Source organism: Camellia sinensis, chromosome 2, assembly GCF_055761805.1.
Source record: "Camellia sinensis isolate YWXY chromosome 2, ASM5576180v1, whole genome shotgun sequence".
Lineage (NCBI taxonomy): Eukaryota > Viridiplantae > Streptophyta > Magnoliopsida > Ericales > Theaceae > Camellia > Camellia sinensis.
Window position 1 is genome coordinate 182,931,536 of NC_138962.1, and position 72,089 is coordinate 183,003,624.

Here is a 72,089-nt window from a genome sequence, read left to right on the forward strand (position 1 = left end):
ACCTTTATTTCTATTATGTTCCTTCTCTTTTTTCTTTTGTGTTAGAAAGGTAAGATACACAATGTACGGGAATCAAATTTGGGATGAATTTTTATATGAAAATCTTTTTTATCTTTAAAATATTTCAAAAGGAATACAAAAATGACTCAAAATATGAGATTCTTCAAAAATTCCAAAATGATGTGGAATTTTTCAAACATTTCAAAAAGAGTACAAAAACTACTTGGTAAGGTTTGGCCAAATGTATAATTTCAAACTGTAATACTCCAATCTAACATTTCAATGTAACACTAAAAGCAAAAAAAAAAAAAACTAATGTAATACCCTAATGTAATACATAAAAAAACTATTTAATATATATTTTTTTCAAACGTAACACTCCAATATAACATTTTAAAAAATACTTTAGTATAACATTTTAATGCAACACAAAAAAAAAAAAAAAAAAAAATCATTAGTGTAACATTCTAATGTAACACATAAAAAAATTCCTCAATGTACTTTTCTCAAACGTAATACTTTAATATAATACTCTAAAAAAACTCCTTAGTATAACACTCTAATATAACACACAAAAATTTCTTAGTGTAACACTCTAATGTAACACACAAAAAAACTCCGTAGTGTACTTTTTTCAAACATAACACTTCAATATAATATTCCAAAAACTCCTTAGTGTAACACTTTAATGTAACACACTTTAATGTTATGTTTGGAGTGAAACTAAAGTGACTAAAAAAAGAAATGAGAGAGTATAGGGAGTTATCCTCAAAATTGAGGATTAAACAGAAGTTAATCATTATTCAGGTTAACGAGAGATCTAGAGGGAGTCTAGTGGAGATTATAGAGAGGAATCGACCACAAAGCTTCTCTCTGAAGATAGATTTGGGAGGTGTAAGTTGGGCTGTGCAAGCTCTACAGCAAGTTGGGAAACTTTACAAAGGAGGTTCTTTCTTTAGCAAATACCATCATAGCAGCTCTGCTATGTTTTGTTTACAGAAGTATACCAATGGTAAGGGTGCTTTCGTTGATATGTCGAAATGGGAGGGAGGCGTCAAGAAGTGCAATATTATCATTCCGGCGGGGAATAATGGTAGTGGGTGGATGGATGGATACAGTTACCATGCTTCGTAAAATCATTTGCAATGAACCCAAGAGGAAAACTATAGGTATATGTGACAAGATTAGAGTTACAGAAGGAGTTCAGAGGAAGGGGACAAAGGAAAAGACTTGGGAAAGGAATACAGGGGTGAACAGAGGGAGAAAGTTTGTTAATTTGTTCACTGAGAATCGAATGGGTAATTTGGGGGTTGATATGGAGAGGGCGGTAGTCTGTGTAAGATGTGATTTCTCAAGCAAATGGGCACAAATTGAAAAGGAGTTGAGCAAATATTTAACGAAGTCTATTGCACTTCGGCCATTTCAAGTCAATAGAGCTCTGTTCTAGGTAAGTAATAGAGATGAAACAAATTTTATTGGAAACATGGGATTGAGTTTTTTCAACAAAGGTGTGGCGATCAGTTTGGAGAAGTGGTTAGAGGTGAGGCATATTAAATTAGAGGTGATTGTCTCTTACGGAGGGTGGATAGCTGTGTGTGACTTGCCATTTACCCTTTGCAATGAAAAGGTATTCCAGTGCATTGGTCAAAGATGTGGTGGTTTGTTAGAAGTGGATAGAAGAACGATCTCATTGGAAAATCTATTTGAAGTAAGATTGAAAATTAGAGGTTTTGATTGTGGTTTTTTGCCAGCTTGTATGGAGATCAAGGAGGGAGATCGATCTTCTATGGTGCGTCTCAAATCTCTGTCCAAGTCAGTGCGACGGAAGGGGGAAGTTTGGCCAACGATCTTCCAGCATTAGTCTTCTGGCGAATCTTTCACCGGCAACGAGGAAGACGAAGGGGAAGGACAACCAGGGGGACACATGGCGGTTTCGAAGGAGAAAATCGAAGGGGTGCAGGAGTCGAAGGGGCTGGAGTTAGTTCCCATGCGATGGCTGAAATGGAGGGTAGATCAAGGGATAAGGGGCTTTGGGAGGCTCCAACTGGGCCAGTGGGGCGTAGTGGGCCAACCTTTATTTTGGGCCCAAGTGATCTTTATGAGAAGGACCAGAGTGTTATGAATCATCTGCCCAGGTAGGATTCTCCAAGAGCTGGGCCATTTTGTAAAAAGCAAATGGACTGTAATGTTGGGCCTCAAAGTGTGGATGTGGTCTATTCAACTGATTTGGGTCCAGTTGGTCAATTGAAAGGGGTTTACGGGTCGAAAGAGAGGATCAGTGATGCAGTTCAACCCGATTTGCTTGTAGAGGAGAAACGATCAGTGGGGGAGGACGAGGCTTAGCATCAGCAGTCGTCTGGGATGCGAGAGGCTGAGGATATGAACCGCGAGATGAATTCTTCAAGGACTAATTAGTTTCGACTAACGAGGGACGAGATTCAGCTTGGATTAGCCGATGTCGTGAATGGATCTGTCGAGGACCCACAGAAAACAGAGAGGAATATGGAGGAATGGGTCGATGAGAGGATAGAGAAGGTGAATGATACTGATTTGTTGAGTCGCAAGGTTGATGGATGTTTCGAGCCTAACAAGTGTTACAAGCTTTGGAAATGTATGGGTCTGAGACAAGCTTGTCTCTGGTTCAGAAGGCGATGGAGGTGATAAAGAAGAGTATGATTTTCAGTTGTGTAATCTCTTTAATGAACAAGGCATTGTTGAGAATGAGGAGGCCGAGGAAGTCTCTAAAGCAATGGATCATGTCAGTGACCTATGTTACACGGACTTGTTCATTTTGGGGAGGTACCCGTGTCGACACGACATGACACGAGTACGGGATACATACGGGATATGGCCAAACGAAAACGGATACGGCTAATTTTTTTCTATAATATTTTTGTTACAAAATTTTTTTTTGTTCTTCGTTTGAATAGGAAGAGGGTAAGATCAGAAGAAACAAACCAACAAAATACAAAACTTCACAACATGATTTCAATGGAAAGGAAAAGAAACCTGAAATGTTGAAGCAAAGTTGAAGGCAGAGCTCACTAGAAAGCAGAAGAGTTGAAGTTGCCGGTGGCTTAGTTCAACTTTTTCTATTTTGTCGATGCATTCCCATGATTTTTGCTGGGTCTTCTGTCATTCCGATGCATCTTCTGGTGCATATGTTCAGAAGCTTGATGAACTTCTCTTCCGATGAATTTGTGGTGTTCCTCCCTCTGTTTTTTCTTTTTTTTCATTTTTTTGAACTGGTTCGTCTTCCTCTGGGCTGATTCATCATACTTTGTTGTTTTGAATGGAAAATGGATGAAAACGTGTATTGGAACTTGTAGATAGAGAGAGACAGCTGGCAGGCAGGCACCACTTTATTCCTATAATGTTATATATTAATATTTGAATAATGTTATATACATGTTATATATTAATATTAATATTTGAATAATGATATACATTAATTGATATACGTGTATTAACAAATTAATGTGATATAATTTTAAATTTTTTTAAATATTTATAATTTGTATAACAGATGAGATTAGTAATAATGTTATAATATATATTGATACATTAATTAGTATGCCAATTAATATATGTAACACCACCGTTAGCATTTTATGAAGTTGTTTGGGTGAATAAAAAAGTGTAATTTTTAATTTTTTTATATTTTTATGTCATATTATTTTTTTATTTTTTTGTATATTTTTTTTAGAAGTTAAAAAATATATTTATTTAGATTATTCTAAATAATCTCTAAATATTACATATTTTTTTAATAGAGTTATAGCAATTTTATAATTTAAAACTAATGAGTGTGTTTGGTTTCAATTTTTTAAATTCAGTTTTGTGAAAATTGAGATTTTTATTTTTTATATATTTTTTATTTTTAATGAATATTTTTAAAATTTTAAGTATTTTTTTTACTTTTTAGATGCACCTTACTTAGATGTATATAAAAAGTAAAATATTTGTGAAAAAATATTTTAAAAAATTAATAAATACATAAAAATACAAAAAATGTACTGAATTTTTATAATTTTTTTATATTTTTGGTATTTAGTGAATTTTTTAAAGACTTTTTTCACAAAAATTATACTTTTTAAGTGTATTTATGTTAGGTGTATTTAAAAATTAAAAAAAAATTGCTTAAAATGTTTTAAAAAATTTAGTAAAAACAAAAAAAAAATACGAAAAACAATAAAGAAGAATTTTCCAAAAAGTAAATTCTAAAAATTAAAATCAAACAGAGTGATTTACCTTGTTTAGTTCTAATTTTTTGAATTTAATTTTTTAAAAATTGAATTTTTATTTTTAGTGAATTTTTTAATATTTTAAACATATTTTTTACTCTTTAGATGTACCTTAATTTTTTAGAAATTAAATTCAGAAAAATGGAACCATATGAAACCAAGCAAGATTATTTTTTTATAATGTTACATGTTTTATATTTAAATATTTTTAACCATAATATGTGTAACATCACTATAAAAATACGTAATATTGCAATAAAAATATATTTAATATGTTTTATAAAAAAAATGATTCATCCATTAATTTTTTTTCCCTCCAAATCTCCTTAAATGATGTGCCAAGTGTATGATCCAATAGCAATTGATACATTTGAAGAGATATATTATCTTTATATTTTTTGAGTCATAATTATAAATTTAAAAAAAAAAAATCATAACTAAATACCATATGAAATATAACCAATTATCTCATGAGTCATAATTATAATATTATCATAATTTAAAAAAAAAAATTAATCATACCTAAAACACAAAATAACATAACTAAGATGAGGTGATCTAAATCTTCATTAAAAAAATTTCAATTTTTATTTACTTAATGAGATGATCTAAATTTTTAAATAATAAACAAAACAATAAATCAATCAACATAAATTCTTTCATCAAATTTTATGAAAGAAATCATCTAATATCATTCATCTTTTTAAAATTTCATCAAATTTAAATTTTGAACATTTTTGCATCAAATTTAAATTTAATAAAAAAAAATATGAAGGATTAGAGATGCTCTTACAAGATAAACATTTAGGAGTGTTTAAGTCTCATTCAAATCGCCGACATGAGTTTGAATTAGCCCAAAAATTGGACCTTACAATACCATGCAAAACTGTCACGACCCAAACCCGCCCCTATGGATTTAGCACCGTAACCGGCCAGTAATCCGTGATTACCGAATGCCTGCTTGACAGTAAAGACAGTAATACAGAGTATAGGGGCTGGCGGAAGCCAAAACAGTAATAAAAGATGTCCAATGAGCAATGACAGTCTGTATGCAAAAAGATTTTCCTGAACATATTCACATTCAAAACCAAAACAGTATATACATACGTCATATACAGACATTCAGGTTAGGGACCAAATCCCTAACGTAACAATACAGTGCAGGTCTCAACATTTATTACAGAACAGAGGAAAAAGGAGAAATCTAAAACACCCTAAACCAGCCTTGGCTTGAAACGACTTGGAATCTCGCAGTAAGGCACAACGGTTGGCTTGACAAAACGAGAGCTAACCCGACGCTCCTAGCTCCGGTCCGGTGCCTGGACACCTACATATATATATAAACAGTGAGCTAAAACTCAGTGAATAACAGTTGTGTAAAGAGGTTAAGAATGAATGTCCTTTCAGTAATTAAACAGTCCTATCAGTCATTTAGAAACCATGGTAGTCATATGTGGTACATCCCATAGCAAAACAGTACAGTAGGTCTTAACAGACCGAACAGTCAGTTGATGGCCATCATAACAGTAATAGTAGTGGTTCCAAACTTGGGAACCGACAGAGATCTCTGTGACAGTAGCAGTAATAGTACAGTAACAGTAAGTTGCTAAGGATGCCACGAATACAGTTTACAAATAGGACGAACATTCGTTCATTAAACAATAATGTTTCAGTAAACAGCACAGTTGATCATTCAGAAAATATTCATAATTGAACATATCTTTACAACATTGTTACTCACAGAGCACTGGGCTATAAGCGGCTAATGAACGTCCTCAGATGCCAACCTTACACAGTTACAGAACGAACACACACTAAGTCACACACTTGGGAATCAACAACTTAATCCCTATCTTGACTCGGTGTGGTTCTACATCAATATCCTCATTAAGATGCCTTAAACATGCCTAGGAATGCCTAGGATGGAAAAAGGATACAAAGATGCACTTTAAAACACTTTTTCAAAATTTTCAAAAAACAAGGGTCTCGCTTGAACGTGGCTTTTTACGCTCGAGCGGACATGCAGACAAAGGAGTTCCGCTCAAGCGTGACTTCCTTCGCTCGAGCGAATTGTAAATTCCATGAAAAGTACTGGATGCATGCAATTCACGCTCGACCTCCGGTCCTCGCTCGAGCGTGAACTCTCTCACTCGAGCGGATTGTAAAACACAAGAACTTCTGGGTACATGCATTTCACGCTCAAGCACAACTTTCCACGCTCGAGCGGAAGTGCACGACTCAGAGGGTACGCTCGAGCGTGAAGTCCTACGCTCGAGCGTGTGTTCAAAATCTGGAATTTCCAGATTCATCCCCAAGCACAAAACTCAAGTATTTAAGCCTCAAACTCGATCCTTTTGGGCTAATTTTTAGAAAACACTTAAAAACCCATAATACAACACGTTTCAAAGATCAATTTTGTAAAATCAAGCCCAAAGGTAAACCAATTGAACACCAAATTCAAAGAAGTTTTCATGAATTATGTAAAAACATAACATGCATGAACTCTTATGAACTCTAGTGCTCTAAAACTTGATCAAATGTAAGATTAAGCTCAAGAACAAAGTGAATTCAAGGGCCTCAACTGAAATATACACATGCATGGAAGAAATTCATGCTAAACAACCTCAAAATGCAAGAATATACATGCATGCATGAATTCACCCTCAACCTCAACTCCTCAAACCAATTCTTGACTTTAAACTCTAAATTACCATGGACCATGCAAGATACAACTCAAATTCACAAATGAGAGGGTGAAATCTCTACCTTAGGTCTTGAATTCAAGGTATAAAAGCTCAATTTTGCAAATGCTCTTCAATTCTACTAAAATTTCCAAAAGCTCTTGATGAACTCTATTTTCTCCTACCTCTCTCTCCCACGGTTTGGCCTAAGAAAAGGATGAGATGGTGGTGCAACAATTGATATGAATCACACTCCAAACAAAGTTTCTAAAGTGGCCCACTAAGTGGCAATTTGATAAATAACTTGAACTAATGCGATTTAACATTATTTAATCTAATTTGATTGTTTCAAGTCACATTTCAATTAAACCTACCATAAAATCACATGAATTCTAATTAATACATAACACTAATCAATTCTGATTCGGCCGCCGATAAGGCCTTTAATTTACAGTTCGAACTTAAAACATGAACAGATCAATCAATTGATAAACAGATAAAAATGCAACCAAACAGCACACTCATGCAATCAGTTTAGGATTTCCTCCTAATCAGTTACTTATCATATTCAGTCACAGTTTAGCTGTAATCAGAGGTGAGGGTTGTCACAAAAACTGAAAGAAGCTTGTCTAAAATATAAATACTAACACCGTCACCACTTGCTCTACTACCCTAACCAACAACACTACCTCCACCAGTCTACTATTGCTATCACTACCACTAGTTCCACTATACTATTAACACCACCATCACTAGCTTGGTCATCCTAAAATCATCACCAATTTCACTGTCCTACCCTACTAGCACCACCAGTTCCAAACCACCTCTCCCATTCTACCTTTACTACCACCACAACCGCCTATACCACTACCACCACTAGATCCACCACCCCCCAACTTCCATCACTATACTACCAACACTATTACTGCCATCTCCACCACCACCACCAATTCCAACCACCTCTCCCATTCTGTTTTTATTACCACCACAACCACCTAAACCACTACCACCACTAGATCCACCACCCTCTAACTTCCATCACTATACTACCAACACTATTACTGCCATCTCCACCACCACCACCAATTCCAACCACCTCTCCCATTCTACTTTTACTACCACCACAACCACTTATACCACTACCACCACTAGATCCACCACCCTCTTAACTTCCATCACTATACTACCAACACTATCACTACCATATTCACCAGCACCACCAATTCCAACCACCTCTCTCATTCTACTTTTACTACCTCCACAGCCGCCTATACCACTACCACCACTAGATCCACCACCCCCTAACTTCCATCACTATACTACCAATACTATCACTACCATATCCACCACTCTATAACCTTCACGACCCCCACTACCCTATTACCAATGAATTGGATATATATATATATATATATTTTTAAAGTAATGAACAAATGACTAATTCAATATTTTTATGTATAATATTGAGTGTATACAAACTTAACCAATATTATCGACTCAATAAAACATTTCATGTAAACTTGAATATTTCCAAATTGATTACATCTTAAAATTCAATTTTTTATTTATTTTCAATTCAAAAATCAAACCAAATTAGTTGTTTTAATATTATTGTAAAAAAATGTGAATTACATATATATTAAAATACAACAATCACATTGATACGTATATATTTTAATAGTCACATATCTTTTGTTTTAAATACATCTAATCCAAATAGACATAAATAGTCTATCTAGATTAAATAAATTTTAAAAATAAAAAATTATTTAAAAAACAAAAAATACATTTTTAAAAAATTGTAACCAAACAAGATACTAACTTTATTGCCAACAAGGTACAAGGTATAAATTAGTTTAACTTTTTTGGTTGAACTGGAACAAGGTACAAGGTACACTTTTTCTTTTAAATACATCAATTATAAAAATTTCATTTCTTTGTTGTCATCTACAGACAGTCACCAACAATAACATTGAAATGTATTAATTAGTATATCAATTAATTTATCAATTTATAATATTATTATTTTAAAATTATTATCACATTTATTATATAAATTATAAAGACTTAAAATTTTTAAAATTATGCCCACATCATCTATTAATACACTAATTAATATATCAATTAATACATATAATATTATTTAAATAAAATACAATCATTGTATCTACACCTTTTGTTCCATCAATTGCTTTCCTTCCTTGGGAAGCTTTACTTGCCAGCCACAAACTTCTAATCACTCTGATAAACAACTCCCAAGAGTACAAACAAATCAACCAACTCCCAAGAGTACAAACAATTACCAAGAATACAAACAAGTCTCACTTTTTCACCTTCCACTTGATATATGCTTTTTTTCGCATATAGCAGTTTAGCTCCCCAAAAAACAGAGGCGTCGGCTGTATGTATCTTTAGCCCCAAAAAAATCTGTCAAAACTTCCTTCCATTATTAATTTCATCTACAGGGGAAATGTCTTCCTCCCAATCTTCATCCAAGCAAAAGCAAACCTTGCGTCCAGCAGCATGTCAAGGAGCTGAGTTTGATGACAAGCCATTGTGGAATCATGTGAAGGTTCTCAATGTGGCTTCAGGTGGAGGTGGAAATAGAACCTGGTCCTGTAATTACTGCAGCAAAAAGGTAACTGGGTCATATACAAAGATGAAAGCTCATCTGTTAAAGCTTTCAAATCATGGAGTTGAACCTTGCAAATCCATAAGAGATGATGTTGAAGCTATAAGGAAGGAGCATGATGGTGCTGAAGTGAGAAAAGCTCAACAAGCATTAAATGCAAGAAAAAAAGAAGAATATGTCACTTTACCAGAAGGCTCAAACTTGCTGCAACAGAAAAAACGCAAGGGAATGGCTCCACCAGGTGCTTTGCAAAAGTCATTTAATGTTGCTCAAAGAGATATTGCTGACAAAGATTGTGCTCGCATGTTCTATGCAAGTGGCTTACCTTTCAATCTGGCAAGGCCACCTTACTTTCGGAAGTATTCTCAGTCTTTAGCAAACAGCAGCTTGATGGGCTACACTCCTCCTTCATATGATAGGCTACGTACCACATTATTATCCCGAGAAAAAGCGCATGTTAATAGGCCACTGCAACCTATTAGAGATACATGGAACAAGAAAGGGGTTTCATTGCTCTCTGATGGGTGGTCAGATAGGCAACGACGCCCTCTTATCAATGTTATGGCATCATCTGCAGGAGGAGCAATGTTTGTCAAAGCTATTGATTCAAGTGGAATTGTAAAAGATGGAGAATATGTTGCAAGTTTGTTCATTAAAGCCATCAAAGAGGTCGGAGAAGCAAATGTTGTTCAGATTGTAACTGATAATGCATCCAACTACAAAGCTGCTGGGTTGAGCATTGAAAACAAGTATCCACATATTTTCTGGACTCCATGTGTGGTGCATAGTTTGAATTTGGCATTGAAGAGCGTATGTACCCCACCAGATAAATCAGCTCAATATGATCAATGTAAGTGGATTTCAGATTTAGTTTTTCAAGTGTAGAATATTCGCAATTTTATTCTCAACCATAGCATGGCATTGTCTATTTTCAATGAATATTCTACTTTGAGATTGTTAAGTGTAGCAGAAACTAGGTTTGCATCCAACATCATCATGACTCTACGTTTGAGGGAAGTTAAGACATCCCTTGAGAAAATGGTGATGGATGCAAACTGGAAAATTTATAGGGAAGATGGCAATAGTGTGGCTGAGATTAAAGCTTGTGAGGTAAAACAATGCATTGTGGATGACTCATGGTGGGATAACATAGATTACCTCATAAGCTTTACTAAACCTATCATTGACATGTTAAGGCAAGCAGACACAGACTCTCCTGTTTTACATCTGGTATATGACATGTGGGATACCATGATTAAAAGTGTGAAAAAAATCATCTTTGACCATGAAGGGATAGACATAATTGTTGGTCAATCAACCTTCTTTAATGTCATTCACCAAATTTTGGAGAGTAGATGGAACAAAAGTAATACCCTTTTACATTGTATGGCCCATTCATTGGTTCCAAAATACTACTGTCGTGCTTGGCTCCAAGATGGTAGTAATGGAATTCCAAGAATATCACTAGATGGGGATCATGAAGTCTCCATGAATAGAAGCAAATGTTTGAAGAGGTTGTTTCCTAATCAACCTGATTTACGGAAAGTTTATGCTGAATATGGAGCATTTTCTAGTGGGTCAGATTATTTCAATTGGCCTCATGTCATTGATGCACGAATGTTTGAGGAACCTCTTTCATGGTGGGCCAATCATGGTGCTTCCGCACCATTACTACAAGCATTGGCTTTTAAATTGCTTGTGCAGCCAGCATCTTCCTCTTGTTCCGAGAGAAATTGGAGTACATATTCTCTAATTCAAAGCATTAAGAGAAACCGATTAGCAACAAGTAGAGCTGAAGACTTGGTGTTTGTGCATTGCAATCTTCACCTTTTGTCAAGGAAGAGCAAGGAGTATAAAGAAGGACCCACAAAATATTGGGACATATGTAAGTTAACTCACTTTCAATTCAATAAATAGTAATGCAAGTATTATTTATGACTAGCTAAAAATAATTTTTCTATGTTTTTTTTTCCCTTACAGGTGGAGATTTGTTTGATATAGAAGGGCATGACATAATGGAGCTAGCACAAATTTCCCTTGATGATCCAGAGATGCAGACCATGACTTTTGATGATGACAATGAAAGTCAGCAAGTTGTTGAAGATTAAACCAATTGAACAAGAGAGACAGTCAGCTAGTTTTTTTTTTTTTTTGATAAATAGTCAACAAGTTTCTTTGTAGTCATCTATTCTTGGTTTAGGAGTAGAAGACTTCAAAGAAATTGTGTTTTTTCATTTCAAGAACTATGCAAGACCTTTAAGGACATTATGTTTTTTGGATAATTTATTTTGGTATATGTTTTTTGGATAATTTATTTTTGTGGCATGTAATGAAGTTACATTTGCTAGATGTTTTATGAATTATCTATTTGGTTGGCACATGATTTTAGAGTTGATTTTATTTTACAATTTAAATGCATTTATACTAATTATTGTTTAGCAGTATCCACGTACCCGTATCTAATTTTTGGATACTTTTTAGACGTACCCGCGTATCCCTCATTTAGGTATTTGACGAGTCTGACTCTTAGATTCATACCCGCATCCGACACCCGTACCCGAGTCCATGCAACGTAGTCAGTGACACTATTATCTAAGATCTCACAGCTCCAGCATTTGAGAGGGGTAACATTGCTAGTCAAATTTTTTCTTCTCTTGGGGATGGGGTAGGAGGATCTCAAGAGTCAGGGTCTTGATTTTTCTGTTAGGGGAATGGATGATCAAGGGCTCTTGCCGGATATTTCCAAAGCCATGATGTCTGGTTCTACTATTAATCTTATGTCCTATAATGCTAACATTCCTATAGGCCAAGTAAATGATGCTCATGTGGGAGATTCTATTAATCATATGTCCAGGACAAGCTGTGTTTTTAGTGGAGTGAGGCATAGTGGGGTTGAAACTGAGCATTGGTTGATGGAGTTAAGCAAGTATGCTTCGTGTCCTGTTGAGGAAAATGAAGTACCTCTTTTCAGGCATTTGCTTCAAGTTATGGGGCTTTCGTTAGTTAGGTTAAATGGGAATGAGGGGGTTAGTGGAGAGGAACTTAGTGTCTCTAGGGGGAAGCGTGTTAGAAGGGGAGGGGCTTTAGTTAGAAGGAGGGCTAGGGAGTTAAAGAACTTGGTGAGTACAATTAATTATGATAGGAGACATGAGGAGGTTAGAGGTGGCAATGTTTCTCAATGAAGATTGTTAGTTGGAATGTGAGGGGTTTGGACTCCCAGAAGAAGAGGGGGGTCATTAGGGATTTTTTGAAGAAGCATCAACCTGATATAGTATTTTTTCAAGAAACTAAAGTGGAAGCTTGTGATAGGAATTTCATTAAAAGTATTTGGACAGTTAGGCATAAAAAGTGGGCTTTTGTACCATCAGTGGGAAGGTCTGGAGGTCTTTTATGTATTTGGGATGAGAGGGTGGTTTTTGAGTGTGACTCATTAGTTGGAGATTTTTCATTATCTACTAGGTTCAGGAATCTAGATAATAGTAAGTGGTGGTTGTCGGGTGTATATGGCCCAAATTGCCCCGCTAGGAGACAGTTTTTGTGGGAGGAGTTAGGCGGGTTATATGGATTATGCTATCCCAATTGGTGTTTAGGAGAGGATTTCAATGTGGTTAGGAAGATTTCAGAGAAGCTTACTGGGGGTAGAATCAATAGGAGTATGAGAGATTTTGATGGGTTCATTAGAGGTTGTGAGTTGGTGGATCTTCCTTTATTTAATGCAAGATTCACATGGTCTAATCTTAGGGAAAACAGGGTATGTTCTAGATTGGATAGATTTTTATTTTCGTTGGGTTAGGAGGGGGTTTTCCCCAATGTGAGGCATAAGGCGTTTCCAAGATTGGTGTCCGATCATTGTCCCATTATGATTGAGAGTTGTCCTTCTAGGTGGGGTCCGACCCCATTTAGGTTTGATAATTTGTGGCTGGATCATCATTTATTTAAGGAGAACTTTGCGGGGTGGTGGAATAATGCTAGATGTCACGGGTGGGAGGGTTTTAAATTCATGAGAAAGTTAAAGGTCATTAAAGAGCAAGTGAAGCTTTGGAATAGGGAGGTGTTTGGAAATTTGGAATCATCTAAACTTCCAAGTTATGGGTAGAATGGAGGAGATATATTCTTTCGAAATGCAGGGGAATGAGGTCGAGGATTTGAAGGGAGAGAGGAGGGAGCTAGGCGTGAAGTTGGAAGAGTTGACTCTTAGAGAGAAGATTTTTTGGGCATAAAAAGCAAAGGTGAGGTGGTTAAAGGAGGGGAATGTTAGTTCAAAATTCTTTCACAGGGTTATGGATGGCAAAAGGAAGAAAAAGTTCATTAAGAGGTTGGAAGTAAGGTCAGGGGTAGTGGTGGACTCAGAGGAGAAAATAGTCCAAGGGATTTTGGATTTCTACTCAATTGTTTTCGAAGGATGAGATAGTCAGGCATGGGTTAGAAGGGATTGAGTGGAGGCCTATTGATCAGGAAAGTGCCATCTGGTTAGAGAGGCCTTTTGAGGAAATGGAGATTAAGGATCCAGGTCTCGATGGGTTTTCATTGGCAGTTTTTCAAGATTGTTGGGAGGTGGTAAAGGGGGATTCGATGAAGGTTTTCATGAAATTTTATGAGTTAGGGGTGGTTAATTTATGTGCCAATGCCACATTTATTTGTTTGATTCCCAAGAGGGATGGAGCCATCCGAATTGGTGATTTTAGACCAATTAGTTTGGTAACATCACTCTACAAGATTTTGGGGAAGGTTTTGTCAAAAAGATTGAAGGCTTCTTTAGGGGATACAATTTCTTCTACACGAGGGGCTTTCGTGCAAGGTAGACAGATTCTACATGTGGTGCTGGTGGCGAATGAGGTGGTTGAGGAGTGTAGAAAGTCTGATAAGAGAGGTCCTGTGTTTAAGGCAGATTTTTAGAAAGCGTATGATCATGTAGATTGACATTTTTTGGATTTTGTGATGGTTAGGAAAGGGTATGGTGAGAGATGGAGGTCCTGGATAAGGGGATGTTTAGCGTCTTGCAATATGTCGGTGATGGTCAATGGTAAACCGGGGCAGACTTTTAAGGCATCTCGAGGGTTGAGACAGGGAGGTCCTTTATCTCCTTTTCTCTTCATCATGGTAACAGACATGTTAGGAAGGATGGTGGATAGGGCTAAAGAGGTTGGTCTGTTTGAAGGCTTTTAGGTTGGTAGAGATAAGATTAGTGTGACACATTTGCAGTTTACGGATGACACTATTTTCTTCTCTAAAGGGGATGAGAGCCAAATGGTGAATCTCTTTTCGGTGGTTAGGCTTTTTGGGGTGCTCTCTGGTCTCAGGGTAAATTTAGAGAAGAGTAGGGTTGCGGGTATTAATGTTGATTCAGAGAGTGGCTGAGTTACTTGGGTGTGGTATAGAGACATTTCCGATGGAGTATTTGGGGCTTCTGCTGGGAGGTAACCCAAGGGGTGAAGTGTTTTGAAATCCGGTTGTGGAAAAGATAGGCAAAAGGTTATAAGGGTGGAGTAGGGCTTTACTATCTCGTGGGGGTAGGTACACTCTAGTTAAGACAGTGCTAAGTGGAATTCCAATTTATTTCATGTATGTGTTTAAGGTTCCAGTCAAGGTAGCAAAATTTATTGAAAAGTTAATGAGGGATTTTCTATGGGAAGGGAAATATGAGGGTAGGAAGGATCATTTGGTGAATTGGGAAATAGTGTCCTTATCTAAAAAAAAGGGGGGTTTGGCCATTGGTAATATAGTGGCTAGAAACATGGCTCTACTGGGCAAGTGGTTATGGCGATTTCCCAATGAGTGGTTCATTATGGCATGCGGTTATTAAAAGTAAATATGGGATTCAGGTTAATGGTAGGGACTCTCAAGTGGTCTCGAGGGGTAACGGTCGTGCTCATTGGAAGTCATTTCTCAAATTTATCTAGTTTGGTCCCGATTCATTTCTATGAGGGTGGGTAATGGGGAAATGATCAAATTTTGGGAGGATGTTTGGGTGGGTTCAACGTTTTTCGCTGAGTCATATCCACTCCTATATGGTGTTTCTCAATCTCATAATTGTTTTGTTGCGTCTGTGGCGGGTCCTTTGGTAGTTCCTTTATCTTGGAATTTTAATTTCCGTTGGAATCTTCATGACAGGGAAGTTCCGGAATTGATTTCTCTTTTGTCAAGGCTCGAAATGTTTCTCTGTCTCCAATGTTGAAGGATAGGTTGGTTTGGAATATTCATTCATCGGAATCTTTTACTTGTAAGTCTTTTTTTGATAAAATCATTGATAATTCTCATGTCCCTCAGTTTCTAGTTCATAACAAGATTTGGAAGGCGTGTGCTCCTCTCAAGGTGAAAGTGTTCATGTGGATTTTGGTTCATAGGGGCACTCTGACCAATGATTCACTGCAAAAGAGGAGACCTTCGTGGTATCTTAATCCTCAATGGTGCATCATGTGTTATAGAAGTGGAGAATGTTTGGATCATCTCTTTTTGCATTGCTCAGTGGCTAGGAGGCTATGGCATAGGGTGTTTGGATTGGGTAGTGTGATGTGGGTGGCCCTAAAAGGATGTGCTCAAATGTTATTATTTGATTTTCAAGTTTTTGGAAGATCGAAGAGAACTAAAGTACTGTGGAGTGGTGTAGTCTTTGCAATTTTCTGGGTTGTTTGGTTGGAAAGAAATGCTTGGGTTTTTGAAGGAGTAGCCTGGGATATAGATTACTTATGGGATAGGGTGAGATACTTGGCGTCTTTTTGGGCTTCGGTGAGCTCAGTATTCTAGGGGATTTCGCTTTTTCTGCTTGCTTCGGATTGGGTGTCAGTTTGTTCTATGTAGAAGTTTTTGAGTTTGGTATTTTTGTATTTTCTTTTTTCTCTTTTTGGTTTTTCCGTATATGTTGTAAGAGGGCATCTTATCCTCTTTTTTCTTGGCCTTGAGCCTTAATAAATCTTTGTTTGTTGCTGAACAAAAAAAAATGTTATGTTTGGAAAAAGCATAGTGAGAAGTTTGTTTTAGTGGTTTTGTGTGTTACATTGAAGTATGTTACATTGCAGTGTTACGTTTGGGAGTATGTTGATTGGAGTTTTGTGTTTGAAAAAAATATACTAAGGGCTTTTTTTGTTATTTTTTGTGGAGAAAAGTTAGAGATCATGAAAAAAATTTCTTGAAAATGATCATGAAAGATTTATGATCATTGGATTATCTTGATTACTGTGTGGTGCTTTATTCTAAATGTAATCCAAGGATCACAAACCTTTCATGATTATTTTCGTGAAAGGCTCTTCATGATATCTAGCATTGCTGTTTTTTGTGTTACATTGGAGCGTTACGTTTAAGAAAAGTACACTAAAAAGTTTTTTGTTGAGTGTTACATTGGTACGTTTAAAAAAAGTACACCAAGGAATTTTTTAATGAGTTATGTTACATTAGAGTGTTACATTTTTGTTCGTAATGTGTGATTTGTTCTAGAATGAGGGAAAATTCAAAACTTTTATAGTGCGAATTGCTCAAATGTGTAATTTTACATTTTGAGAAACCTACTTTTATTCCTAAAAAATTAAACCCAAACATGCAAGTGACTATCCTTTTATGTAATTTCCACTTTAATGGGACTTTTAGGTTCATAAGATAAAATAGAGGACTAAACAATTCACAAGATCACATTTTGGAATTTATTAGTACTTCACCCTTGAAAGTTCTATGTTATTAAATGGTATCTTTATTTGTCAATTTCTTTTATTTATTATTTCATTTAATTTAGTGCCAAAGATACCAACACTTTGGCAAAGGTATGTCTTACATATTGTAGCCGACCCTTGTGTTTTCTTTCACTAAAATGGGTTTGAATCGAAAATTTTATAGTTACTGTAACCATAGTTGTCGAATCAAGATTTGAATTGTGAGTCAAAGTTTCTTCTTCTTCTTCTTCTTTTTAAAATTTGCAAATGGATACCGAGTTTTGATTGCAATTTAATATATAGAAGATTCTCAATGAAGTGATGTACATAAAAAGAATTTATATTATAAATAAAAGTATAGGATATGGTAATGCATAACTTTTTTGTGATGTAATCACATCATTTCATGAGTTGAGGGCTAGACAGAATAATGTAATTGATTAGTTGTTGAGATTGGTTACTTCATTTCATAGGTAATCTAATAACAAGTGTAACTTTATTGTCTTTACACAACAAGACACCTTTCTTTCTTTACCTTAATTGCGGACTAGATGGTTGAGATTTGTTTGAACTGTATAGCCTGCATAAGATTTAGTTTCACCCATCCATTTATTTGTGTGTGTGTGAGAGAGAGAGAGAGAGAGAAGAAGAAGTGTTTCTATCCATTAAATCCATATAAACTTCAACCTTTTGCCTTCGACAGGCATCATGCTTAGATCTCTTTCAACTAACATTTGAGAGAGGACCAATAATTTTAATTATCCTGAGAAAAGGAGTTAGACTCCTCTTCCCTTCTTAGTGTCTCCAATTTAAGCTCTCCTCAAAGTTGACTCCTAACTCTAGGATCATTGGAACTATAATGACCATGAGTTTGAATTGTCTACTGTTGGATCTATTTTTGAGATTATACCACTAACATTGGAACTATAATGACCATGAGGATGCCTTGTGCTAGAGGACTCTCGTGTTAAAGGGTTACGAGCCTTTGTAACATAGGTCCCTTGTGCTAGAGGACTCTAAACTTTTGTAGCACCCTTGCTCGAGATATCTCCCTTGCTTTGTCTTGTTTTGCCACTGACAGTTTACCGCGTGGATATGTTTGCCGAAATGTTATCATTTGTAATATGTTGGTGCTAGTAAGCATCCCTTGAAGCTTTGAAGATTTGTTAGATGGACGAGGTCCATCCCTTGTTATATAAAGTTTTGACTTGTATTGTTTTGAAAAGACTTCGGCTATTATTCATGCAAACCCTTTATTACTTATATCATTCACTGAGTATCCAAGCTCACCCTCTCTATATATATGTAGGTGATGAGCATGAAAGCGATGACGCCTAGATGTGATCCTGGAGCTTGTTTTGGATTTTTGATTATGTCGGCTTGACTTGTATTTACGTCGGCAGTCTTGAAAATTATGCTTCTCGATTTGTAATACTTGTATTTTGCACACGTCGGCTTGAGAAGCCTTTTGATCAAGATGAAATATGTATTTTTGTACTTTATTTTATTTGTATTCAAGTTGTGAAGCTATGTAAAGATGTTTGCCATTTCATTTGAATTACGCACAGCTCTCATGGACTATTTTGATTTGTATATATATTGCTTCCGCACTTGTAAGCCCCATATATTATACTCTGGTTGTGTGTGAATCTTGGAAGTTGGCCTTCGGTAATCTCGGATTACTGGCCATCACGGCACTAAACTACTACGGGCGGTTTGGGGTCGTGACAACAATGTCTCCAGTACAACAACTCTATATAGTTTGTATCCTGTATACTACCTAGTGTTTTTCCTTCATGAGCTATTCTTATGCTTCCTTATTCCACCCCAACCCTTGAAAAAATATTGAGTGTAACAGTGATACCATTCTAAATGGTGTCACCGGACAATAAAAAACTGCAAATGTAATTAAATGGTCAACCCCGGTCTCCCACTAACCTAACAATGTTGTGGTCTCTACTGCAAATCAACAATGCTCATTGGATGGTGATACTGTCACGTAGTATCACCGTTATATCTAATATTTACTCCCCCCCTCTCCCCCCCCCCAAAAAAAAAAATACACAACAAAACAAAACGGGAGTGCTAACCTAGCTCATTGTTGGATCACATCAAATCAAAATTGTGACCCAACTGCAGTGGTTCGTGATGACAAAGTTCACATAATACTATTTCATATTTGTTTGAAGTTTAGTGATTCTATTTTCAAGATCTAAGTTGCTCTTGAACTTGTAGATTCATCTCTATAAAACTTTAGTAGTTGGTCAGGTTGTTAGATATATCAATCCATGAGTTCTGATTAAGTTGTTTGTGACCATAAAATGACCCTTTCACCAATATCAACTGCCTAATGCTTATGTTTGTAATTCATGTAGATCTGCCCGCCCCCCAATCCCAATGTTCTCTTTTCATTTTCCCTTTTTCCTTATTGATAGCCTAATTAGCTGCAATGGCATTGTTTGAATGATTTGTATTTATGTTAACCATGTGATTAATATAAATAATTCATTGCATCGCACAATTTAAACATGAAAGTCTGTCTACAGGGGGTATAACTTCTTGATGGTTTTGCATATCTGTTGGTTATAATTTATTCTTTTATATCTGTTTTAGGCTATTAGTAGAGGATAGTTTTGACTGCTGTAAAAATTGTATGAGAATTTCATTAATTGAAACCAATTACTCATACATCTTTCATTAAACATCGTTTTATATTTATACATTGAAAATGTATCGTTTTGAGAAAAATGAGTAAATAGCTTAGTGAATTTGGTTAGAGGGTGTGGTTGTCGTATTATCTACGTTGGTCTGTGTGTGCTTGGTGAAAGTCTAGAAATCCACACGGTTAGGTGCTGATCCTTTCGGTTAGTACCAGTAAAATGGCTTTAGTAGTGTTTGTGTAACTTACTAGCAGACACATACTTAGAGATTCCTAGTATTGTGTATCTACTACCCCGTTTTCTAATTATGAGTATCAGTTTATGAATTGATTTATAAACATAGCATTGCATTGTTTTGAAAGAGGAAAATGTAACGTTTTGGTAAATAGAGTTCATGTGCATTCACCATCTGATTTTGTTAAGTATCATACAGTATATTAAAGCAATCTCTATTGGTTTTTATCTCACCTTATGTGGATACCAATTTTTAGGTACTGATAATATGCTTTCGCTAAGGGCTTAGCTTGGGAGGATCTTAAAGTTGAAGGCTCATTTATTTGTGTTGTAAATATCTTTTGTACAAGCTTCGGGCTTTTTATTTATATTGGGCTTGACTCACTTTTGTTATAACCAAGTATCGACTTAGAAATATGTAGCCCATAGGGCAAGAACTTCTATTTTCTTCTTTTGTTCTGTGTATATCTGTCATATGCTATAGATTTGTAACTTAGGGTTAATGAATGTATTAATGCATATGATGTCATCTTTGTATTACATTAAAGGATTTAACAAAAGAGAGAATGTTTAGGTAATATTGTCTTAATGAATGATTGAATCTAATGAGCATCCATACGTTTGTTGATGGATTATGAAATTATCTATTGTTATAATTTTGGGGGTGTTACAAGTAAATTTCGCCGCCTTCATCATTCCCAAACTTTGGGCAACTCATAAACCATCACATGATGTAATCATAAAAAATAATTTTTTAAGATTATATAACTCTTGTGCTCAAACGTTACATTATGTTATTTTCACAAATAATAATAAACCAATTGAAGTCTTAAAGCTAAAAACAGTTATTACACATCATAACATTTACTTAGTCCACAGTAAGCATGATAAGGAGGTAATTTCTCTAACCAGATGCAAAACTGAACTAAGTATTAAAGAAATTAGTATTTAAGAAGAAATTCAAAAGGAGCAACAAGAAATATGTAAAAATTTATATAACAAAGATCTATTAAAATTTTGGCATAAAGATAGAAGTATAACTAAATTAGACCTAATCGACTCCAATAAAATAATTAGAGTAAAAGAAATGGTATATACTTAAAATGATATTGAAGAATTTAGAAAAGAGATAGAAGATATCAAGCAAAAATGTCTAATTAGAGATAATAATAGTCCACATAGTAGTCCAGCTTTTATGGTTAGAAATCATGCAGAAATTAAAAGAGGAAAAACTAGAATGATAATAAATTACAAAAAATTAAATGATAATACCAAAAGAGATGGTTATTTTATTTCAAATAAGCAAGTCCCTTTTAACAGAATACAGGGTGCCTCCTGATTCTCCAAAATGGACTGCAAAAGTGGATTACTGGCAAATCAAAATGGATAAAGAGATTATGCCACTAACAGCTTTTAATGCGCCATAAGGACATTATAAATGGTTTGTAAACCCATTTGGATTAAAAAATGCACTTTAAATATTTTAAAGAAGAATGGATAACATCTTTAAGAAACTAAATAATGTCTTGTATATAAAGATGATATTTTAATTTTCTCTAGATTCATCGAACAACATAGAATATATATCAAAATAATAACAGAAAAATGTGAAGAACATGGAATAGTGTTAGGTGAAAAGAAATGTGTGTATGCACAAAAGAAAATAGAATTTTTAGGATTTGAAATCAAGACAGGATCAATAAAAATGCAAAGTCATATTCTTAAAAAAATTAATAAATTACCTAATAAAATCACGAATATAAAACAATTAGAAAGATTTTTAGGATGTTTAGCTTATGCCTTAAATTTTAGAAAAATTTATCCATAAATCCTAGATTATGGAAAGTTGAACCATTTAGTCCTAAGAGTTTTCTTATGCACCATTTAGTCCCTTTTGTTTGGTAATGTTTACAGAGTTGATTTTGAGTATGTTTAAGTTTACATTAATACCCTTTTGTGGGATTTGTTTTTCCTAACTTGGGGATTCGGTGTGTTGGCGGGGGGAATTGCTAATGTTAACGTGTGTAAGGGTTTGGGTTGACTTTGGGAGAGCAGCGGTAGGTTGTTTGTGTTGTGCTCCATTGTTTTACAGTTTTGTTTGATTTTTTTCTTGGCTGTCATTTTGCATCGTTCTCTGGACCCGTCGGGATTGCAACAGGTGAGTCGTGTTATTGGGGGTGTTTTACATTTGTATTATGTTGTTTCACGTGACGTTCGGGGTGTGTTGTGTTGTGGTTTCGGTTGATGTGTATTGGTATGTCATTGTCATTCAGATTGGTGTTTTATATGGGTTGAAGTGGCTGTGGGTTTTTTATTCCCCATTATTTTAACGTTTTCTGTGTGTTCATGTGTGTTTATTAATGGCACTCATAACATTAATATTGCACAGTTGCTGTTAATTGATTGTGAAGTTGTTCGTACTGTGTAACTTAATTTTGTATGTTACTCCTCATCACATAGAAACCCCAAATTTCCTCTCTCTGCAACTTTACCACCGCCCAACCTCAAAATACGCACGCAACACCATAGGAAAATGATGTCCCAATTTGTAATTTCACACACTGTCAATTTACCAACTTTGCCCACTAACGTCCACATTCACGTCGTGATGTATATGCCCTCTATCGTCAATTTTCCTATAATGGGACCTTTCAGTCTACAAGAAAACATTTAGGACCAAATAGTTCACAAGTTCACAAATTAGGATTTATTGGTGCATCACCCTAAATTTTATAAAAGACTTAATTAAAATAACAAAACCATTACAAAAGAAATTAAAAAAGGATAAGAGTTGGATTTGGAACTCAATCGACTCCATATTAGTAAAAATTTTAAAAGAAAAGTGTAAGGATTTGCCTACCTTAACACTTCTAATGAAAATGATGAACTAGTACTAGAAATCGATGCAAGTAACAATCATTGGAGCACAATGCTAAAAATAAAATAAAATATTCAACTATGCAGGTATTGTAATGGAAGTTTTAATCAAGCCAAATGTAATTATCTCACTATACAAAGAGAATTATTAGTCATAATAAAAGGAATAGAAAAGTTTTTAATATTTTTGGCGCCAAAACTATTTTTAATAAGAATTGATGCAAAGGCCGGCTTCGTAAATAAGAATTTATCTAACATACAGGCGCAAGGGAGGTTTTTACGATGGCAACTTTGATTAAAGCAATTTACCTTTGATATAAAGCATATTAATGGTAATAAAAAATAGTTTAGCAGATACTCTAACTCGAGAACTTGTAGATGGCATCCACATCCACAAGACTTACACCGCCAGAGAAGGAAACATTCTTGGCATAGACTCAAGAAGTGCTGGACTTGGTGATACAAGACAGCACTAAAATTATCAAAAAAATGCAGGCAACAAGGAAGGGCCGTTCTGTGAACAAGCTCATTAGGACAACCCGTTTAGTTGCCAAAACCTTTTTACAATTAGAACTATTATATTTGCTCTTTCAACTCCCCTATGACATCCAATATAAAATAAGAAGATGTACTTTCATTAAGTTATTTCTTAAATGGTATGAAGAAAGAGTCACCTATCTGGGAACTCAATGGTGCTACTTCAACAGTCGGATAACTTTGTATAATTATAGAATGTTAAAGGTTTCATTCGATCCAAACAAGGTCATCAGTCCAAAAGATCCTCTTATTCAAATGTGAAAATTAGGAATAGTCAATACATTCGACATTCCACCTCACCCACATAGTACCATGTTCTCTCAGCTCACCAAATTCCAACAATTCATGTTCAAGAGAATTTATGAAGTCTATAATGAATATCCAAGCATGACCCCATCACAATTACAACTGTCCAAACAGAGATAAAGGATAAATGTCTAAATGCAACTCATTATCTAATAAAAATAAAAAACAAAAATGATGTGATCCCCTACAAATGTGATTGGTTCAAAGATTGGGACGAATCCTTTATAATTGATCCAATAGAAGCAAGGCCAAGAGGGTTTTTCATAATATCTCACGAAACAACAGAATTAACAAGGGTTGGGTTTAAATTCATTTATTATGGAAAGACCACCTTTGCAGTAACACCATCCTTGGCAGAAAAAATGATTATTCTAGGATTGCCCTATGAATCAGTATATGATTACTTGAAACAGGTAGATTCTGAAATATATTTATCTGAAAGAGGATGTAAATTTTTTAAAAAAAATATCTAATGGAGCAAGATTTAGAAAGATGGTATGAAATGTTTGAAGAATATGATGAAAATTATGATCTTATTGATGTCATGGGTAATGAGGGGGCATGAAATCTAGAAAATGCAATTGATTGACAAAATCATGGGCAGTTTGGCAAAACCATGGGTTGAAGACTGTAAATTAAAACATAATAAAATATGCAGCGGATAAAATAATCAGATCATACCTTTCAATGATAGAACCTCTTGGATAAATCACGTGCTTCAGAAAACCGAAAACCAACCCAGCAGTGGAGTGATATCACAGATTGAATATCACCCACACAACTCACAGTGCAAAGGACTTGATTGTTGTTTTTGGGAGAGAGACAGTATATGGGTAGAAACAGATCATACGTTGTTTCTGACTTAATCACCCATAACCATATATCAGATATATAATATATTATTATAATCTATCCATATCAGTTAAAACTGATAATATCTATATCCTGAGTGGTTATCCTAAATAGGTTTGAATTCAATTTCAAAACCTATTTGGATAAGGTTCAAATTCAAATGGTCATGCCACATGGGCGACCATTACTAACATCTTCCACTCGCACATGAGTTGGCATGACACTGCCACATCTCTATCTCAATCTCCCCAAAAATGAACAATCTCATACTAGCCAATGCACCGTGCGACCGCTGAGAACACCTGCATGTGGGAGCTCTATACTAGAAACTCAATATGAGTCAGCATAGAGACATCAACCCAAAAAGAACAGAAATAGTGTCTCATGTACCCAGACCCATCTAGCTACATCAGTCCAAAAACATCTCTAATCCCTCAAAGAGCATGTTTGACTCTCCTAGGTCCCGCATTATATTCACACCCAATCAGCATCCTATAAAGAGCGATGTGAGTTGTCGACAGTGAATATAGAGCAGAGATGTAGAACTAGATGATCTTCCCTTCACCCTTATATCATTCAATTTAAAATTGACCGCTTTCCCAGTAATGTCCCTTAAAGCCGAATCATACATGATCGTAGGCAACATACCAAAGTAGCTGAACATCAACTCCTCATCTTATGACATAGTCAAAGGTCACAAAAGGCACAAAGTGAAGTCATTTAGGAAAAAAAAAAAGACTTTTAGGACTCACACGGTGAAGAAGCAGGGATCCATTCTTTCACCTCGCTAACGGGTCGATAAGCACATGCAGTATGAATGCATGTTATAGTGGAGTTACTCTTCCAAAGAGTGATGTTAAACTCACACACCATACAGATCTTAGTCTAGTCGCTCTTAAGCGCACGAGTCACTTCCTAGCGTCTAACTCGAATTCTCTATTTGCTCGCCTCTCAGGCATCAAATGAGATCTCGCATCTGGCTATCCATAATAGACATATCATGGAAAAGTGGGTACTCTCATATCCATGGTCAGTCTCTAACAAGACCTCATCTTGGCTCCAACCAAGGCGACATAGCTAGTGGATAATTTTAGCTTCTAGTCTCATCCTTACTCGCTACCTAGCGCTAAGGGCGATTGCTCGTGTGAGTGAGCCAATCTTGCCTGCTAACATCAATTTAATTATTTTGTGTATGCTAATTCACAGACCATTACTAAAAGTAGTAAACATAAATGTGTAATAGAAACAAGTATGAATACTAATGGCATAAATATCCCCAAAAAAAAAAAAGAGTTCAACTGAATGCACATAAAAAAATATCACCACCTACGTAGTCCTAAAGCCCTAACATGAGTAAGATAAACATCTCTAGCAATGGGCTTAGTCAAAGGGTCCGCAACCATGCGACTCGTAGGGATGTGCTCTAGGATCACTTCTTTCTGCGCCAAAATATCTCTGATAAAATTGAACCTCACATCAATGTGTTTGGTTCTGCCATGGTATTTAGGATCCTTAGCGTAAGCGAGTGCAGCCATGCTGTCACAATGGATAGTCACAGGGTCTGAAGTGTGTGTGACAACATCCAAATGCTGAAGGAATCTCCTCAACCACACGGCTTCCTGAACGGCAGATGAACAAGCCACAAACTCAGCCCCCATAGTCGATAAGGCGATATAGGATTGCTTCTTACTGCTCCAAGAAATAGCACCATCGCTAAGCATGAAAGCATATCCTGAAGTACACTTACGCTCATCTAGGTCTCCTCCCCAGTCAGCATCACAATAGCCAACTAGATGTAGATCTGAACTCTGGTAGCAAAGTGTGTAATCTGCAGTCCCTCTAAGATATCGTAATATCCTCTTAACTGCTTTCCAATGAGCTGGTCCTGGGTTGGATTGGTAACGACTCACCAATCCGACTGCATAACAAATGTCAGGACGTGTACACATCATAGCATACATCAAGCTTCCAACAGCATTTGCATAGGGAACACGGGCCATCTTTTCATTTTCTTCTTGAGTCTTAGGACCCATATCAAGGCTTAGGCTCTCGCCTTTTGCAACAGGAGTGTCAATGGGTTTGCAGCTCTGCATCTGGAACCGCTCTAGAATAGTCTTAATGTAAGTCTCTTGAGACAAACCAAGAAGTCTCCTAGAGCGATCCCTAAGGATCTTAACACCGAGCACATAGCTCGCCTCACCCATGTCCTTCATTTCAAATGTAGAGAACAACCACATTTTAGTGGCGACAATCATCTCCTTGTCATTTCCAGCCAATAATATGTCATCTACATATAATGACAATATCAGAAAAATGTCCTTGGACCGCTTAACGTACACACAGTGATCTTCATCAATCGTCGTAAACCCATTTGAAATAATGGCTTGATGAAATCTCAGATTCCACTGTCTGGATGATTGCTTTAAGCCATAAATAGATCATTGAAGCTTGCAAACTTTGCGCTCCTGACCTACTGCCACAAAGCCTTCTGGTTGATCCATATAGATCTCTTCATCCAGTTCTCCATTGAGAAATGCAGTTTTAACGTCCATCTGATATAGCTCTAAGTCCAACTAAGCTACTATGGCCAGGATTAGGCGAATAGAGGCAAACCTTACAACTGGTGAAAAAGTTTCCTCATAGTCCACACCCTCTCGTTGGGTGTAACCTTTCGCCACTAGGCGAGCCTTATACCTTTCTATGGAACCATCCGCCTTGCGCTTGATTTTGAGAACTCATTTGTTCCCAATAGTCTTGCGCCCTAGCGGCAAATCAACCAAGTCCCCGACATGATTTTTCTTCATAGACTCTATTTCTTCTTCCATTGCAGTACTCCATTCTTTACTAGCTGGGGATGAGAGAGCCTCTTTGAGATTCTTAGGCTCCATCTCACCACTCGGAGCAATCATGAATGCTTCCCCTTCAATCTCAAAACGACGACGGGGTATAGCTCCACGTTTGCTTCTACGTAGTTGAGAATCCTGAGAATCCTCATCCATTGGATCTAATCCATGGGTAGGTAGATCGCTCCCACTGTCCCTAGGAGCTTGAGGAATTATTTCCTCATTCTCTACTAAGCTACTAGGTGCGCCTTCAAGTAGATCCTCCATCTCGTAGAATTCTACTTCTCTAGTTACCTCACCTCTGCTAAGGAAATCCTCCTCTAGGAAATCCACATCTCACGACTCAATTTCAGTCACACTTCCATCCGGATGCTCCCCAACAAACACATAGCCCTTAGAATGCTCACTATAGCGAATGAAGATACACTTCTTTCCTCTAGGGCCCAACTTCCCAAACTTATGAGAAGCGTTGTGTATGTAAGCTGCCGAACCCCAAGGCCGCAAATTGCCCAAATCAGGCTTTTTGCCAGTCCACATCTCATATGGGGTGGAAGGAACTGATTTGGAGGGCACACGGTTAAGGACGTAGGCAGCAGTCAACAAAGCATCTCCCCAATAAGAAATTGGAAGATTAGCTTGCGCCATCATTGATCTAACCATGTCAAGCAATGTGCGATTCCTTCTCTCCGCTACACCATTTTGTTGTGGAGTCCTAGGAATTGTCAATTGCCTGATAACTCCTTTTTCCTCACAGAGCACTTTAAATTGCTCAGATAGATACTCACGTCCTCGGTCAGTCCTTAGAGCTTTAATGCTCTTGTCTAATTGATTCTCAACCTCATTAACATACCGTCTAAAGCAATCCAATGCTTCTGACTTGTGAGAAATCAGATAGACATGACCAAAACGTGTGCAATCATCTATAAATGTGATGAAATAAGGGGCTCCATGCCTTGCCCTCACATTCATTGGTCCACATATATCAGAATGAATAAGTTGCAATGGGATAGATGCCCTTATGGCTTTCCCAAATGGTTTCCTTGTTGCCTTTCCAGCAAGACAGTGCTCACAAGTAGGCAAAGTGACTCTAGCGAGTGGGCCTAAAAGACCTTCTCTAGCCAATCTAGTCATCCTGTCTTGCCCTATGTGGCCTAATCTAGCATGCCATCTCATAGAATCATTATCACAAAAAGATGCAATATTAGAAATAGAGCCATTGGCATTTTTATTAATACTAGAATCATCCACATCCAAAACTAAAAAACCATCTGAAAGATAACCAAAACCATAAAAAATTGTTCCCAAATAAATGCTAACACCATTATTCTCAAAACAAAAACTAAAACCAAGGCTTATCATGCTAATAACTGAAACTAAGTTTCGCCGAATATCCGGAGCATAAAGAACATCATGAAGATACAAGGTGCGCCCTCGTCGCATTTCCAGCTTGAATGTGCCAATGCCAAGCACCTCCACACTGGACTCGTTCCCCATGTAAACTTTTCTGCTCCCAGCAGGTACTCGGCGATACTCAACGAACCCTACTCTGTCCCTCGCGATGTGGTCTGTTGCTCCGGAGTCTACAACCCAAAAATGAGGAGAATGAGCAATTAATGCTTGACTAGACACAAAGCATTGAATGCGAGAAATTAAGTAAGGGAGTACCTTCTTCTGCTCAGGGCAATCCCGAGCGAAGTGTCCTTCTTTGTTACAGTTAAAGCATGTCATCTTAGCCTTTGCCTTCATACCACCTCTCTTGCCCCTACGCTTGAAATTTCTAGCGCTATTGGGCTTAAGCGCAGCCGCTGCTTGCTTCTTAGGGGCATCTTTTGCTTTTCCACGTTTGAACTGAGAAGTCCTACGTGAGCTTGACTCAACCACCATAGCAGAACCATCAAACTTAGCCACCTCAAGGCGCTCAGCCTCTAGCTCCAAATGACGCGATATGTCTTCGAATGTTTTCACACTCTCATTATGCATCATGTTCTGCTTCATCTGCTCCCAAGAATTTGGCAGAGAGCGTATCACAGCCTGTACTTGCTGCTCTTGAGTCAAATTATGCCCAGCAGCCGCAAGCTCACGTATCATGGCTGACATGACTCTCAAATGCTACTTCATCGAGTGATGCGCCCTTTTCTGATATGAGTCGAACTTCATAGTCAGCCCACGTAGCTTTGCCAAAGAGGTAATACCAAACTTTTGCTTGAGAGCTTTCCACATCTCAAATGCAGTCGGGCAATGCTCAAACTCACTAATCAAGTCGTTGTGCATGCTGCTCAACATAGTAAAGCGCGCACACCGATCTTTGTTACGCCAAGTTTGAAAGGCTTCAAGATCACGACGATGTTGAGCTGTATTGCCCTGTTCTGGCTCAACCATCACTTGTTCAAGTGTGGTCAACACTTCTTGCTCATTGAGGAGGTATTGGATCTTACGGCGCCATATATCATAATTGTCGCCATCCAATTTCTCTCCCTTAGTTAAGTCTGCCACCACTGTCTTAGCAGCCATTTCTACATGCAGAGTAAATAAATGCGCAGGGGATATTAATGATAGCAACACAAAACAAAATATTTTGCAGCAAAAAGAATCTAAATTAAATAATGATAATTTTACACATGTCTCAAGATCGAAAATTTGCTATGCTCGTAAATTAGAAAGATCTTTAGGATGTTTAACTTATGCCTGAAATTTTATAAAAGACTTAACTAAAATAAGAAGACCATTATAAAAGAAATTAAAAAAGGATAAGAGTTGGATTTGGAACTCAATCGACTCCATATTAGTAAAAATTTTAAAAGAAAAGTGTAAGGATTTGCCTACCCTAACACTTCTAATGAAAATGATGAACTGGTACTAGAAACCGATGCAAGTAACAATCATTGGAGCACAATGCTAAAAATAAAATAAAATAAAATATTCAACTATGCAGGTATTGTAATGGAAGTTTTAATCAAGCCAAATGCAATTATCTCACTATACAAACAGAATTATTAGCCATAATAAAAGGAATAGAAAAGTTTTTAATATTTTTAGTGCGAAAACTGTTTTTAATAAGAATTGATTGCAAAGGCCTACTAGGCTTCGTAAATAAGAATTTATCTAACATACAAACGCAAGGGAGGTTTTTACAATGACAACTCTGATTAAAACAATTTACCATTGATATAAAACATATTAATGGTAATAAAAAATAGTTTAGCAGATACTCTAACTCGAGAACTTGTAGATGACATCCACATCCACAAGACTTACATCGCCAGAGAAGGAAACATTCTTGGCATAGACTCAAGAAGTGTTGGACTTGGTGATACAAGACAGCGCTGAAATTATCAAAAAAATGCAGGCAGCAAGGAAGGGTCATTCTGTGAACAAGCTCATTAAGACAACCCGTTTAGTTGCCAAAACTTTTTTACAATTAGAACTATTATATTTGCTTCTTCAACTCCCCTATGACATCCAATATAAAATAAGAAGATGTACTTTCATTAAGTTATTTCTTAAATGGTATGAAGAAAGAGTCACCTATCTAGGAACTCAATGGTGCTACTTCAACAGTCGGATAGCTTTGTATAATTATAGAATGTTAAAGGTTTCATTCGATCCAAACATGGTCATCAGCCCAAAAGATCCTCTTGTCCAAATGTGAAAATTAGGAATAGTCAATACATTCGACATTCCACCTCACCCACATAGTACCATGTTCTCTCAGCTAACCAAATTCCAACAATTCATGTTCAAGAGAATTTATGAAGTCTATAATGAATATCCAAGCATGACCCCCATCACATTTACAACTGCCAAAACAAAGATAAAGAATAAACGTCTAAATGCAACTCATTATCTTATAAAAATAAAAAACAAAAATGATGTGATCCCTTACAAATGTGATTGGTTCAAAGATTGGGACGAATCCTTTATAATTGATCCAATAGAAGCAAGGCCAAGAGGGTTTTTCATAATATCTCAAGAAACAACAGAATTAACAAGGGTTAGGTTTAAATTCATTTATTATGGAAAGACCACCTTTGCAGTAACACCATCCTTAGCAGAAAAAATAATTATTCTAGGATTGCCCTATGAATCAGTATATGATTACTTGAAACAGGTAGATTCTGAAATATATTTATTTGAAAGAGGATATAAATTTTTTTAAAAAAATATCTAATGGAGCAAGATTTAGAAAGATGGTATGAAATGCTTAAAGAATATGATGAAAATTATGATCTTAGTGATGTCATGGCTAATGAGGGGTTATGAAATCTAGAAAATGCAATTGATTGACAATCATGGGCAGTTTGGCAAAACCATGGGTTGAAGACTACACTTCCATATGACTATACAACTAGGTGTCTCTTGTTCATAAATAATATGTGATTACTATGTGATCACACCATCTGCCTACTTGTCTTTTGTTTGTCTTTTAGCAACAATAAAATATAATATGTAAAATATTTTATATTTATAGATTAAGTTGAAATTTAGACTTGAAGACCACAAGTGCCTATATAAAGGTCTTAAGGAAGAGCAAAAGGCGGACACAGATTATTTAGAGTATACTTGAAACTAAGAAACTGGTTCTTAGGCTTAGAGCAAATTGAAAAATAAAAAATCCTCGAGATATTGGTTCATGATTATATTTCAATTTAAAATAATAAATAACAATTCTAATCAAACAATCAAGACAAATAGACACAACGATTTAACGTAGAAAAAATCACAATTGGAGCGTCTCCAATTATAACAAAAAATCACAGATTAAAGCTACAAAACAATTCACTAAGAAGACAAAAAGAAATTACAAAAGTGTTCCCTCAATTGACTAGCGAATCCATGCCTGAATTAAACCGACTCTAACGTGCCACTTCCACCATCGTCTTCACCTTAGAATTGTCTTACCCAATGTTGAATTCACAACGCCAATGTCGAATCCACAACGATGAGCCACTTTGAAATCCACCAAAGTTTCAAGCCCAAGTTCCTTGGAATTCACTGAAGAACAACTCTCTCTTTTGTGAATAAAAGAAAACAAACAAACCCCTTGATGATGTTGATATAAGTTCATGGATCTATTGATCACTCTTAAATCATCAAGGAAATACTCATAAAGCACCATTCAATATAAAGCACTTTGTTTTTTTCTTCCTCTCTGAAAATCTGGACCACTCAAACCCTAAAAACAACAAACTCCTCACCTTATAGTAAACTGGATTGCGAAGACCGCTCGAGCGGTGAGAGTGCAAAACATATAGGCTGACCGCTAGACTCTCTACAAAAATACTGAATGATCATTTTCTCTGCTCGAGCGCACAAATGATAGCTCAATCCCCGTACATAATCAACGATGTGGCAAACATGAAAGAATCAAGATCACAAACTCCTTCCTCTACATAAGCACAATTCGAGTTGGATTCACATCTAAACACTCATAGTCTCACTGAAACAAAATAACAAATAAAATTTCAACTGAAAGGAGTTTTGTCAAACAAGATTGCCAATTACAAAACCTAACATAAATAATACTCTAGCAATCCAATAGTCTATAGGCACCCCTTTCCTTGAAAATTTTTGTTCAATAAATAAAAAAGTTTTCCATTTCTAGAAAAGAGCGTTACTACTGTTTGTCGAGTTATTGATCTTAGGCCTCCTACATAATCAAAGGAATAGCTTCTGAAGTTACGGTTTGAAGTACGAAAGGAAACAGATCTGTGTTGAGCTTGATCTAGGAAAAGGAAAGGTTGAGGTTAGCAACCTCTGTAAACTGGAAGCTTGCCCATGCTAGAACCCTACGCCAACTACGTTCAGGTTACGGTCAAAGTCTTTAGATACGGTTCTTATTTTGGAAGTATAGTGAGCCTAAAATAAAATTAAAAAAAAAAATCTTAAAATTATAAGAAGTAAGAAGTTTTTCCTGTTCATGAGTTTTTATCACCACTTTTATGTTCAAGATCTGTTACTAGATCGTAATCAATTATTAATACTAATCGCATACTGTCAACAACATCATAATTTTTTACAAAATCTACTAAATAATGGTGTTACTAAAGGTATAGAATTTACTAGAAAAATAATTGATAAAATATCCCAATAAATCATATATTATCAACAACAACTAGATTTAGTATTTTAAAAATAAAAAACAATATATATATTTAAATAATTTCCACATCACCAATGCCACGTCATTGAAACAGAGTTGAGCCACCTATTTGTCAAGCTACCTAGCTTCACTGCCAATTACATGTAGCGTGGTGTTGTCAATTGTAAACTATTAAATTTTTTATTTGAATGTTGTCTTTTCGGACAATTTGCACGAAAATATTGAAGAAAACGCCTTTGGTTTATTTTAAGAATTGTGATTTTTTTTTTTTTTTTTTTTGTATTATGATTTGAGTATGAAATTATTAGTTGAGTTTTGAAAAAAAAAAATATGTTTGGTTATGAATTTTGAAATGAATTTTTGAATTTTAAATTTTAAAAAGAGTTGATTGGGTCTACCCAGTCATCCACTTGGACATCCTCCCAGACATTCGGCCGGTTGACCAGAACAGTGCAATCTTCTTCTTCTTCTTCTTCTTCTTCTTCTTCTTCTTTTTTTGTTTGCAATCGCAACCTATTATTTGAAATATATATATATATATATATATATTTGTTTTAGATATTTTTAAATGTAGAAATTATTTTTTTTCAAATTTTTTATAAAAATAATCTAACAATCTCATCATTAACCATTTTCAACACTATATCATCAAAAGAGTTTTAAATTGAGTTTTGAATTGTGTGTTTAGTTATGAGTTTTGAAATTAATTTTTAAATTAAGTTTTAAATAATTTTGAGTTATGTATTTAGTTATGAATTTTAAAAAATAATTTAAAAGTTTTACTTTTAAAATCATGATTTCAAAGACAAATCAAACAAAGCCTTTGGTTCTTCGAGTGGAGGGTCGTTGGTGACTCCCATTCCACGTAATGTGGGAAAGTAAAGCTAAGAATAATATATTAATGACAAGATTATAATATAGGGAAATTTTATTATACATATCTTTTAAAGAGTGTATCATATATATTTTTAATTATGTCATTTTTCTTTTTAGTTATAAATATTTTTTTTTATTCAGTTATGATATTATTTTAGTTATGACTCATGAAATCTTTAATTGTGTCTTATGCTGTATTTAGTTAAAATATATTATTTTTAGTTATGACTCAAAAAATATAAAATTATATATAATACACACTTGAGAAGTATACACCATAATATTTCCCCAATATATAATATAGAACCAACAAATTGTTTGGTAGACGCCATTTCGATTGTGAGATGATCATTGCATTACAAGTTACAACTTAACAATTGTAACAAATGTTTTTTAAATATAAGGATCATTTAGCTAATTAAAAACTTGTTTTCTTAAAATGACAAATAAAAAAATATATTAATGTAAGTAATGAAATATAATGGTAGTACTAGGTAGATTACAACTGCATTATGGCTAGAATGATGATATCTCAATTAGCCTACCACATAACAAATCAATCTCCTACGTATTGAGAAGTATGTACCATAATATATAATATAAAACCAAAAAATTGTTTGGTAGACGCCATTTCGATTGTGAGATGATAATTGCATTACAAGTTACAACCTAACAATTGCAACAAATGTTTTTTAAATATACAAGGGTCATTTAGTTAATTAAAAACTTCTTTTCTTAAAATGACAAATAAAAAAATATATTAATGTAATCAGTGAAATATATTGGTAGTAGTAGATAGATTACAACTGCATTAGGGCTAGAATGATGATATCTCAATTAGCCTATCACATAATAAATCGATCTCGTACGTATTTTTAATAAGTGGAACTTAAGTAGGGTTTGAGTAATTTAATTTTTTTATACTATATATATATATATATATTTATCAAGTTGAGTAACAAGTTCAAGTTTAATTTGAAAGCTGAAAGAGCTTTAAAATATATTCAAGTTTAAATGATTTACATGATAAGTCAAAATGAATTTTTAACAAATAGAATTCAAGTTGCTTGGTTGATTTAACAATGCTAAAAATAATAATTCCAATTAGGTTGTTATCATCTCCCCAGCTAATCATGTGTCTAAGACCATGGCAGAAAACAAAATGAAACTCAACAACCCAAAGAAACAGAGGTGGCAAGGTGCCAATCTATGCCCCTGTAGGCTATAATCTTTTTTTTCTATTTCAAAAGGTTAGTATTTGAATAACTATACAATACACACCATAAATTTACTATTTGTAACTTTATCACAAAGTGACAAAATATACCACAAATATTCATTACTTTTTATCACACCAAAAAAATAATTATAATTTTATTACGATATGTTATATATTTCATTACACATTTTACGTGATGTTACGAAGTGCATACATACCATATGCATCTTTTTACTGGCAATCTTGACAAAAATTCAAGTGGTGCTCCAATTTAAATTTTTATTAGTTAAAGTAGAGGGATTCAGTACCTTAGTGTCAGGTATTTTGTAATTAACAATCTCATTTGACAAAACTCCTTTCCTTTCAAATGTAATTGCATTCGCACTGTTTTTTCTATGATTTTGTGAGTGCTTAGATGTGAATCCAACCCAATCTGTGCCTGAAGTAGAGGAGTTTGTGCTAAAGGAAATGCGTGGTTAAGCAAAAGCATTATTGAGCTTGTCAAACTTCTTGGACCACTCAAGTGGTCAAGTGTGCACTTAAGCATTGAATTGGATCTTCCAGTGTCTCAATCTGATTTCAGAGATATTGATAGTTGAGTTTTACCGCTTGAGTGGTAAGTCTTGAACTCGAGCGAAGTGTCAAGTGGAAGCACCGCCTTACTAGTCTCACCGCTTGAGCAGTCATTCCTGCGCTCAAGCAGTCTTCGCATCCCTATTTATTATAAAGTGTCGTGGTTGTGCGTTTTAGGGTTTAATCCATCCAGAATTCTCTTTGAGGAGATAAGCCATAGTATTTGTGGGGATGTATTTTCTGAATACCAACACGTGGCATGGTGACGCCGACGTGTCAGTCGAGGTGCCACGTGTCGTGGTAGTTAGGCCGAGGTGATCTCGGTATTGCCGAGGTTATCTCCGAAGATATCGGAATCCGAGATAAACAGATAAGGGGAAAGAGTCCTAAGACGAAGAGGGGACTTAACCAAGATAAGGATAAGGCTCTTAGGGAGTTTATCTTTATCTCTTAGAGAGTCCGAAGTAAACACTGAATTGGAATTCTTAGAAGTCATACTTCTAATAGGACTTGGATTGAGTATATTATAAAAGAGAGGCACCCCCGTGGGTCTAAGGTATGCAATTTATGTTTTGAGTATTACGTTTAGCACTTGATTATCTTTGAGAGATATACTGACTTGATCATCGGAGTGCCCCCGGGTGGAAGAACCACCGCCGGAGCTTTTTCTTCTGTTACAGGTTACCGAAGCCATCTATTCTGCCTGTGCTCTCCAGTTGATCACTAAACGAGCAATGTGGTCAGATTTTCACTCACACAGTATTCTATATTAGAGGGTGTTTATATATTGTTTCCTTGATGAATTGAGGGTAATTTATGGATCAACAAGTTTTGTATTGATAATCGTCAAGGGGTTTCTTTCATTTAAATTCAAACTCAAATAGAGGTGTTTATCGATGGATTCCGAGAAACTTGAGCTTGAAACTTTGGTAGATTCCGGAATGACTTATCGTTGTTGATTCGATATCAACATTGTGTATTCAACATTGGGCAAAGTAATTATGAGATGAAGACGGTGGTAGAAGAGGCACAACATGTTCAGGTCAATTTGAACATGGATTAGCTAGGTAATTGAGGGTTCTCATGTGTAATTCATTTATCTTCTTAGTGGATTATTTTGTGGCTTTGGCCCGTGATTTTTTATCACAATTAGAAGTGCTCCAATTGTGATTTTTTTCACGTTATATCATTGTGTTGATTTGTCGATATTTGTTTAGTAGATATAGCTCAATTCTCATTTAGTTGAATTAGATCTACTTGTGTTTGATTGGGGATTGTTATTCATTGCTAAAATTAAATCCTAATTAAAAATCACTCTCTCGGGGCTTTTAAAGTTTTTCAATTAGTATCAAAGCGAGTCGGTCAATCTTTGTTTTCAAAGCTATAGAAGTGAGACATTATTTGATTTGTGATAATGGATTCAATTTGTGAGGGTAATTCTACATTTTGACCACCCTTACTTGACAAATACAATTACTCTTTTTGAAAAGCTCGAATGAGAACATTTTTAAAAGAGATTAATGAAAATGTTTGGCAATCTGTCATGTCTAGATGGTTTGAACCTACAATTTTACCATTGATGGAATAATTTTTCCCAAATTGATTGACAAATGGGACACCACCGATTACCAAAATAGTAGTTGGAATAGTAATGCTATCAATTCCTTGTTTTGCACCATTACACCCGAAGAGTTTATTCGTATTTATAATTGTAAAGTCCCAAAAGAGGCTTGGGATATCTTAGAGACTATTCATGAAGGCACTCCTTCAGTTAAACATTCAAATCTTTAAAGGCTCACTTCTAGTTTTGAAAACCTTTCTATGAAAAATAGTGAGACATTTGATGAATTTTATACTAAGTTGAATGACATTGTAAATTTCAGCTTCAATTTAGGTGAAAAAAAACACCAGAATCCAAGATTGTTGAAATTTTTTGAGATCCTTACATGATTGGTTCCAACCAAAAGTTATGGCTATTGAAGAGGCTCAAGATATTGACACCCTCAAGTTGGATCATTTGATTGGAAATCTCCGAACCTATGAGGCTCATTTGATTTTCAAAAAGAAACAAACGGAAGATGTTGCTTTTAGTAGTACTCATAGGATTGAAAAGGATTCTGATGAGGATTGTGAGTTTGGTTTCGAGATGACAAATGCTTTGGATTTTTCTTAATCCGAATAGGTTGCACATGAATAGGCTCTTAGATGTGGCATCATCCCAATTGATGGAAGATATATAAACCATGAAAGGGGGGGAATACTACATAAAAGATATAGTTAATGTATGAGCAGGAGAAAGTCAAAAGGTAGAAGAGGAATTGGACTTGAAGGTATCCAGCTTATTGGCATGAACAAATTAGATCCCTTAAGGCAAGGAAGTTCTCAGTGATAAGACCTAGCTCAGTCATATGAGAAAAGAACTGTATAAAATGTTTTAAAAAATCTTTTCTAAAAATGAAGCCTAATTTTTTGGAATCAACTCATAAATATAAGTTCAAAATTGATTCTACGACCGAGAAGAAGAAAGAAAAAAATCAAAGGAATCCTCAAAGAACCCAATGCTATAAATGCCAAGGTTTTGGTCACTTTGCTCAAGAATACCCAAATCATTTGAGGACGAAGAAAGACTTTTTTGTCACATGGGATGATGAGTCAGATTCTTATCAAGATGCAAGTGACAACGATGCTCAAGGAAAAGGGGGAAATGGACAATTTTTTTCGCCTTCATGGAGGTTTCTATAGCTAAGGGAAAAATGGATTATAGCGAGGGATAAATTGACTATGCTCATGGCCACAATGTGTCTGCTCCTCCTTTCTTTAATCGAAGTGAATACTCACACTGGAGTACATTGTTCTTGTTAGAGCTGAATACAAGCCTTTGGAAGATCATACAGGAAGGATTTGAGATGCCTTATGAACTTGCCTTGGTAACAAACATGAGAAATTTGAAGCCTCAAGAGAAATGGAGTGAGCTTGAGTTGCAACACTTTGAGTACAACTCAAGAGCTTTAGTTAAAATATGAGGTGGTATCTCAGAAGAGGTGAGAAACCATATTTCTCATTGTGAGACAACCAAGGGAGCATGGGATTTGTTAAAGTCTATTTATGAGAATGTGAGTTCTAGTGTTAAGTCTCAAGGTACCTCCATCTCTCATGTATCGAGTGTTGATAAAGAGTGTTATCTACTGCGGAAGAAGAAATAGATGGTTTAACTCTTCAAAAATCATATGCAATGTTATATAAGAGGAGTTACACCTTGACAAAGATAAATGTCGAGTTGTCCATGAAGATCTAGTTGACTAGGGAGGGAAAAGATCAAGTAGAGAAAGAGCTCATGAAAGCTCAAGCGGAAGTTAGTGTTCTCTCCAATAAAATGAATTATGTGATCTCCAAGTTTTCTACATGCGAAATGGAGAGAAACCAATTGCTTCTTCCACATGATGAGCTGAAAGAGTTTAATTGTGCTCTTGAAAGAGAGTTTGGAGACTTGCTCAAAGTCCTAGAAAGTGTTTGAAGTGGAGATTACCTCTTTGGAGTTGGAACTCGAAAGTGTCAAAAATACTTTGAAATCTTTGAATACAAGTTCACAAAGTGTGGATGTGGATCTTGGTGCTCAATAAATGATCAATGCTCAAGGAGGAGTTGGCATCATCAAAGGACTTGTCTCAACTTCCAAAGATGAGAGCACACAATGTTTCATGGCTAGGGGTAATATCATTTCATCTTCCTCTTTGTCTCATAATTATGTAGCCAAGAGTAAATTCATTCTCATTTGTCATCACTATAGGCTTACGGGTCACATTAGACCTCATTGTTTTGAATTGCTTAAGACCAAACATGATGCGAGGATGAGTTTGAATAAACCTTGGAATAGGAGGGTAGTAACCATGTCAAGACCGGTTTACATTGAAGGGGAAGGGAACCACAACGTCAAGACACCACCCAAGAACCGCAATTTGCATAACATTGTTGTAACGCCCCGAAAATTGGACAGGGTATATCTATTTGTGCAATAAAACACACCTGATAGACAAACACATATATATAACTAACTACTCTATACATCCATTTCTTTTAAATCCCAAATGCCAAATTCATGCTATTCACATCTCAATGCCCCAGTTCCAATCCCAAGCATACATTTTACAATAAGTATGAAATGGAAGCCAAACAGATAATAAGTGCCCTACAAGCTTACAAATTTATCTAAGAACATTCTTGGTTACACAAAATGGAGTTTCAACTCAACGCAAATACAGTCCTAGGCTTACATTCAACAAATAACAATAAAACAAAAATGAAGCCTCAGTTCCAAGTCCTCCCAAGTCAATACCTTGGCGGAGGCATAGCACCTGTACCTGAAATGGTTTCCTTTATCGGGTGAGCCACATCCCAGTAGAGATATACTACACAACACATGAACCATGACAAGACTAAAGAGGAGTATGCTCATGCCATGCTCATGATAAAACAATTTATCTCTCTTTTTATAAAGCATACAATGCTGAGATGCAACAACAGATATAAAATCATTTCCATTTTAAACCATATATGTTACATAAATACAAGCTTTGTGAATCTCTAGGTAAGTGTCTGCAAGTAGGTCCTAATGCATTACCACTGTCATTTTTACCAGTAAACTGGAAAGCTTGATACCTAATCGCGCAGTTCCACACCCCCTACCATGATTCACAAAGTATTCATCTTTTCGCAAACAGATACATTTCCAAACATTTTTCAAAAACAGATACATTTCCAATGAAATGAATGTAATGCAATATCCAATGCAACAAATGAGGAATATGGTTCAATTTACCTAAGTCTCATACCTTTCTACAACAATCATGGCTATCCTCCATCGATAATCCAAAACAGATATTTTTAAACAGATATTTAAACAATTAAATTTCAAAAATTTCGATAATACAATATATTCCAAATCTCATCAAATATGAACAACCACACTAGTTTTCATATCACAATCACGTCCGATAACCTCTCAAAGTCCATTTCTAACCGTGTCGGTTTTATTCCAACAGATACATTAAGAAAAATAACACCGTTAATGCCCAAAAAAACATCATTTTCTTTCCAAATTCATTCTACAAACATTATTCAATTATGACATCCTATTTTGATCGAAAGCCCCAAAAGTTAAGTGTAATTCCTTTGTTTTCTTTAAAAATGCTCTTTTGGTCACAAACCGATAAAATTTTCAAAACCAATCGAATCGAAATCCGTTTTTGTTCAAGTTTAAAACATAAGTCTTTCATAACCTTGCAAACATATTCCAAGTTTACACTTTCGCAATTTGGACATCAACTTTTTATTTTTCTCAAAATTTCTCTTTTAAGCAAATAAATCACAAATTTTTCAAAAATTTCTAATTAAATTATATACAACTCTAAGCTTCCTATAATCAAGTAAAAGTGCATAAAGAAGTGTAGGAAAAATCTCTACCTCAAGCTAGAAAAGAAAACAAACAAAAATCTCAATTTTTGACTTTGCCAGATTTTGATCTTCACCAGTCAAAACGTTGCTCTCACCAAGCTCTTCACTTTAATCTTAAAAACTATGGTCTAAAACCTTATTGTAGCTAAATACACAGATTGAAAGAAAGAAAGAAATGTGAACTAGACTATCTGTTCTCTAGCCCTCTCTGCCTGAGCTCCTCTACACTCACAATTGTCGTCCACTCATTTTCCTTTGCCATTTCTTTCCAGCAAACTTCATCATTTTGCACATATACATTGACTTCACTTTCCAGCACATGCAGCCATGAAATTCTATAAGGTACATCAAGGCTTGGTACAATTGGATTGACTTCTTTTCTCCAAAAATCAATCATAACTAAATGCCTCTTTTTTTTCTTTTCTTTTTTTTTTTATCAATAAAAATATCTATCTATACATATATATCTATATATATCAATTAAAAGTATATTTCAACATTGTTAATGATAAAAAATATATATATATATTTTATTACCTCAAAATATATTTCGTTTAATGGTACACACCATAAATATTCACAACTCTTTTATGGTAATCAAATAATAATAATAAAACAACAACAATATTACATAGTTACTAACAGGTCACGATTCAATCAATTGGATCCAAAATTAATGGAGTTTAATAATTTAAAATAAATCCCCAACTGAGATTAAAGTATACATTAACTTTAAAAGACTTAAGGTGATCCCCAACATTCACATAATTAAATATGAACCAAAATGATTACGTATGGGCTAATCAATAAAACCCAAAAATTGAATTTATATCTCATTTATTACTCAAGACCCAAGAATCACTATAACTAAAACTAAAAAAAATAATTTTACCAAGCGGGCCTTACAAAGTCGAAATCAAGAAGTAATTCAATTTATTTTCACCAATTTAAATAGAATAGGTCACGACACCACAACAATAATAATAAGGGAAAAAATTCAATTTGATTCAACTCATTACAATTGTCCATACTAAAGCGGTTTAGATAAGGAAGCTTGATTCGGGTTGACTTTTTGATTATTTGTTTTTATTTTCTTTTTGTTTTGTGTCTTTGTTTTCTTTCTTATTTTTCAATTTTATTTATTTATTTATTTTTGGTGCTTAGTTGCTTTTTATTTTCTTGTCTTCTTTATCAAAAGTCCAAAAAGATTTTTCTAGTATGGTTTTGCAAGCTTGAAAGTTTTGCAAAGTCGTTGGTGCATATTGGAATTAATGAGAAATCCATTACTTGATAATGTGTATGTGTGTGCTATCTATGGTTATTTCTCATTTCGGATTGTGTATACTTTGATTAGTATGTCTTATTTTGTACACTTCTTGTATTAGCAAATACCAGACTCTTTCGCATAAGTGATCACAGTTCTCTATGGATTTCTAGCACTGTTTCTTGTGTTTTTCTCGAGAAATTGACCAATGCTAGCATATCTTGGGTGATGTTAAGTCTTTTAACCCCTTACCATCTTATTACATTGCCACTGCTTACTTCTCTGTACATGTCTCTCAAGGCATGAGGAAAAAGCTACCTTAGAGTCACTAACTAAGTCTTACTTTCTTTTGCATCCTTCGCTGGTTCGGTTTTAATACTCTTGAACGTGAAAGTCATCGGTGAGTGCACAAGAAAATGTGTTGTTTTGTCTGAGGGGGAGCTTTCCCGTTTATTCAACAAATGCCCCTTGATCACTAGAGGTTTGACTTTTCTCAATCATTTGCAAATTCTCTTGCTGGAGGTCCAGCCATCAGATCATTACCAGGATTTGACTCTAGTGTTTTTCGAATTCCAGGAGCCACACACACAGATTTTTCTCATGAGATCTATGCTTTTCACATGTTGCACCACATTTTTTCATGAGGAATCTACTAAAGATTGTGGATATTGTGTTTTCGAATAATTGTGTTTCTTGGATGTTCTTATGTGTATTGAAGTACAAATTTGAAATCCCTTGCTTGCTCCACCATATTGTTTGTGTCTTTTTGTTTTCTAGTGCTTGGTGCTAGTTTGATAAGGTCGATGTTTGTTAAAGGGGAGTTTGTTGAGTATGAACTTACTTTGATAGTTTTTATAAGGTAGATTGGTGCATGTTGTTTAGTGTTACTTATTTCTCACATGCTATTGCTGATTTTTACATCATTTTGTTCCTTGTTTATGCGTCTCAGGCTTTGTTTTTGTGGTTAGTATTTGTTCTTTTGTTAGATGAGCTCCCTTTATCAATTCATGACAAAAAAGGGGAGAGTTTAATAGTTGTTTTACAGATTGTGAGCTTGAGAAGTTTGCTTTTTTGTTGTTGTTTTGGGTTGGGGTGATTAGGACTTTCTTGTTAGGTGTATTTTGTCACAAAATTGCCAAAGAGGGAGATTGTTAGGTATTTTGTGATTGGCAATCTCGTTTGACAAAACTCATTTCCTTTCAAATGTAATTGCATTCACTCTATTTTTTTTTTTTTTTTTTTTTTTTGTAAGTTTGTGAGTGTTTAGATACGAATTAAACCCAATTTGTGCCTAAAGTAGAAGAGATTGTGCTAAAGGAAAGGTGTGCTTGAGCAGAAGTGTTATTAAGCCTATCAAACTTCTTGGACAGCTCGAGCGGTCAAGTGTGCGCTCGAATGCTGAGTTGGATCTTCCAGTATCTCAGTCTGATTTTAGAGATATTGAGAGTTGAGTTTTACCACTCGAACAATACGCCTTGAGCTCAAGCGGTCATTCATGTGCTTGAGCGGTCTTTATGTCTCTGTTTGTTATAAAGTGTCGCGGCTACGCGTTTTACGGTTTAACCCGTCCAGAATTCTCTCTGAGGAGATAAGCCATAGTGTTCTATATTGAAGGGTGTTTATATATTGTTTTCTTGATGAATTGAGGGTGATTGATGGATCAACGAGCTTCATATTAACAATCATCAAAGGGTTTCTTTCGTTTAAATTGAAACTCAAAGAGAGGTGTTCATCGATATATTCCGGGAAACTTGAGTTTGAAATTTTGGTGAATTCCAAAGTGGGTCATTGACGTGGATTGGACATTGGCATTGTAGATTTAACGTTGGGAAAACAATTCTGAAGTGATGACGGTGGTGGAAAAGGCACAATGGGTTCAAGTCAATTTGGACGTAGATTTGTTAGGTAATTGAGGGTTCTCGTGTGTAATTCCTTTGTCTTCTTAGTAGATTGTTTTGGGACTTTGGCCCGTAATTTTTTATCGCAATTGAATATTCTCCAATTGTGGCTTTTTCTACATTATATCATTGTATTGACTTGTCGATATTTGTTTGGTAGATAAAGTTCAATTCTCGTTTAGTTGATTAAATCAACGTGTGTTGGATTGGGGATTGTTATTCATTGCTAAAATTGAATCCTAATTACAAATCACTATATCAGGGTTTTTAAGGTTTTTCACTTAGTGTTAGCGTTAGATGGACAAAATGACACATATTGTGTGATAAGTGATGTGGAGCAATACTTCAATATTACAGATGCATATAGTTACATTTTCCAAACTCAAGAAATGAGTCATTTTCAATACAAGACTATTTTGTGGAACTTAATAATGTCTCGTTTGTTTGGGTGAAAAATATTTTCTATGAAAGAAAAGAAATTAGAAAATGTGTTTTGGAGAAAATATTTTTCAATAATGGTGGTAGTGATAGCAGTGGTGGTAGTAGTAGGAAAAGGATGGAGATGGAGGTGGTAGCATGGTGGTGGGGTGGCAGTGATGGCAACAGTGGTCGTGGTGATGGTAATGGTAATGGAGGTGAGAGTATTGGTGGTAGTGTGGTGACATTGTTAAGATTTTAATCCAAAAAAGTTTTCTAGTGAATAACATTTTTTGCCCATATAGATTTTTTTTTGTTGATTTTCGTTTTTTATTGTACCAAATGTCAAAAAATACAGAAAATATTTTCCAAAAAAAAAAAATTTGCCCCAACAATCGAGACTTATGTAAAAAATTGTTAATCAAAAAGTAAAAACCAAAAGCACCCTCTCCCAATTTTTATATAATCAACTTTTTTAAATTTATTTAAATTATTTCTGTTTATTAAATTGTAAGTAAAAATTGTACCAAACAATATTGCATAAACTCTCAAAATAAAATAAGTGCTGAAGAGTTTATATAAGCTGCATCAATCAGCATCTGTCTTACTCTCTGACCTTAATTAGCTCCACATGACATCCTATAAAGCAGGCACTCTCAACCAGGAAGATACAGCCAGCCAGCCAGCCACAACTCAAACAGACACCATTCCACACCTAAGACCATTTCCAATCAGCTAATCAATCATCTTCCAAATCATCTACATCCATTTCCAGAGCCCTAACTCGATAAGCATGGGGATGATCATCATCATGCTCAGCTAAAACTCAAAGACACCTTTTCACATTTACTTCTCTTCGGCAGGGTCTTGATTCAGAGCACTTGTTTCCAGCCCAGCTTAGAGTAATGACGAATACGAATAATATCATAGAGAGGTTCAACTCTCTTTTTCACGATGTTGCGAAAATTTGGAATGCGTGGAACATCCAGCTCTTTGTTCTGCTGAGTTTGTCTCTGCAGGTGTGTCTAGTCTTGATTGCATCCTACAGAAAACGCGCAGCTAAGAAATGGGTAGTGACATTCATCTCTTTAGCTTATTTTTTGGCAGACTGGGCCACTCCTTATGCTCTTGGACTCATCTCCAACAGACAACGAATCAATATTGGTACTACCCATAATCTTTATGCATTTTGGGCTCCCTTTCTGTTGTTTCACCTCAGTGGCCCTGATAACATCTCATCTATTTCCCTCGACGAGAATGAGGTGTCGCTTAAGCAGTGGGTTCAGGTCGTCGCACAATTTGTGGCAATTCTTTTTATTCTCCAACGAGCTTCTCGGTCCTTCCCCTTCATAATTCAGCCCGCAATCCTGGTGTTTCTTGCAGGATTATTGAAGTATGCAGAGCGTATATGGGCTCGGCATTTGGCAAGCCCTAATAATTGGATAAATTCCATACAACAAATGGAGCGAAACCCCAGGCCTGACTATGAAAAACTCTCAGTGGCTTACATGGAAATGAGAGAGGCACACCTGCCCGTGGAAGTGCAGAGTCTCCAAATACCTCCAAAGAAATTCAAGGCTTCTTTTGAATCTGATCACCTGCCCAACGTAGGTCATGAGGAGGCAGGACATCTGGATGACAAGTCATTGCTGAAATTTGCTCATTTCTTCTATAAAACCTTCAAGGGATTCATGGGAGGCACTAGTTTCAACCTCGAGCAGCGCCAAATCAGTCGCAACTTCTTTCTCAAAATAAGTGAGCGTGATGCTTTTAAAATATTAGAAATGGAGCTTAGCATCGTACATGACGCTCTCCATACTAAGGCTGTTGTAGCTCGAAGAAAGATTGGATCCGTCCTCCGAGTGATCAGTGCTTGTTCAATCGTCGTAGCGTCTTTCTTATTCTTTCTATATGACAAGAGCGGGTTTTTAAAGGTTGATGTCATCTTCACCTACGTCTTAATCCTTGGGACTATAGTCCTCGAAATCTTGTCCTTTTTAATGCTTCTCTTGTCAGACTGGTATCTAATTGCGCATAAGCACTATAATTGGAAAGAACGTATTGCTACTGCTATTGTCAACAGGCACAGGTGGTCAGAATTTGTCTCAAAATTCAATATCGTAAGCTATTGTCTTCATAAACATCCAAGAGTAAATAGAAAAATACCCGGTGCTCAGCTCATTATGAATCTTCTAGCGGCCTCGAGAATCAGACAAACAACGACCACATACGTCGCCCCCAAATCTGTAAGGTATAAGATTTCTGAAGAGATGAAAAAAAAATCAGAAGTCGCAGAAAATGTAGAAACTGCCACAATGATATGTTCACAAAGAGGTGATTGGGCGCTCATGCAAAGCTCTTGCTACAATCAATTCAAATGGAGCCTCGGAGAGATTGAATATGGGAAGAGCCTCGTGCTATGGCACATCGCTACTGATCTCTGCTTTTACGTGTGCAGATCGTCCCATGATAATCCTGACGATGTACATGAACGTGGATTCTGTAAGACTATTTCAGACTACATGTTATATCTTCTTGTGATGAAGCCTACAATGATGGTTCCGGTGGCTGGCCATTGTCCACAAATAACTCAAGACACCACGGCAGAAGCTAAGAGATTACTTAGCACGAGATCAGTAAGGGACCACGGGGAAGCCTGCCTCACGATCTTTTCTGTGGCTACTGAATTTCGACGTGCTGTCCTGAGAACGGATGCAAGCAACTCTGTGTTGTTCGATGCGTGTAGGCTTGCAAGGCAACTAATGGAGAGAGAAGAGCCATGGAAGCTGATGAGCAAAGTGTGGGTTGACCTGTTAGGCTATGCTGCAGTCAATTGTGAAGCACATGTCCATGCGCAACAGCTAAGTCGGGGTGGAGAACTTCTTACTTTTGTTTGTGTCACGTCCCAAGCACCGTGACAACGCCGCACACTCATTTAAGTGAGCATGCAAGGCTAAGAGTCCAACACATAACTAACAATGTAAAATACTCCAATCAAACCCTTAATTATCATAATACTAAAATCCATAAAAAAAAATTGATTATTCTTATCATATGAAATTATCCACCAAGTCCACTAATAAAATCCATTAACAAAACAAATAATCCAAGTACTTAAATCATAGTCCTACTCTCGGCACTCCCATATGTAAAAAAAATCCCGTGCAGCTCTACTCTTCAGAATCTGAAAAAATAAAATAAGGGTAAGCTAGACAGCCTAGTAAATAACCAACCATCACTGCCAGCTGGATCAAGTATAAAAAAATAAATAAATAAATTGATAATCAATAAATATAAATTTTTCTACAGTTCAATAAATGAACAATTATTTTGTAAGATGGTTTCATGGCTAAAAATAAACAATGTACAATACATTTTAAATGAAAAGCCAACAAGATAATTCAAAGTAATTCATTGTTCAAATCGATGGTTCGATATTCAGATGGTTCAATGATTTGATTCACAAAACCCAAGTCTTATTGACTACGGTCACATAGCCCGTGACAAGGCCCAGAACCACACATAGGCCGGTGGTAAAGCCCCAAAAGAAACTAGTTTCTGTGCCAATAAATAACCCCCATTGGCTAGGGTCCAAATCGTAGTCAGACTAGAGTGATGTTCAAAATTCAAACAATACACAAATTTTAAAAAAAGCATTCGATATTTTCAGAATAAACGTTTAGTACAATTTTCAGAATAGTTTCACCAAATATTCAAATAATTTTAATAATAATATTCGATATTGTTTTATACTTGACCCATATTTTATTTTAAGAGAACATGAAGGCTTTAAATAAATATTTATGATTTTAAACGATTCGATAAGAATAAAAATGAACCAACAGTGATAGAGGGTTACTTACCTCAAACAGCTAAAATAATATTTCCCAAGCTAATCTCAAATTACCAAGATCCACCTCAATCTCACAAACCTAATAAAATATTATACCACATAAACAATTATTATTGATCACCATGATGCATCTATCATTCTTTTCTTTTATAATGTACTAATCTAATCCTATAGTCTACAAGTAAATTCCAAAACCCCAAAATACATACACCCAATCAACATACAAGATACTATGTCTAAAGAAATAGTTAGGAGTACCATAAAAACAAATCTTACCTCCAAGAGATGATTAGATCAAAGTCACCAATCTATGAATCTTCTTTCTTTTCTTTACTTCTTTTTTTTTTTTTTTTTTTTTTTTCTATTGCTAGATCTGCCGCAGCAGCCACAACAACATCACTACCTCTATTTGTTTGTGCTTCTATGTTTCCAAGACCTAAAGCCCAAGTGGGCCTATAACCCAATCTCCCAAAATTACAAACTTAACCATCTAAGTAATAAAAATTTTTAAAAAAACCACCTCATAACTAATTCCTTGATGTTACTAAAATGACCCATATAAATTAATTTAATTACTACTTTAACCAAAAATAATTCTACACATAAAATTTTGGATTTTACATTCTTCCCCACTTAAAAGAAATTTTGTCCTCGAAATTTGACATACCTGGAGTCTCAAAAAGTTGGGGATACTTTTGTCTCATTTCATCCTCAAGTTCCCAAGTAGCTTCTCTTTCCGAGTGATTACTCCATTGAACCTTAACATAGTGAATGACTCGACGCCTCAAAACCTGTTCCTTCCTATCAGCAATTCGCATAGGGTGTTCCTCATATGTCAAATCCTCCTTAAACTGCAACGGTGCATGATCAATCACATGACTAGGATCCGGTATATACTTCCTTAACATTGAGACATGAAAAACATTATGAACTCCAACTAGTGAAGGTGGTAGGGCAAGTCTGTAAGCTACCTCACCAATTCGATCCAAAACCTCAAATGGCCCAACAAATCTAGGACTCAATTTACCACGAACACCAAACCTCATTACTCCTTTCATAGGAGACACCTTAAGGAATACATGGTCTCCAACCCCAAACACCAAATCACGTCTCCTGTTATCTGCATAACTTTTCTGTCTACTCTGTGCCGTGCGAAGTCGCTCTCTAATAAGATTGATCTTGTCCACTGTTTGTTGCACAATCTCAGGCCCTAACAACTTCCTTTCACCCACATCATCCCAACAAATAGGTGATCTACACTTTCGTCCATATAAAGCCTCATATGGTGCCATCTGAATGCTCGCATGATAACTGTTATTATAAGAGAATTCCACTAAGGCCAAATGCTCATCCCAAGAACCTCCAAGATCGATAACACAAGCCCTCAACATGTCTTCCAAGGTTTGAATAGTTCTCTCTGACTGTCCATCAGTTTGAGGATGAAAGGCAGTGCTAAAATTCAAACTAGTGCCCAAAGCTGTATGCAAACTCTTCCAAAACATAGATACAAATCTGCTATCTCTATCAGACACTATGGTCGCCGGAATACCATGCAACTTCACAATCTCCTTGATATACAATTTTGCAAACTTCTCTAAGGAGAACCCTACCTTAAAAGCTAGAAAGTGAGCGGATTTGGTCAATCGATCAACGATAACCCATATAGCATTGTTACCACCTTGGGTCCTAGGCAACCCTGTCACAAAATCCATGGTAATATGTTCCCACTTCCATTCGGGAATAGGAAGAGGTTGTAACTTACCTGCAGGTCTCTGATGTTCAACTTTCACTTGTTGACATACCAAACATTGAGCAACATACTGAGCAATTTCCCTCTTCATATTATTCCACCAAAAGTTCCTCTTCAAGTCTTTATACATTTTAGTGCTTCCTGGATGTACAGTATATCCTGAACTGTGAGCTTCTCTTAGGATTTCTCTCTTGAGCTCTAAATCATTAGGCACACACAACCTCTCTCCAAATCTCAAGGTTCCATCTTTATGCATACAAAATTCCATCTGTAGCCCTATTTCCATTTCAGCCTTAAGTTTTTGCAACTGAGAGTCTCTTCCTTGAGCATCTTTAATTCTATCAATCAATGTGGGTTGAACCCTAAGGTTTGCCAACTGCACTCCATGGTTGTGCCATCTAATCTCAATATTCAACCTCTGTAAGTCCTCCAAGATATTCTTTTGGTCAGTGATCAAGGTAGCCAAATTACTCGGGGTCTTTCTACTCAAGGCATCCGCCACTATATTAGCTTTTCCTGGATGATAATTGATAGTCAACTCATAGTCCTTTAATAGCTCCAACCATCTCCTTTGCCTCATATTCAATTCTTTTTGAGTGAAAATATACTTCAAACTTTTATGATCAGTGAATATCTCACATTTCACCCCATACAGGTAGTGCCTCCAGATTTTCAATGCAAACACCACGGCAGCCAACTCCAAATCATGCGTAGGATAATTCTGCTCATATGGCTTCAACTGCCTAGACGCGTATGCCACTACCTTATCATTTTGCATCAGGACACAACCCAAGCCCATCTTCGATGCATCACTATAGATGGTAAAACCTTCATCTCCGGACGGAACTATAAGTACTGGAGCACACACCAATCGACTCTTTAGATCTTGGAAACTCTTCTCACAATCATCAGACCACTCAAATTTAACCCCTTTTTGTGTTAAACGAGTTAAAGGCATAGAAATTCGGGAAAATCCCTCAACGAACCTTCTATAATATCCTGCTAAACCCAAGAAGCTACGAATTTCAGTGACACTAGTAGGCCGATTCCATTCCACCACCGCCTCCACTTTCTTGGGGTCAACAGACACCCCATCTTTAGATATCACATGACCCAAAAATGATACACTCTCCAGCCAAAATTCACACTTCTTTAATTTAGCAAATAATTTCTTCTCCCTTAATATCTGCAACACTATTCTCAGATGTTCTTTGTGCTGCTCTTTACTCTTTGAGTACACAAGAATGTCATCAATAAAAACTACCACAAACTGATCTAAGAAGGATTTAAACACTCTGTTCATTAAATCCATAAAAGCTGCAGGCGCATTGGTCAACCCAAACGGCATCACTAAAAATTCATAATGCCCATACCTAGTTCGGAAGGCTGTCTTAGGTATATCTTCCGTCTTAACCTTCAACTGGTGATAGCCAGAACGAAGGTCAATCTTAGAAAAGACTTGTGCTCCTTGCAACTGATCAAATAGGTCATCTATCCTAGGCAAAGGATATTTATTTCGGATTGTCACCTTGTTCAACTCTCGATAATCAATGCAAAGGCGAAAACTACCATCCTTCTTTTTCACAAATAAAACGGGCGCACCCCAAGGAGAAACACTAGGCCTAATAAAGCCCTTATCTAGTAACTCTTGTAACTGTTCCTTCAACTCTTTCAACTCTGCTGGGGCCATCCGATACGGAGCCTTGGAGATAGGACCCGTGCCAGGTATCAATTCAATGGCAAACTCAATCTCTCTATCTAGTGGCAACCCCGGTAACTCTTCAGGAAAAACATCGGGAAATTCCTTCACAACTAGAATATCCTCTAGCTTCAATTCAGTCTCACGGGTATCTCTCACAGAAGCTAAATAGCCCTCGCAACCATTCCTTAACAACCGTCTAGCTTGCAAAGCTGAGATTACCAAAAGAGGAGTGTTAACTCCACTACCCACAAAGCAAAATTCTGGTTGATTAGGAATCTGAAATACTACCCTTTTGCCTCGACAATCCACAGAAGCATAATTGGTTGCCAACCAATCCATTCCAAGAATTATGTCAAAGTCCCGCATATCTAAAACAGTTAAGTCTACAAGCAATTTCCTGTCATCTATACTAACCACACGAGATTTGCAAATTAAGTCAGCAACCATAACCCCTCCTATCGGGGTTTCAACACATAAGTCGATCTCTCTAGAGACACATCTCCATCCATGTTTCTTAACAAATCCCATAGACACAAATGAATTTGTAGCGCCAGAATCAAATAACACATGTGCATAAACAGAAGACACTAAAACAGTACCTGACACCACCGTGTTGGAAGTCTGGACATCTTGTTGCGTGAGTGCGTACACTCGACCCTGAGTCTTTGGCTTATGACCTCCATTTTTCTTTTGACTTCCTGAAGACCCTTTGTCTGTTGATACTCCTTTATTTGTCCATGCTTTCTGTTCAATCTCATGCCCCTTTCGATTAGGGCAATCAGCTATCCTGTGCCCCTGTTGCCCGCAAGAGAAACAAGCCCCAGTATTCCAACGACACTCACTATCCCGATGGAATCCATTACACCTAGTGCATTGTACCCGATCATTCTTCTTATCAACACTACTACCCATAGTTCGACTTCCCCAACTCCCAACCGAAGAAGTGTTTTGTCTCTTAGCATTGCCCTTCGAATTGTTAGTTTGGAAGTTGGAAGAACTAGGCCTCTTCTTATAATTCTCTTCTTTCTCTTCTTGGGCTCTGGTAAGGCCACTCTCAACTAGCAAAGCCTTATTCAACACTGCTCCAAAAGTAGGTAACTCGAAAGGAACCACTTGTTGCATAATGTTCGTTCTTAGTCCAGCTTCAAACTTTCGTGCTCTGCTATCCTCATCTGCTTCAAATGCTGATGCAAATTTAGACAACTTCATAAACTCAGCTTCATATTCTGCAACCGTCTTATTCCCTTGCTCTAACTTCAAAAATTCCCTCTGTTTTTGTAGACGAACACTCCTAGGGAAGTATTTCTCATTGAATGCCTTCTTAAACCTTTCCCATGTATAGGGGTTGGCATCATGCTCGTGTATGCGCTTCTCCATCTGCCACCAATCATTAGCTATCCCTTGTAGCATAAACGTAGCATAGGTCACCTTCTGATCATCCGTACACTCAAAAACGGGAAACAACTTCTCCATTTCTGTTAACCATTTTTCAGCCTCCAAAGGGTCTGTGGCTCCGTCAAATGCCAAGGCTATCTTCTTAAACTCGGTAATGTTACAACGTGGCCTTGGTTGTGGCCCAACACCTGGCTGCATCTGCTGTTGTTGCTCCATAAGTCTAGTCAAGTTATTCCCTATGGTGGTTTGTTGTTGCACCACCCCGGCCAACGTTTGAAGCACTTGAACCATTTCAATTGGATTGGGGATTGCAGCTTGTTCTTGGTGTCCCAACTCTTGCCCCTGATTTCCTCCGACTGCTTGAGAACCACTACCATTATTAGTCACATTCCCTCGCCGATTGCTATTACCAGTCCGTCGATTCGTTTGACCCTGGCGTGTATTCCTAGCCATATTTGCCAATGTCTCCTCATGTTCCATTGCAACCTAAATGCATCAATAATAAAATCCCATCTTATTCTATTCTCAAGTCCCTATAACAAGTAAATAAAAATAACATTATATCAAATTATAAGCGTTCCCAATCCTATATCTACCCAATCTCACCACTATTTTATACTAGCCTTTAAAAATTACAACCTGGCTCTGATACCACTAAATTGTCACGTCCCAAGCTCCGTGACAACGCCGCACACTCATTTAAGTGAGCATGCAAGGCTAAGAGTCCAACACATAACTAACAATGTAAAATACTCCAATCAAACCCTTAATTATCATAATACTAAAATCCATAAAAAAAAATTGATTATTCTTATCATATGAAATTATCCACCAAGTCCACTAATAAAATCCATTAACAAAACAAATAATCCAAGTACTTAAATCATAGTCCTACTCTCGGCACTCCCATATGTAAAAAAAATCCCGTGCAGCTCTACTCTTCAGAATCTGAAAAAATAAAATAAGGGTAAGCTAGACAGCCTAGTAAATAACCAACCATCACTGCCAGCTGGATCAAGTATAAAAAAATAAATAAATAAATTGATAATCAATAAATATAAATTTTTCTACAGTTCAATAAATGAACAATTATTTTGTAAGATGGTTTCATGGCTAAAAATAAACAATGTACAATACATTTTAAATGAAAAGCCAACAAGATAATTCAAAGTAATTCATTGTTCAAATCGATGGTTCGATATTCAGATGGTTCAATGATTTGATTCACAAAACCCAAGTCTTATTGACTACGGTCACATAGCCCGTGACAAGGCCCAGAACCACACATAGGCCGGTGGTAAAGCCCCAAAAGAAACTAGTTTCTGTGCCAATAAATAACCCCCATTGGCTAGGGTCCAAATCGTAGTCAGACTAGAGTGATGTTCAAAATTCAAACAATACACAAATTTTAAAAAAAGCATTCGATATTTTCAGAATAAACGTTTAGTACAATTTTCAGAATAGTTTCACCAAATATTCAAATAATTTTAATAATAATATTCGATATTGTTTTATACTTGACCCATATTTTATTTTAAGAGAACATGAAGGCTTTAAATAAATATTTATGATTTTAAACGATTCGATAAGAATAAAAATGAACCAACAGTGATAGAGGGTTACTTACCTCAAACAGCTAAAATAATATTTCCCAAGCTAATCTCAAATTACCAAGATCCACCTCAATCTCACAAACCTAATAAAATATTATACCACATAAACAATTATTATTGATCACCATGATGCATCTATCATTCTTTTCTTTTATAATGTACTAATCTAATCCTATAGTCTACAAGTAAATTCCAAAACCCCAAAATACATACACCCAATCAACATACAAGATACTATGTCTAAAGAAATAGTTAGGAGTACCATAAAAACAAATCTTACCTCCAAGAGATGATTAGATCAAAGTCACCAATCTATGAATCTTCTTTCTTTTCTTTACTTCTTCTTCTTCTCTTTTTTTTTTTTTTTTTTTTTTTTTTTTCTATTGCTAGATCTGCCGCAGCAGCCACAACAACATCACTACCTCTATTTGTTTGTGCTTCTATGTTTCCAAGACCTAAAGCCCAAGTGGGCCTATAACCCAATCTCCCAAAATTACAAACTTAACCATCTAAGTAATAAAAATTTTTAAAAAAACCACCTCATAACTAATTCCTTGATGTTACTAAAATGACCCATATAAATTAATTTAATTACTACTTTAACCAAAAATAATTCTACACATAAAATTTTGGATTTTACAGTTTGGTTAATGATGAATCACTTGGGTTTGGGTATGCAATTTCGCGATGAGCCTGCACGGACCCGATACAAGCTTGTTGTGAAAAAGTAGGGGAAAGTTTGAGTCTTTTGTGTATATGAGTGTTTTCTTTTTGTTGTTTGAATATGTCTGAGGCAAGTTAGTTTAAAACTAGGAAAGTGAATGCTGAATCCTTTATAGATATCAAAGAGTAAGCATGTAATTGTCTCCAAAGCTGCTTGTGTGTGTTCATGTTCTTGCTTCCAATAGCTCTCTCATTGTTGCTTGTTATGTGGCAGCTGCATTGTAGCTCTATGATTATTATACTTTCCAAAGCTGCATTGTACTTTTCTCATTGTAATTCTCTAAGCAACTTGTTATCCAATGAGAAAAGATATAAACACTTGGTCGTGTGGTCGTTTGTAATTTCTCTAAGCTACTTGTTAACACTTGGTTGTTTGGTCGTTTTTCATTTTACCCTCTTTATTTAAAAAATAAAAATAAAAATAGAAATTCTTTTCATAAAAATGATCATGAAAAATTTGTGACCTTTAGATTACCTTGATTAGTATGTGGTGCTTTATTCTAAGTGTAATCCAAAGGTCACAAGCTTTTCATGATCATTTTCATGAAAGACTTTTCATGATACCTAGCATTGCTGTTCAAAAAAATAGAATTGATTCCAAAACTTATCTACAACAGTCTATCTCTATGAAAACCGGAGAGGGTAGACAGTGTGTATCAGTGTATATAATTGTAAAAACTGTAGCAAAGAGCAAATAATTGTAGTCCTTCTTTTATATTTATTTTTGTCTCTTTGTATTTACTTTTAGGTAGACTTTTCAAAAAGCCTATGACTAGGCTTGCTTAAAGAGTTAGAAATTTTGTAACTTTTGGACGAAAAGTTTTGCAAAGTTAGATATGTTAGATATGGAGTTAGATAGGCATTAAGTTATATTTTGTTTGTATTCACCCCTTGTAAGTCTATATATTGGCCTTTATGCCAACATAATAAGATATGTAAATTTTCTCCATACGCTCTCCATCTTTGTGCTTCCACTTTCGTCTCTAAATTCTCTATCATAATTCATCTAACTTCATATCTGACTTTACAAGACTTTTCGTCCAAAAGTTACAAAATTTCTAACTCTTTAAGCAAGCCTAGTCATAGACTTTTTGAAAAGTCTACCTAAAAGTAAAACACCCCAACCTAATTTCTATTTAATCGTCAAACATAATTTTGTCTGTTCTTAACTTGAAAATCATAAATATATATTATCAAAATTTGAAAAAAAAGAAAAAAAGCCAACTTCTTTGGAGAGAAATATTGTCACTACTACAAGAAAATATAATTTTTAGGATGTGGAAAAAAAAAATCATCACCAATTTGCTTTTGACGACTATTCTTTTTCATTGCAATAAATATTTTTTCTTGTAGTGCATCATCTATTATATTTAATATATAGGTAATATGTATACACATGTGGATAACCAACAGATGTCATGAAAACTGATTTTTTTAGCCTTTTTTGTTTTTTTTCACTTTTTGCATTTATGATTTTCATACTTTTTCCTTTGTTGAGATGAAGAGAGACGAATTAAATTGGATGACCAATTTCACACACTTCTTATATTTTAAAAATTAAATTGGCACAATTCAAACATTAAAGATTAAAATAACACAAATCTCTTACTTTAGAGTTTAGAAGAGTAATATTTTAAATTGAATTTTCATAAATTTTTTAATTGAATTTTCATGTTTACTCCTACCTTACTTTAACATCATCTACAAACAGAATGAGCTAAGAGAATCAGGTAGAACCACTGTACTAAAAAATAAATTGACATAATTCATACATTAAAAATTAAAATGATACAAAACTCATATTTTAGAGCTAAAAATATTATATAGCCCAAAATAATATATAATGTCCATGTGTATTCTGATGCAACTGCATCAGTCAAGCTGTCATAATTTACTTGCACGTGCGTGGATTTGTGAGCAGAGTGAAGTTGGTCATCTTACTAGGTTCAAAGCAACATCAGCAAATTCATTATTATTATTATTATTATTATTATTATTATTATTATTATTATTATTATATTATTTTTGCAAATGTACAAGGATTACCAAGTAAATTAAGAAAAAAAAATTATACAAGCACAGAATAATCTTTTCGTATAATTTTATAGATCAAGTGTGTATTTTTTCAAACGTCGTTACTTTACTACTTAAAAACGCAAACATGAGCTAGCTGACGGATGTGTGCTAGAAACCACTCCGATGCCTAAGTCAGTAATTAAGAATAAGAATTGTAATACCTATCCATAAGTCCTATTATAGGTTTTTATTGATTCTGCCTGACACAATCTTAATAGGACTATATCTCTCCTTAACAGAGTTCTCTTATGAATCACATACCTAAGATAATACTTATCCTTAAAACATCCCTTTCACCACAAGCCAAGTGGAATAGCCTAATACTCTACTCGGCTAGTGGTATCCAAACGAGCTACCTTGTGCTACTATTCCTCTAACCGAGTTGTGCAACCCCAGCCGTTATGCATTATCCAACCAGGCTACTCCTAGGTCGACCATCATGCTACTCTGATTTATGTTGCGGGCTACGCGCAGGTAGCTAGGCACATACCCTTTGACTGCCCTAACAACAACTAACATTGAATTGAGCTATTCATAACTCGGCCCAATATGCGACCCGACCTAAAAAGACAACCTCACCTGGCTCGGCTCAATTTGTACACAAATTACCCTATCAATTGCCCCTAATTCCATCTGCGTAGCATGATTGGGATTACTATCTCTCAGTCGAGTTGCCATTCTGCTAGTTATTGAGATAAAAATGCCCCATCGGTCTCACGATCTGCCCAATCCATAAATGTCTTATCCGTTGCTCTGCACGTCGGCCCACCATTCTGGCATGTCTGACACTTCATTTATTCATTTGGACACGGAGCAAGCCCCCATTGTGCCCATATCGCTGCAACAGCCGTCATCCGCTGCCCAAAAATTTAATCTGTCCCGTATTTTCATGTCGTATGTATACAACTTGTATATAGTGAAGAGTCACCTTCACTATTCCTTTCCTTCATCGCTCCTCTATTTTACCAAAACTCCTAGCCCTTTTAACTATTTCACTGTAACCTCAGATTACAGTTGTGTTTTGCTTTCGTGAACTCGCGATCGCTCGACGAGGCACTTCAACTAACTGGAATCCTCAGATCGAAGCCCAAACCTATAAGTCCTTTATGCCACTCACTGTTTCTTCCATGATTGTTTAGTGTTTTAGTTAATCTACCATCTAGGCTTAAGTACAATAGTATAGTGTAGTTATCCACTAAAAATGTGCTTAAAAAAAGCCTACGATCCAAGTCACAGCTGTTAAACAACCCTTAGAAGTCCAAAAGATGAATATCAAATGGATGGGATCGCAACAATCGCAGCAATGATTTTGATTCAAAATCATGTTGCGATCGAATTGAAAACCTGTTTATGATGGAATATACCCAACCGAGCTAGTTATGTTGCTTGAACCGGGCTAAAACAATGCCCTTAGTCCAAACCAAACTGAATCCTGGTTCTATGCCAGCATCGGACTAAACCCTTGAACTAGTAGTGGGCCAAGTTGATCTCAGCTCATAACCGTACTAAGCACATGCACACTCTCGATCCAGCAAACTATCATCTCTAGCCCGGTCGACGAGGCACTTCAACTAACTGGAATCCTCAGATCGAAGCCCAAACCTATAAGTCCTTTATGCCACTCACTGTTTCTTCCATGATTGTTTAGTGTTTTAGTTAATCTACCATCTAGGCTTAAGTACAATAGTATAGTGTAGTTATCCACTAAAAATGTGCTTAAAGAAAGCTTACGATCCAAGTCACAGCTGTTAAACAACCCTTAGAAGTCCAAAAGACGAATATCAAATGGATGGGATCGCAACAATCGCAGCAATGATTTTGATTCAAAATCGTGTTGCGACCGAATTGAAAACCTGTTTATGATGGAATATACCCAACCGAGCTAGTTATGTTGCTTGAACCGGGCTAAAACAATGCCCTTAGTCCAAACCAGACTGAATCCTGGTTCTATGCCAGCACCAGACTAAACCCTTGAACTAGTAGTGGGCCAAGCTGATCTCAGCTCATAACCGTACTAAGCACATGCACACTCTCGATCCAGCAAACTATCATCTCTAGCCCGGTCAACTTTTTGGGCTTAACACTTTATTATTTTGTCACTTTTCAGACTTGACTAGGTTACCCAGGCACACCATTCACATTGCTCATTTGACAGTGCTGTTCAACTGAGTAACCCAACAATGCTAATCAATTCAGCCAAGCAAACCCCAATAACCCTTAACTTAAAGCCAATGGGCAAGTACCACTTCATGGTTAGCTCGCTAGGTGCCATAGCCAAATTTATGAGGGATTACAACATTCCAGACGATGTGCAATTCACCCTAGCCGAGCAAGATACTATACTCTGGGACAAGCCTGGCTGTAATATCAATTGTAGAGGGTGGACTCTGCTTTCTGGTCTAACCCCTTATTTGTGAATTCCTCAAGTAGACTGACTTTGCTCCGCGCAATTATCCACCAATACATATAGGATTACAAACGGCATCGCCGAGCTCAACCACCACCTTGGCCTCAACTTGGGACTGGCTAAGATATTCCACCAATACTTGTTTGGCCATAACAATGATAGTTGGGTCTACTATCTCAAGGTCAAAAAAGGCCGAAAGAAAGCCGTCAAGTGCACACCAGACAAAGACTTGCATGACGATGACTTTCTTTAGGTTATTGGGAATTATGAGGACCAGGAGGCCCTTATACCGGGCTATAACATAAACTGGAACAAGGGCATAACCGGTATGAGCAACTCGGTTTTACTTTTTCTAAACTCTTCTATCCCCTACTACCGTGTTAACCCTTTGTCTTGTTGCAAATCTGAATGTGCTTAAGGAGAACTACCCACACGCTAACCAATATACACTCCACACCACGCTAAGATACAAGCATTGGGATAGGACCGAGCTACTAAGCTTCGAGCCAAATTACTGACCTCCTCCTCGAATCTTCGCCAAAACCAGACCTAGGCCTTTCTCAAATCAACCTAATTCCACTTACTGAAGAACAAGAAATGGCGAAGAGGAGTGCCATGTGAGCTTTTATCACCGAGCAGACCTCTGCCAAGGTTTAAACCGAACAAGTACCCTTCAACCAACCACGCAAGATAATCGTCGCCCTTTCAACCACCAGGGTAACAACATCTCGGCCAAGCAAGCGTGCTCGCACCTCATCAATCGAACAACAATGTCTAGTGGATGAGGAAGAGACCGCGCTTCCTGATCCCGTACTACCGAACCTAGAGCTTGCCTGTTCTGGCCGAGCAGGCCCTTTTTTCCCACCAACATGGGCACCAACCATGTCTTACAAAAACCACGTTGTGTCCATCACAGATTTGATGGTTACTGAAAATGACCATATGTTGGCTTTTAACTTATCGAAAAGCCTCCGTCTGCCGACCGACATGGAACATCACGACCATTTGATCAAGCTCAAGGCCATTCGATCAGTTACCAAGTCGATGGTGCTTGTAAGTCATCTATCTACTTATTTACATCCATAGTTTGTACAACTGTTTGCTCGATTTATTCTAACAACTCTCACTTAAACCGTAAGTCGTGCAAAAAAACCATGTTGCTCACAAATATGTGCTTGAACTGTGCAAGACAATGCGGTTAGCCATAGTTAATATAGAAGCTAAGGCAGCCGAGCTGAAGGAGGTTAACGCAAAGCTGGCCGAGTTATCCAGCGCGGTGGAGGCTGACAAACAAAAAGCCCTGGCTGAGAAAAAAGATCGCTACCTACGTGAATTGGTCAAGATTAAGAAGAAAAAAAATGCTGAGATCCAAGCGCTGCAAAAAAAGATGGAGAACGCCGAGGATCAAGGTTTCAAAGAAGGCAAGGAAACTTGCATCCAACAATGTGAAACGGCCAAGGATATCTTTTTTAAGTGCGGCTAGAAGGCGGCAGCTGAAAAGCTCGGCTAGACACACGATTTTGAAGTGTTCCTAAATCCTCCTCCCTATTTTATCCCATTCTATATGACTAAGTATGTTGACACTGTCCAGCAGAAATTCCTACAAGAGGAAGAAGACATCCCAAATCCAGCAGATGCCTCTCCCTCTAACACTGACCTCGGCCGTTCAACAACATTGCCAGCTCAGATAGAGGTGCCCAATCAAACTGAGCCAACTTTGACCAGCGGAGGAGATATCACCGACCTGACTTAAGATGGTGAAGTTGGGGCCACTTTACCTAGTGGTGAGGTACCCAATGACCTTGATGCCGAGCTTTAGGATCTCTTTGCATGACTGGGATACCATTATCTTGTTTTTCGTTGTTTTGCTCTTTGTTTTGACTTTGTTCTGTTATGTAACCAGGCGATATAACCCACCTCTTGTAATTATCTTCCAATTAATGAAAATTTTGATCTTTTTGCTCGGTAAAAGTGCTTATTCATTGTTGTGCATCATTTTGACTGCATGCCAAGCCGAATTAATTAGCTTGCCCTTACCTTATCCTGTCAACCTTCTTTTGGCCGAGATACTTATCTCAGTTGAAGAATCCAAAATGACTTGTTGGTCAAACCTACCAACCTTTTTTGGCCGAGATACTTTCCTTGGCTAAAGAATCCAAAAAACTTGGTTAAACCCGTTAACCGTCTTTGGCCAAGATATTCATCTCAGCGAAAGAATCTAAAAAAACTTGTTAGTCAAACCTACCAACCTTCGTTGGCCGAGATAATTATCTCGACTAAAGAGTGCAAAAAGTTATTGTTCACACCTGCCAACCTTCTTGAGCCTAGATCCTTATCTCGGCTAAAAAGTGTAAAAACATGTTGGTCAAATCTACCAACCTTCTTTAGCCAAGATCGGTATCTCAACTGAAGTGCAAAAAGTTATTTATGTTGGTCAAACCTGCCAACCTTCTTTCGACTAAAGAGTGCAAAAAATTGTTGGTCAAATCTACCAACCTTCTTTAGCTAAGATCCTTATCACAGCTGAAGAGTGCAAAAAGTTATTTATGTTGGTCAAACCTGCCATCATTCTTTAGCCTAGATCCTTATTTTCGCTAAAAAGTGTAAAAAGTTATATTGGTCAAATCTGTTAACTTGCTTTAGCAAAGATCATTATCTCTGCTGAAGAGTGCAAAAAGTTATTTATGTTGGTCAAACCTGCCAACCTTCTTAGCCTGGATCATTATCTCAGCTAAACAGTGCAAATAGTTATGTTGGTCAAATCTGCCAACCTTCTTTAGCCTGGATTCTTATATCGGCTAAATAGTGCAAAAAGTTATGTTAGTCAAACCTACCAACCTTCTTTAGCCTAGATCCTTATCTCAGCTAAAGAGTGTAAAAAGTTGTGTTGGTCAAATCTGTCAACCTTCTTTGCCCCCCAATTGGGCAACGAGTCCAAAGAAGTTATTTACAAACAAAAAAAATACAAATACCAAAAGAAAAATGTAATAGAAAAAAGGTCTACTTGTTTTATTGAATGTTAAGAGAAAATTACAAGCATAAAAAAACTAAAAATAAAATACTCTAAGATTGGTCGTGTTCCATGGCCTTGGGATAGCTCTATCATCCATGTCTTCGAGATGGCAGGCTCATTTTCTTGCTAAACCTGTCATCTTATACGGCCCCTCCTAGTTGTGTCCTAGCTTGCCATCTCCAGGCACCAAAGTGTTTCCCATTACTTTGCGTAGCACCTAGTCTCCAATCTTGAATTGCCTTGGACGCACCGCCTTGTTGTATTTACTAGATAGTTCTTGTTGATATGAGGCAATGTGGACCAATGCCCTTTCTCTTCTTTCTTCAACAAGGTCTGGCTCCAAGGCTATGGCCTCTCCATTTATATCCATATCAAAATTTTCACTTCTAATAGTGGTGAGGCCCACTTCTAAAGGGATTACTGCTTCCATGCCATAGGCCAAGGAGAAAGGCGTTTCAACAGTCGATCACCAAGGTGTAGTTCGTCAAGTCCATAAGACGTGGGGAAGTTCCTCTGCCCATTTTCCCTTTACTTTTTCCAGTCACTTTTCTAGACCATCTAAGACTACTTTGCTGGAGGCTTTGGCCTGGCCATTAGCTTGAGGGTACACCGGCGTGGAGTTATAGAATTCTATCTTGTACTCTTCGCAAAAACCTCTAAAGATTTTTCCATCAAACTGGGGTGCCGTTGTCAGATATCAAGGCCTTAGGAATTCCAAACCGCGTTATGATGTTTTGCCAGACAAACTCCTTGATGACTTTCTCTTTGATGGATGCGAGTGCCCCTGCCTCCATCCACTTTGTGAAGTAGCCTGTTACCGCAATAAAGAACTTTCAGTTGCCCAGTGCAATTGGGAGTGGTCCCACTATGTCTAGGCCCCGCATTGTAAAAGGCCAAGAGCTGGTCAAAGGTAGGAGCTCTCTAGCTAGCTGATAGATTTGATGCGCGAACTTCTGACATTTCTTTCATTTCTTGACGTACTTTTCAGCATCTGCTTGCATGTATGGCCACCAATACCCTTGTGAGATAACTCGGTAAGCCAGAGATCTTCCCCCTTGGTGGCTTCCACAAATGCCTTCATGAATTTCGAACAAGAATGCCTTGACCTTACTAGGATGGACACACTTTAAGTATGGTCCTATGAAAGACTTTTTGTATAATGCTAGGGATGGGAAAAGCCAAAATCGTTGCGATTTTGAATCTTGTTGACTTCCTTCTTTTCTTCAGGCAAAATGTCATCTTTTAAGAACACCACGATAGAGTCCATCCAAGAGGGCCCTAGCTCGGCGCAGCATACTTCAGCCATTTCAGGTTTTTCAATGCTCGATTTTGGCAAGAAGTCCATTAGCAATGAGTGTGGGATAGATGTGTCTGCCATCGATGCGAAACCGGCCATTTCATCGACCTTGCTGCTTTTTTCTCGGCTGATTTGCTCTATCCTTAGCACTTTAAACTTCATGATCTCATTTTTGACCAACTCTTGGTACTTGGCCATTCTATCATCTTTTGCTTCATAGTCGCCCGATATTTGGTTGCCTACCAGTTGGGAGTCACTGTACACTATCAGCTTAGTGGCCTCCATATGGAATGCTGACTTCAAACTGACTAACAATGCTTCGTACTCAGCCTCGTTATTGGATGTTGGAAATCCAAAATTGATTGCCTATTCAATGGTCAAGTCGTCTGGCGAGATGAGGACTATCCCAAGCCCTCCATCCACGAAGAGCTTCCACATCTCTCCTACAAACTGCTTCCAGCAAATTAAGGAATCTAATGGTGCCTTAGGATCAGGGACGTTGACAATGCTTTCTTCTAACTTTTTGTCCGCTGTTACGATTTGATCCTCACTACTTGACTATTTTAGCATTCCACTCTCAAGCGTTTCCTCAGTGGACGATGCAGTCACTGTAAGGCTAAGTGGTTCGCACTTAAACAACTTGCTGTGGGGAATGACTCTATTCCCACGGCTCTTTCCTCCCTTTGCTCGGTTGTCGTAGTCAATATCACGACCCAAGCCCGCCCTTAAAAGTTTAGCATCATAACCGGCCAGTAATCCTTAGATTACCAAAGGCCTTCCTGTATAATAAAAATAATCAGGGGCTTACAGAAGAATAGACAAAAACACCAATAGTCCAATGAGATGTGCATCTATATGAACAAACATTAATCATGCAAGAACGTTAATGTAGTGATCCCAGTTTTGCCACTTCGCTAAGTATGTCAAGGATCGAGCTGCCCGATCAGCTCGCGGGGGTCCAAGGGACAGCGCCGTGGCGGGGATCGAGCTACCCGATCAGCTCGTGGAGGTCCAGGGGGCAGTGCCCCTTGGCGGGTCCGAGGGCAGCACCCTGGCAAGGTTAAGAGGCAGCGCCCCCGAAGCAAAAATACAAAAAGCATTAGAAGTTGCTTGTCCGCTCGAGCGGCCGTTTATGCGCTCGAGCGGAGAATGTTTGGTTTTAGAAGTTTGACCTGTCTGCAAAAGTACTGGGAAAGTGTATTTGACGCTTGAGCGAGGCTTTCCACGCTCGAGCAGACCATGTTATATCAGTTCGTGAATCTGATATTTCAGATCACTTTTGTATATCTCTTCGCTAAAATCTCTTTCATCTCCATTCTCTCTACATTTCCCTATGCCAAATTGGATCAAAACCTTGATTTCTCAAGATCCATTAGAGTTCTGCCATAAGTTCTTCATTAAAGTTGGTTAACTTCTTAAGGGCTTCGTTGTATGCGGTGAAGATTGAGTTTTGACACCGTTAATTTTGGGGGTTTCATCTCATTTCTTCTTCAAAACTTGAGGTAGGGATTTTCTTAGAGTTATATATATATTTTTTTGCAAGATCTATATGATTTTCGAAATTATCTTTCGATAGCTTTGAAAATTGATGTTGATTCAAGAAGTTGAGCGATTTTGAAAGTGGGTTTGTCTCTTGTTCTTTTAAAATGATCTTATAGGTTTTGATCTTCGTTGATTGAAGAAAAGATGATTTTGGAAAGTTTTCTTTCAAAGGATTTGAGTTGTATAGTTTTGGTAAGAAAACCGAGAATTTGGAGATTTTTTTAAAAGAGACTGAAAATCCATGAATGATATTGTTGTATTTATTTTGTGTGTCAAAATAAATGGATGTTTGGAAAATTTCTTATTTATATTTATATAAATGATGAATTTCAGGGAATATGAGAATTGTTGTTCATTTTTGGAAATTATTGTTCAAAACGTTGAAATAGTCTTGAAATGACTAATTGTTGAGGATACTTGAGGAGAGGGAATTGTGTTATTCCTTGGATGATGAATTGGAACAAAAGTATTTATATTCATCTTGTGTTATTGGTATAACAATTCATTTGATTACATTAAATTTTGAAAGTTGATTTGAAAACTTGCACTGAGAAAAGAATGTTGAGAAACAAGTTTTCATGAAATGGTTTTGGGATAAATACATTGGTAAGTCTTGATAGGTGGTGTAGATGATATTGAATAAGTTGGCCTGAGAATCCGGGGTGAAAGGCCGAAAACTCGCGCGGATAAGTGTCGAGTCTTCCGGTTAATACCAGTAAAAATGATAATTTTGTAGTACTTGTATAGTCTACTTGTATAGTCTACTTGTAGACATCGACCTAGGGATTACCAGAGTCGTATTTACCGCCCTTAAAATAAATTGTTAAGTTTTGAACAATTAAAATTGCATGGCATCATTGAGCATGATGGTTTTCAAAAGATGAAAATGTGATTTATCTTCAAAAAGGGACATAGCATGGCATGTGCATTTCATCTCTTGAGACTTGTATAAAATGTATATACTTTGTTAAGGATTTCTTACTAGGCTTTATGCTCACCCTACGGGATTTTTGTGCAGGAAAAGATGTGGTGATGTCGCCTAACTAAAGATGAGGAAATGTGTGTTGAGAGTATGAGACTCTCATCTTGCTGTGACTTTGTGTGTAAGCCAAGGACTATATGTGTGTGGGTTTGAATAACCGTTTTGTGTAACCAGGCTCAAGCCTTAGAAACTTGTAAACCCTTGGGGGTATTTATTTGTGTATTTATTTGTTGTTGGATTAATGTATTGTTGCTTGAAGAACTATTGTATCATGTAATGTAAGTTTGGAGATTTATATTCGGTTTTCCTTGAAAGAGCCATGATTGTTGTATTATCATTTGGGCTAGAAATTTGGGGCATTACAGTTAATTTACCCACATTCAGTACATAACTTGCAACTTAACATTTTATACATTACGAAAGTTTACTTCATGGTCAAAAGCTTGACAACGGCCTTCCAGGCCTAGCCCTAACTCGGAGGCACTCAAAATAACTTGGTAGGCTTCAAAACGGTGACTCAGCTATAGACCCCTTCTAGGCTTGCCATCCAAAATGCTCACCTATACATATAGATATATATATATATATATATATAAACAGTGAGCTCAAGCCCAGTGAATAATATTAAAGTAAAGGGGTTAGTGAACGAATTCCAAATACCATATCCGTAAAACAAATCATATCACAATCAATCATATCAGTCACATATCAGAACATAACGTAATGGTACATCTCACAGAACATATCACATATCGTCTTCTGACTAGAGTAATCGGTTACAGATACCGATTAAACACATATCACCACAATGAAGTAGCTAACGAGATCTCATATCACATATATGTCGTGGACCCGCATTTACATGCCATCCCCCATGACTTGGGACTATCTGCGGATGCCATAGTAGATTCGCAAATAGGACATTCGTTTACATAATCAAAATAGCATGTCAAAAATCATAACTTATCAATAACAGTTAAAACATAATTCATATCAACATATCTTTACAGAAATGTTACTTACAGTGGCCTTCCAATACCCGTTGTTCGGTCTTTGAGTCTTAACCTATAAACACAAATATTCATAGCACAATCTCTCAATATACATTCGAGTCAATCAGTCGATTCTTAACCTTCTTCGGTTTATCCGTTACTTGTTTGTTCAGTTGTTTCTATTCTTTCTTTAATTTCTTTCATGCTTATAATATGCATATGGATGTGTATGACACGTGAAAATCATGTAAATGAAGGCCCAAAAATCAAAAAATGGAAAAATACTAAAATTGGAAAATCTGCCCTGTTTGGCCGCTCGTACGGTGGCCTTGGCCGTACGAGCGGTGGTAAAACAGTGTGCACCCTTGGGCAAATGAAGGTGGGCCACTCGTGCAGGGGCCCAAGCCGCTCGAGCGGTTTGGGCTAAAATGGTGATTGAAAACTGCTTTGTAATTAGGACCTCTAGTTCTTAAAATTCCAGCCTCAAACTATGCAGTATGCTTCAATCTTCTTGTAACAACAAAAACTTGGATTTCCATCCTCAATTTTTTTTTTTAAGACATAACTCATCTTAATGCCAATTGTTCATGCAACATTCATACTCTTGAAATTAAGGTGTAAAATCATCAATATATGCCAACATGAGTTCCAAATCCACATCTTTGAAATTTCCTCCTTCAATTTTGTAAAATCATGCAAGGAAAGACATATAGAAACAATAATAAAACCATGCATGTCCATAGTTGACTAATGTTACTAATGAATTAATCAAGGCTCCAAAGAAATTATAAAACCATATACCATGTGGTCCAAAAGTCCAATTCCATAATTTATGAGGGAAAATCCCTTCAAAACCTATAGAATTATGAAGGTTATGCAAGAAAATATAGGTGTAAACAAAATGTCATCAATGCATGTCATGCATGTAGAATTAAGGGTTAGTTCCCTCTTTTTTTTTCTTCCCTCCATAGAATTGTGTATATATAAATGGTCTACCTATATTCACAATCCTTCTATATCAATCTACTTTCATTGTGATTCAACTTGAATCCCATAATTTATGAACCTATTTCTTCAAATTCATGAGATGAGAAAGAAGATTGCTTACCTAGAATCATTTTGATCTTCAGGAATTCCTTAAGCTTTCCTTGCTTCTTCCTTGAGCTCTGTCTCTCTTCTCTTGCATAAGTGTTCTCTCTCTCTCTCTCTCTCTCTCTCTCTCTACGTGTATGTTCCTGAGGCCACCAAGTCCACTACCTCTCTTCCATATTCAATTAATAAGTAGGAGTTTTGTTTTTACCATATTCATTTAGTTATGTTATTATAAATTTTGTTTTCCACATACCTTAAGCTTAACTTAAAGAGGTTAATAAATTGCTTTAACCCGAATTCATTCAAATTAAATTATTCCTCATCATCTAATAAGCTCAATTACACTAAATTAATTTATACTAATATAGATTAGGCTCTAATTCCTATCCAATTATTTAATTTTAACTTGTTAAAATTAGCGAATCAGACATGTTTAATTTTCATTCTAACCTATCTGTTCAAACAATACAATTCAATAAATCTCATAACAATCAAAAACACTTAATCACATAATTAACATGTAGGAACATAATTAATAGTTTCAATTAAGGCTCAATTCAATCACAGACAATTTCAGTAAACTAAATCAATTTTCAATTAATTTTCCCAAATGGCTCTAAAAATTCCCATAAGTCCATCCATGTACTCAATTTCAATTTGTACACCCAATAAGATTGTCGATTTCAGTTTGAAAGTTATAGCCTTAACATGTAATTTTTCCAATTTAGATAGATATGCACAATTTAAATTACTTGGTACTTAGTTCAATTAGAATTAACACATAATTAATTAATTAAAATCACGATTAGCAAGTCTAGGTTGTCACAGTCAAGTCCACCAGGCACACATAATGACTACCTGGCATAAACTCTGCCACGAAGTCTGCTAATGTTTGAGTTTTTATTGTGGTTCATGGTCGGAACTTGATGTCGAACTGTCCCAACTTCACAGCCCACTTCAATATCCGTCCTGTGTCCGCCCTTTCAAATAAGGCTTTTAAATGGAATGTTGTTAAGACAACCACCGTGTGGGCGTGGAAATCATGCGCCAATTTCTTGAGGCCATCATTAAAGTTAATGCCAACTTTTCTAACGGCAATTACCTTGTTTCGGTACCCAATAATGTCTTGCTTACATAAAAGATGGGCAAGTGCTGTATTCCCTCAGCTCGCACCAATACTGCGTTAACAGCGTGCTGGGATACTTCTAAGTAAAGGAAAAGTTCTTATCTTGGCACTAGGGTTGCCAACAATGGTAGAGAAGTCATGTATTTTTTTAAGCTCTCCAGGGCTTGGTCACACTCATCATCCCACTCAAACTTGGCCTTAAGTGCCTAGAAGAATGGTCAACACCTATCTGACGACCGACTTATGAATCGGTTTAGTGCTGCAACCAAGTGTAACAACCCTCATACTGTTTACCGACTTATGACTGATTGATTACCGATAACCATCGATTACCATTAAACTGAAGTGATTTTGACTGATAATTGAACTGATTAAAGTACTGAACTGACTGACTGAAATTGGAAACCGAATTGATTGAGTATATGTTAGTTAAATTGCATTCTATCTGTTTGACTGTATGAATATTTGTTCATGCTTATATGTTTAAACTGCTAATTGAAGGCCTTATCGGCGGCCGAATTAGAAATTGATTGATGTTTTATGATCCTTAGAATTAATGTGATTTTATAGTATAATTATCTGAAAATTGATTAGGTATGATTAAATTAGATTAAATATCGATTAATCGCATAGTTTGATTTAATTACCGTTCCGCCACTTAGTGGACCACTATCTCTTGAACCTTGTATACACTCCACGTAGTGATCAAACAAACATTTTCTTCTCCTCTTCTTGCCTCAACCGACCCAAGTTAGAGAGTGAGAGAGAGTTGAGTTGTTCTTGAGAGATTTGCTTGATCTTGCTTGGAATTGAAGTGTTGATTGCTACTTTGAGCTCCTAGACCTTGAACACAAGACTAAGGTAGGACATTCATCTTCTTGTTGTTGTCTTAGAATCCATTCTTGCACAATTCATGCTTTAATTGTAGAGTTAAGCCATGTTTTGGTGTATACATGTTGAATTGAAGCTCATTCCATGCTTGCATGTGTTCTTGGTTGAGTTTTGAGTTGTTTTCATGGCAAAAATGTTACATGCATGCTCATATTTTTACAAGAGACCATGAACTCATCATGTTTTGAAAGATTTGGCTCCTTAGAGCATCAAATTGAAGCTTTGAATTGATTTGAATTCATGCATGTTTGCATGTTCTTCATATTCTTGAAAATAGGTTTGAATATGGTTTTAATTGACTCACCTTTGGGGCTTGCATTCATAAATTGAG

General features: G+C 36.4%; 3 protein-coding genes and 1 long non-coding RNA gene across 5 annotated transcripts; 2 read left to right on the plus strand and 2 right to left on the minus strand.

Annotated features, from left to right (window-relative positions):
* Positions 1 to 3,218: 3,218 nt before the first annotated feature.
* On the plus strand, positions 3,219 to 11,945 carry LOC114295183 (uncharacterized). Of its 2 annotated transcripts, none has more exons than XR_014362177.1 (2): positions 3,219 to 11,442; positions 11,538 to 11,945. XR_014362177.1 is itself a non-coding variant. In XM_028239380.2 (2 exons), exons 1-2 carry the CDS (start codon positions 10,473 to 10,475, stop codon positions 11,663 to 11,665), a joined length of 1,098 nt encoding a protein of 365 aa, XP_028095181.2. In that variant the 5' UTR covers positions 5,899 to 10,472; the 3' UTR covers positions 11,666 to 11,945. The 2 variants fall into 2 exon arrangements, 1 of the variants encoding a protein (XP_028095181.2); XM_028239380.2 differs by having other exon boundaries at positions 5,899 to 11,442.
* A 26,298-nt stretch (positions 11,946 to 38,243) lies between these two features.
* On the plus strand, positions 38,244 to 48,222 carry LOC114295181 (uncharacterized). The gene is made up of 4 exons (XM_082913265.1): positions 38,244 to 38,403; positions 43,767 to 43,848; positions 45,413 to 45,545; positions 46,168 to 48,222. The coding sequence occupies exons 1-4, from the start codon at positions 38,244 to 38,246 to the stop codon at positions 48,220 to 48,222; spliced, it is 2,430 nt and encodes an 809-aa protein (XP_082769391.1).
* Positions 48,223 to 49,774: 1,552 nt separating this feature from the next.
* Positions 49,775 to 54,295, minus strand: LOC145819293 (uncharacterized). Its single transcript, XM_082913266.1, has 5 exons — positions 52,540 to 54,295; positions 51,671 to 52,002; positions 51,166 to 51,283; positions 50,580 to 50,853; positions 49,775 to 50,411 (listed from the first exon to the last, which is right to left on the minus strand). Exons 1-5 carry the CDS (start codon positions 54,293 to 54,295, stop codon positions 49,775 to 49,777), a joined length of 3,117 nt encoding a protein of 1,038 aa, XP_082769392.1.
* Positions 54,296 to 54,352: 57 nt separating this feature from the next.
* LOC145820490 (uncharacterized) lies at positions 54,353 to 56,025 on the minus strand. Its single transcript, XR_014362182.1, has 3 exons — positions 55,898 to 56,025; positions 55,632 to 55,700; positions 54,353 to 54,490 (listed from the first exon to the last, which is right to left on the minus strand). It is a non-coding gene; the product is annotated as an uncharacterized LOC145820490 (long non-coding RNA).
* Between the last annotated feature and the right edge of the window lie 16,064 nt (positions 56,026 to 72,089).

What these genes read in the sequence shown, in the direction of transcription:
- LOC114295183 (XM_028239380.2), top strand. Translation starts at nt 10,473, where the DNA reads ATGGCATTGTCTATTTTCAATGAATATTCTACTTTGAGATTGTTAAGT. An exon ending in CACAAAATATTGGGACATAT is followed by an intron (nt 11,443 to 11,537) that starts GTAAGTTAACTC and finishes TTTCCCTTACAG; the next exon opens with GTGGAGATTTGTTTGATATA.
- LOC145819293 (XM_082913266.1), bottom strand. Translation starts at nt 54,295, where the DNA reads ATGGTTCAAGTGCTTCAAACGTTGGCCGGGGTGGTGCAACAACAAACC. An exon ending in TCCTGATGCAAAATGATAAG is followed by an intron (nt 51,284 to 51,670) that starts GTAGTGGCATAC and finishes CATGGAGTGCAG; the next exon opens with TTGGCAAACCTTAGGGTTCA. An exon ending in AGGGCTACAGATGGAATTTT is followed by an intron (nt 50,854 to 51,165) that starts GTATGCATAAAG and finishes ATTTTGTGACAG; the next exon opens with GGTTGCCTAGGACCCAAGGT.
- LOC114295181 (XM_082913265.1), top strand. Translation starts at nt 38,244, where the DNA reads ATGGCTATTGAAGAGGCTCAAGATATTGACACCCTCAAGTTGGATCAT. An exon ending in AAAGGATTCTGATGAGGATT is followed by an intron (nt 38,404 to 43,766) that starts GTGAGTTTGGTT and finishes TTTGTTTTCTAG; the next exon opens with TGCTTGGTGCTAGTTTGATA. An exon ending in AGAGTATTGGTGGTAGTGTG is followed by an intron (nt 45,546 to 46,167) that starts GTGACATTGTTA and finishes TCTCTTCGGCAG; the next exon opens with GGTCTTGATTCAGAGCACTT.